We start from the raw sequence: 71,667 nt of genomic DNA on the forward strand, positions 1-71,667 counted from the left end.
TTTCAGAATCCATATAAACGCTCATAGTACGCTAAATTTTAAATCCATACAAGCCCTATTCATAGTACGCTTTGGTCACCCGTGATTCCTTCTGGCTATAGACTGCTATAGACCACTATATTCGACGTAAAACCATAAAACCGCGATTTTGAAATAGATTTAGCGATTTTGAAATAGAAATATGTATCAATATTGTGCATAAGAATTCTTGAAGTGAACGATCGTAATAAAAAAATGCAAACTTTCGAGTTGACATGCCAGAACTTTAGCATGATCGAGTAAATAGGTTACAAATTTTCACAGGACCTTGTTAGAAGCGCCCTGTTCACAGGTTTGTAAAATTTGCAACCTGTGTAAACCTGTGAAATGCATGTTTTTCATAGGTAGATAGAAATGGCATTACCTTTGCTTGTTGACCGTTCAAAGAGGAAAAAATTTTTCCCGCAATGATTGCACTCTCAATATTACAGTCGCTATCCGCGTCAACTCGTTTTAAGAAGACAAATTCTCCCTCCTCCAGGTGTTCAAACATCACATCTTCACCCTCCTTTTCCTCAGATGCTTCTCGCTGTTAATGATTTTCTCTTGAAAATCTTCTGTTACCTCTATGGGCATGTAATTTTATATCGAAATCGGCGTCCGCCATATTGGTCAGGGAAAGGGAAAACCTTCAAACATTTATAACTGGTACCCAGGCTTCTGCATCAAGGCCTTTCCGCTCGAACCCGCTCCCTCCTAACGCCCTGGAAAAGCTCCACCGCGGTCAAACGACAGAAATATGCAAAAAATAAGAAAAGTACTGCAAAGATAAGGTTTTAATTTTCACAGTTCAAAGTTCGATAACCGGTATCCTAAGGGTTTACTAAGTTTTTCGGAGCTTTACTAAAAAAGTTCTACGTGTTTGAAAATAGCGATATGCGGACTTGTCGGCGCCATTTGTCAAAGCACGGGTTCGGATGCGAAACATTTAAAAAAGTAAAAACACTGGTTTATCTGAGGGAATGGGATTATGCTTTTACTCGGCAACTATTTTTATCTATCCTTGCTCGTAATAACACTTCAATTTGAACAAAAAACGGCGAAATGGAAAGAAAACCTGCCTGAGACGTTTGACCGCGGTGAAGTATAAAGCTGAGTGGACAAGACACAACCTTGTTCCCAGGGTCAACTCCGCTTTCAACATGGCGGCTGGACGCGGAGAGCCGCCATTTTGAAAACGCGTCGCCGAGAAGACCCTGGGCCGTGGGGACGAGGTCGGTTGGACACAACACTGTCTTAAGGAACTATCCGTCATAATTTTCGTCAGTCCAAACCATGCTTGGTTATTTTCGGCTTTTTATTACTCCGTTCTTGTTTTTCTACATAACACAACTATTATTTCGAGGTTTTCTTTACTTTGGAAGTAATCAGGAAAATGACTTAAAATATCATGACACTGCTTCTTTAACTATAGGTCTGCAATACTTAAGTGTGTCACACACGAAAGTACAACCTGTCTCAAAAAGGCTGTATTTGCAGTGTAACGCACTGTATAACGCAAGTATAGTTGTGAAAGATGTGTTGCTGTCTTTATAGAACTGCGTAATTGCCCCCGACGGGACAAAATTAGATATAATAATAAGGTTCCCTTAGTAAAAAGCAGACACAAGCTCCCTAATTAAAGACCTTCCAAGGATGGTAGCTGCGTCGCGATGTTGCATGCACCTGAAAACCGATATCGTCTAGCCAACTGCTCTAAATGTCGCAGTTGTTTTTTAGCAGTGTAGGTAAAAGGCGCCGAAGCTTCAAGTTTTTCCTGTTTACTTCTACATCATTTAAAATAACGCAACGATGGTGATGAAAGTCTTCCTATTCCATTCTAGAGTCATTCTAAGTTCGTTTTTTACCGGCAGCATCTAGCCAGATTGTTTGTGTTTAGTCATTGAGAATGTAAACATCATTGACCTTTTTTACATTCTTAACGAGAAACTGAATGTTTTGTCAGAAGGCCGTAGATGGAATTTCAACAGGCTGTGCGCTCAGGTTAGGGGTGTCCAAAGACATGGGGGCTAACATGGGGAATTTTGAAATTCTGAGCTTTCAGAAATGCCATTTCCTGCATTCTGAGTCACTTTCCTGCGATATTTAATGTATATTTACTTGCCAATTTGTAGCTATTATTGGTCAATACACAACTCTCAATTATGTCGCCTAGCGCATTTCAGTGCCGCAATCATGTTTAAAATTCTTGTGTCGCCAGGATTCAGTAGCCTGTGTACAGCCGTCCCTCTCCCATCAAGGGGAACCGCGTCATTTGTCGCCCCAGTTTTACCCCTTGAAAGGCCTCTAATTGAGCCATCCAAGCGCTTCAAAGTCTTTATCAAGAAGGCTTATACTTAGATTTCTCTGCATCTCATACAAAAGATCCAGCGGCTTGTAACCCAACATTTTCATGACATGTCTACAATAATGTTCTATGATGCTGATTTCGTACGGTAAAACCTTCCATCTCCACCTCTGCGCACCCTCAGCCGAATCTTGCCTCCACTTTGCAGCCTTTTGCTCGCTCTCTGTCTTTGGCTTGTGCGACGCTAAATAAAGCCAGTTGCTAACAGCTTCGTCCATAGGCAATCCAGCAAACTCTAGTAAGCCTGGAAGTAGTTTAGAAGGGTTTGCCGCTAGATCTTCATACCGTAATATCTTTATTCGCTTTTTCCATCTCATTGGTAATTTTCTGATGATGTCTAGGTTCAATTCAGTTTGTCTACAGTTGTGGTACGCGAATTTCCTCGTCTCCGCTAAGCCAGTTCTGTCTGTTTCACGATAAAAACTGACCGCTTGCGACGAGGAAATAATACCTCGTGGATCTCTGACCAGAAATAGCAGTTTACAATCAAATTCATTCGATGAATCGCACACATCAATCAACTGTTCTATGCTGTTGTTTGGCATTCTTGTCATCAGAGCTTTAACCACAGTTGTGCTGTACTTCTTTTTACAAACATCCTCCAACGTTTTCTGATCAAACGCTCCTGCACAATCCTGAATATTCCACTTCAGATCAGATACATTGTAACGGCAAAAAGGAGGCGACGAAAGAGCGATGCTGGCTTGCTCGTCTCTTGGATAATCTTTCGTTACCTTTCGATAGTAATGATGCAGGTCATTAGCATGTTTAGGCGATACAAATTTACACTGGAAAACACCTTGCATCCACTCAAAGCTTTTCTCTTGGTAATCTCTGTTAGAAGGCGCAACTCCTCCGTGAAGGCGTTCGACGGTTTGATAAGGCTCAAACAAGTAAAATACAGACGGATGGTAATTGAAAATATTTCCTGTGAAACTTGAACCAGAGCGACCATGAGCAACAATGATCAAACTTTGTCTCTTCTTCCGTTCGATAATCTCTGACAAGACCCGCTTTGAAATCTGCTTGTCGAAATATTTCCGCTCAGCAACTTGCTCAAAAGACTCGAGGTTTCCGTGGATAGTGGCATTCCACTTTGGTGATATGGCAAGGTATATCACATATAACATGTAATAAAGCAACAAGAGTGTCACAAACAAGGCTGTCCGTGCGGCAAAACGGGAAGGGAAGCATCTCAATCTCCTTCGACATGTTCGAGCGATCATGATCAGTGAATAAAGAGTTTACTTCTTGTGCGTGTGGTAACTGACCTTGTTATTCGAACTCTTGTATGCTTGTCACACATCGGTTTTTCGGCTCAACACCCGTCTTGTGTTTACACAAGACAGAAAAGCGACAGTCGTTTTTTTCTTCTGGACACTTAATGCCTCGCTTGGTTTATCAAATCAATTTTCAAGAGCTATTGCTTGTTCATTTGAGTGCGCCGAACACCGAACAAAAAATTGAGAAGTTGCTTGGTGATTTCTGTTTACGGAACATAAATACTATGAAGGCTGTTTCAAGGTTAAAAAAAATCATTTAGCCTGAGTAAATATTTGGAATACAGGCATGAGCGATTTGAATATCACGAATCTAGGTAATCTCGTTCCCAGAGCCCGCGCTTTTGGACACACGAGCTGGTGAGCGCGCGCGCTGATCCGACTATAAAGGGCCCCGACTAAGGCCACGGCAAGCAAGTGCTAGAAATCGCACGTGTTGCCACATACAACGCTGCAAGTACGTAATTTGTCGCATGTTGCAGCTATTGCGTGACCACCCGTGCACCTTCTGTCGCGTGCTGGCAATAAAATTGAATTTGAAATACACTTAGGTCGCTTTTTGGCAGCGAACCGCTGGCACTTGTTTGTTTGTTTGTTTCTTTTTTTAAAAAAAATATATTTTTAGCGCACAATCGGGTGTTCTGAAAAGATCCAAATTTTCTCGTTGGCCTAGAACCCGCAAATTTTCGTTCCATGCCTTGCATTTGCTAAACGCGTAATTACTCGGAATGGTAATCAGTCCCATGCAAGATTATCTTTAATCTGACTTTTATTTATATTTCATTTGATGTGGGATTCCCAAGTGGTATTACTCCACTAACTCGCCGTCAATTAAATGTTAGTCCATCGCGGGCCTCGCACCACTCCCCCCACACCACCAAACATTTAGTCAGGTTCCCCTAGCAAATTACCGTAAAATTCCGGTTATAAGCCCTCCCGCTTATAAGCCCCCCCCCTCCCTCCCGGTTATAGGCCCATCTATCTGGAAACAAAAAAACACATCCGATTATAAGCCCTTCCGGATATAAGCCCCCCTCTACCGGATGACAGTATTGAACAGAGCTAAATGTTGCTTTATTATGCGTTTTTTACTTAAAAACGTATTTCGTTCAACACTACCGTGGCTCATTTCGAAACGTTCTTTTTATTCCGCTTATTGGCCCTCCCGGATATAAGCCCCTTCGTTTATAAGCCCACCCAAAACCCCTTACGAACTTGTATAAGCCCAGGGCTTATAACCGGAATTTTACGGTATGCAGTTTGGTGGACGAGATAGGTCCGCAATGCGTACTCGTGTCTACGTGTGCGCATTGTACATTGTTTTAATGGTGAGTCGTGTTTACTTCTGAACCACATCGTGACCATTGCAGTTAAAAAAAAGAAAAGTAATAGATTCATTTAAAATTAAAATTAAGGTCTAGCGAAAGTAGCAAAAAAAAAAACCTGAACGAGAACGTCACTAAACAAAAGATTAAATGATCAAAATTATAGCTCTGAAGTACGTGTTTAATCTTGGTACATTTCTTGGCCGTTCTCTGCGAAAGAACAACGTGAAATTGCCGAGTTCTTTTTTTTTTTTTTTAAACGTGGACAACGACGGCTAAATTTTCGTCTTTCTATTTGGGGTTGAACGTTCACTCTAAATATTCAGCAGGAGCGTGTTCCTAAACCAATAGATACACTGAATACATCTGGATAATCGCGAGATTTTCGAGTAATGGATAAAATATAAGTCTATTTTTTATCAGGCGTTGCCCTTCCTATCGTCAAGTTCAAAGTGTCAGTGTCAAGTGTGACGGCTCAGGGGCGGATCCAGGATTTTTCAAAGGGGGGTGGCTGTTTACCAATATTTTTGTTTACTATTTTGTTCAAGCCCTCAGTTCTTTTTATGGGGGGAGGGGGTTTCAGGCTTTTAGGCAGTTTTTTTGAAAGTGGGAGTGCAAGTTATTTTGGGTATGAGGCCCATATTTCATGGAGCCGTAGGCTCCATCCCCCTAGGGGGGTCTGGGGGCATGCAGAAAATTTCCAAAAGTTGGAGCCTCTTAGACGTGATTTCCGCGCTTCTGAGCAGCTTTATACAACTGTCAATTAAGTTATTAAACCACTGTTTTCCCTTGATAATTTGGCAAAATATTCTTTCCTCAACTTACCTTGAGTTATATTTCAGAGAAAAAGTCTAGTTCGTATGAAATGAACAGTGATTGAAATTTAAAGTTGACAGGCCACGAACTTACAAGAAAGAACAGATATGCGTTTTTTTGCTTACCCACGTGGGTGAAAATTTTTAGCCCTTGGCAAAGTGGCCTGGAGACAACTTTGGCGACAAGGAAAGAAAACTCGCTAAAAATGTAAACGGAGAAGAAAATCATTCCTGCAAGGCTAAAACAACTCTTGAAAGCTAAAAGGAATCTAAATTTTTAAAATTATACACACGTACACATGTTTTGTTACGTTATGCCAGAAGTTAAAACAGGCTGTCGAAAATCTCCTATTTTGGAAAAATGACCGTCCTTAACTTTGAACGGCCGCCTGACTATGAAAGGTGGATGGACATTGTCCTTATTTTCTATTTTAATATGTTTATTTTCATTTTTCTGGTGGATCAAGGGGGGTGGCTAGCCACCCAATCCACCCCCCCCCTGGATCCGCCCCTGCGGCTATAATGAATTTGGTTAGGTATATAATATAGCGTAAAATAAATGAAGTGAAATATTTTGAATGCAAATTTTTTTTCACGCTATATCATTCGCACTTCTGCCTTGACACTGAACTTGACAATGCTGTCATGAGGACAGCGAAACGTTATTCTTTGCTAATTTCACTAGTTTTTATTTTATATTAAAATGCTTTCCAAAAAATCTCTAGTTCAAATAGTTTAACTTAATTGAGCCACTTTAGAGATTCGAAATCGTTATCGAGGAGGCGAATACTTAGATTTCTATGCAGCTCGTATGAATAATCCAGCGGCTTGTATCCTAACAATTTCATGACATGTCTACAATAGTGTTCAATGATGCTGATTTCGTACGGTAAAACCTTCCATCTCCACCTATCCGCCCCTTCAAAGGAATCTTGTCTCCATGGTGCAGCTTTCTGTTCGCTCTTTGTCTTCGGCTTGTGCGACGCTAAATACAGCCAATCGTTTAAACTTTCATCCATCGGTAACCCAGCAAACTCTAGTAAGTCTGGAAGAAGTTTAGAAGGGTTTGCTGCTAGATCTTCATACCGTAATATCTTTATTCGCTTTCTCCACCTCATTGGTAATTTTCTGATGATGTCAAGGTTTAATTCGGTTTGTTTTCAGTTACGGTTTGGGTGTGAGAGCCCCAAGTGGTATAACTCCACTAACTAGATTGAATTTAATGTCCATCACAGGTTTACGTCGCACCCCTCCCCCTACACCACCAAACAATTAGTAAGGTTCCGCCTGAAATTTTTGCAGTTTGGCGGACAGAAGTAGGCTCGTAATGCGTACTCGTGTCTACATGTCACGGCATGTTACCATTTTATAATGGAGAGTTGTGTTTAGGCTTGTACCGAAAGTGCTAGCACTTTTTTTGGCATTATTTGGCTTCGCGAGCATTTTTTTTTTTTACATTTTATCCAAAAAGCACTGCTAGCATTATTTTGGATTTTCGACTGATTATTTGTATAATTTTGTGTTAAAAGCACAATCTGACTTCATTTATGGCGTCCAAAGATGCATAATATGCCCTCATTTTAGTCAAAGGAGCCGAGGAGGCCTGGGGAATAGGTTTGATCGGTTTGATGGGTCAGTGATTGCCTTCTAAAAACCCAGTCCATCACACTCCTTCCAAGATAACGTCATCCACGTTGTCATCAAGGATCAATTGAAGTCAGCCAGCCAAGGCAGAGATAGCTCGAGAGAGTACTCTGACATCAAACATTGATCGTTATATTTTATTATTGAAAAATCTAATTGAAAATCTGAAAAATGTAATATTCTATGTTAAAAAAAAATCGGAAAAAAGTGAGCATTATTATGTAACCCACGAGCACTTTTTTAAAAAAAATAGCATTATTTTAGCACTTTTTTGGCAAAAAACGAGCACTTCTTCTAGCATTTAATGCTTTTTTTTACGAGCACTTTCGGTACAAGCCTAGCTGTGTTTTACTATAAAACTACGTCCTGGCCATTCACAACAATTTAATTTCTTCCGCTTATATTCAGGAATTCTCTATTCGGTCCAGTTACAGTGTATATAAAAGAAAAGCAATAGATTAATTTTAAAAACCAGCGAAATTAACAAAAAAAAAACAACGTTTCGCCGTCTTCGATTTCATGACAGCATTGCCAAGTTCAGTGTCAAGTGCGATGGCTATTTATGAATATAATTATATAAATTAATATAGCGTGAAAAAATGAAATGAAATATTTTGAATGTTATTACTATCAAAAAATCTCATAAATGAGGCAGTCCATATTGAAATGTCAAACAAACTTGACTGCCTCACATTTATGAGATTTTTTTAGAACTCTCAGTCTGACTCTATCCGTGCAAAACTTTTCACGTAGAACAGTGCGCCCCTAATTTTTATACCTTTAATAGACCATATTCGTATTCTCGGTATCGGACTGGAACTAGCTTGCAATGGAGGCTAATGCGGGAAATCTTTTCAAATGCAAATGACATGAAGCTTTTTACCGAGAATACGAATTTAAAATATTTCACTACATTTCAGTCACGCTATATTAAATTTATTTAACTATATTCATAAAAAGCCATCGCACTTGACAATGCTGTCGTGAGGACAGCGGAACGTTGTTCTTTGCTAATTTCGCTAGTTTTTATTTAATATTAAAATGTTTATCCAAAAAATCCCTCATTCGAATAGATTAACTTAATTAAGCCACTTCAGGGCTTCGAAATCGTTATCGAGGAGGCGAATACTGAGATTTCTCTGCAGCTCGTATGAATAATCCAGCGGCTTGTATCCTAACAATTTCATGACATGTCTACAATAATGTTCAATGATGCTGATTTCGTACGGTAAAACCTTCCATCTCCACCTATCCGCTCCTTCAAAGGAATCTTGTCTCCATGGTGCAGCTTTCTGTTCGCTCTTTGTCTCCGGCTTGTGCGATGCTAAATACAGCCAATCGTTTAAACTTTCATCCATCGGTAACCCAGCAAACTCTAGTAAGTCTGGAAGAAGTTTAGAAGGGTCTGCTGCTAGATCTTCATACCGTAATATCTTAATTCGCTTTCTCCACCTCATTGGTAATTTTCTGATGATGTCTAGGTTTAATTCAGTTTGTTTGCAATTACGGTATGAGAACATTCTCGACTCAGCCAAGCCGGTTTTGTCCGTCTCACGAAAAAAACGCACCGCTTGCGACGATGGAATAATCCCTCGTGGATCTCTGACCAGAAATAGCAGTTTACAATCAAATTCTTTTAAAGAATCGCACACATTAATCAACTGTTCTATGCTGTTGTTTGGCATTCTTGTCATCAAAGCTTTGTCCACAGTCGTGCTGTGCTTTTCACAGACTTTCTTCAACGTTTTCTGTTCAAACGCACCTGCGCAATCCTGAATATTCCACTTCGGATCAGAGACATTGTAGCGGCATAAAGGAGGCGACGAAAGAGCGATGCTAGCTTGTGTTTCTCTTGTTGCCTTTCCCACTTTTTTTCGATAGTAATGATGCAGGTCATTAGCGTGTTTAGGCGATACAAATTTACATTGGAAAACACCTTGCATCCACTCAAAGCTTTTCTCTTGGTAATCTCTGTTAAAAGGCTCTACTCCTCCATGAAGGCGTTCGACGGTTTGATAAGGCTCAAACAAGTAAAATACAGACGGATGGTGGTTGAAAATATTGCCTGTAAAGCTCGATCCAGAACGACCATGAGCAACAATGATTAAATTTTGTCTCTTTTTCCGTTCGCTCGTCTCTGTCAAGACCCGCTTTGAAATCAGCTGCTTGTGGAAATAATCCCGATGACCTGCTTGGCTAAAGGGATCCAGGTTTTTACGGATATTCCACTCTGGTAATAAGGCAAGGTATATCATGTAATAAATCGACAAGACTGCTATAAACAGGGCTGTCGGTGTGGCAAAGCGGGAACGACAACATCTCTGCAATCTCCTTCGAGGGATCATGATCACTCGAGCGGTGCGAAATCTTCAATTTATTTTTCCCAGTTAAAAATACAGAACACAATAAAACTTCTTTGCATTGTTAATTAGCAGAAAACAACTTCACACCTCAGGGTTTCTTTTTTACATCCAAACTTGTCTGTTTTCATCTCGAAGGCCAAACGCGTATATCAGCTCTCATGCCATCCAAGCCAATTTCTTCCAGCATTTTTTAAAGTCGTCCAATGATCGCAAGTAACTTTGCGCCGCAGCGCTTATTTTATATGTCTGCTATAGTCAATGCTATCGGTTAGGGCAATAGACCGACCTTCAATTTTGAATACAGTATTCTATTCTCAGCGATCTCACCCAAGCGTATATAAAAGAGAGTTAGCAAATTAACATGTTAAACTAAAATTGCGTCGGTACCTGCCGCTCTAACGTCGTCTGTCATATTTTATTCTTATCGGTTTTTCCTGTCCTCGTCGCACGGTCGCCTTCGACCTCCTTAAGTGCGACTTCCTAGAATTATCAACCAGATAGCGGTACAAATGGAATGCCCATTTTCGCTCATATTTTGCCCATAGATAGGTCCTGGTGAGAAACTTAACGGACCGTAGTTAGTTTTTCCTAATAAATTTTCCTTTCGTAGAAATATGTCAAAAAAGATTTCGCCCCAATTGGACTCAAAATCCACTTCCGGTTTGACTGATTTTTTTGAAAATTTGATCGCCTCGCGCATTTTACTGCCGCTGTTTATGGATCTTTCAATAGTATTTATATTCTCTTTAGGTCTTGATTGTATGACTGAGCGAAAAATAAAACAATTCAAGATTAATTCTGAGCCTGAAATGGGGATAAAATGATAGGCAAAATTTGCAATTGAGTCGCGAGCGAAATTATGCAGTAAAACTTTGCCATTTTTTTCTATGTGCGATAGCTTAAAATAACGTGAATATACATTTTATTGGTTAAAGAGACATCCATCCGATAGGATATCGTAAAAAATCTCTGGGAAAAAGGTTTTAAGTGGCCCGCTTTGGCCTGTACTTATTACTAACTTCGCCGAAAATCTGCCGTTTTAGCGTGACAGAAATTACGTGACAAGGCTATTAAAGCGCGAGGGAAATTATCTTTTTAAAACAAATACTTTTAAACAACCCAAGTATAAAAACGGTCATGTGCTGAACTTTTTGAAAAGGTAAAAGCAATAAGAGATTTTCCCTTTACCCGTTTTGAAATAATTGCGTGATCTTAACACGCTCCAGTTTATATCACAACATGCTAGACGGCCCGTCGGTAAGGTTTAACCAAGCGAAATTCTGTGTTAGTAGTTTTAAGCTGTTAACCCCTCGATCATTTTCAAAAGCTGGTCGTATAAATAAAAAGCAATCTCAGTTCAATTATAAAACGTAACAACGAGTCAATATTGTTTCGTTTATTTCTTTACGTGATCTGAAGGGAACTAGCAAATAATTAAATTATAAGTATTTGCCTCCGGAGTGCAATGATGTTGATTTTGATCGATGCGTTGTTGTTTCTTTTTGTATCAGATTGCCGATATTTTCCCAATTATAATCCTATAAGCGAAGCAAAATATAAAGCAAAAAAATGTTGGTTAAAATTATTTACCAACAGGTATCAACACTGAAGGTATTACTGAGGACTATAAACACCTTTATGGTATAAGATCTAACAGAAAACATACAATTGCCTTATAGCTTTTTAAGTTATATTCAGAGTTCTACGGTTTTTTGCCCGAATAGTACATTTCAATGAACTGAAACTTCGAAAATGATTAGCGCCAGAATTCAACTCAATATTTGGATCAGTCCTAAATCGATTTTACTTGCGATAAGCAAATTGTTAAATTAAATTATCTAAGTTTGAAAACACGTCCTTATCCAACAATTCCTCACTTCAGTAAACACGACTCTTCGAACAAGATGAATGCTTGTTGTTCCTTTAAGTCATTAGTTGGTGGTCAGTGCTCCTTTAATCGCAGAGACAGAAAGCAGTCAACGGAGATCGTCCCACTTTTATCGTGCACTAAAAATGTAGCACAACACAAGTCACTTTTTCAATTCCATGATGTGGAAAGTGAAATTGAGTTAATACTTGCTCGTGCGGCGATGTTTAACACTCCATAAAATGTCGAAGTGATGACTGTTTGCCCATCACATCGCTCATCCCTTGGTCTCGGCTGGACAAGAGGAACCGAAAGATGTAGGGTCCCTCAAGATATATCTCTACATAAAATGGCGAGAGGAAAATATCCAAAAGCCGAAAGAGGGGTAAACAAGACCTTCTCGAAGTTAATTCTCAAAAGAACGGGACATTTGGTTCCCGTTGGATCAGGTAGATATAGAGATATCGACTTCTCACTCTGGTTATCGCTTCTTGTCTTATGCAGGCATTTCAAAATAATAATTATTTATTATGTCTGATAGTTTTCCTTCTGTTTGCATAAGGTATGTGCAGATCATGCAGGGAAATTTCGAGTTCAGCGTCCGAAGAAGACAATTTGTCAAAATTAGCAGCAAAGAACTCGCCTCCACTTGTCGACTTAGATAACAAGGAAGAAGAAGTTGTAAGTCAAATGAAAGAGTTGACATTCAGGGTAAGAAAAATGTGACAATGATAAGCCTTTACTTAAAAGAAATCCATGGCGTTTTAAGCAAGTGTAAAATTTATCTATTTCAGACAACAATGAGAAAATATAATTATATAACAGGCATGCACAGCACCTCTTGGGGGTGGGTGGAGGGGATACTTGGGATTTCGAGTGACGGGGATGATCGAATGGGGGACACAATCAAGACCCAAAAACCTAGGGCTTCCTTATCCTTAAAAGTTTCAGAACTAAAGGAGTAATGGTGTAACACAAATAAAAAATAAGGATTTCACTAGGGTAGGGATTTCACAAGTTTTGGTACATGAAAGGGTAAAGATATCGGTCATTTAGGTTTTAAAAAGGTAATTACAAACGCACCTTATAGCTTTATTTTTAAAATTTGTTAAAAGCCATGTAAAACTGACATCTAGAATTCTTGTTTTAGGCAAATGTCATGCATGTGTTTTTGAGGTATATGAAAGGGGTACCTTTTTTCAGTAAAAGGTATACAAAAGGGGTGCCTTTCCTGTCAATATGGTATATAAAAGGGTACTTTTTTGAGTAGCCCCCTTAGGATTCTCGCTATACCGAGCACTGAACGACACCCCGAGCGTGTCCAGTAAAACGAGAGTTAACTCTACGTGGCAATTACATTTTTTAAAATGTAAATGTTGCTTTATAGTGGTCATGTACTTAGCTTCGAGATTGTCACTTTGTAAGTCTAGAAAATTTCAAACCCGAAAGTGTTCTACCTGGGCTCAGCACAGAAATCCTTTGATGCAATATTACGAAATACTTATTTGCAATATCTAGCGATATTGGTGCTTCCCATGTTATGATCAGGGAAGGGCCTTCCCATGTTATGATCAGGGAGGCGCAGTGACCTAATGGTTAGTGCGCCGGACTCCGGATCGAGCGGTCCGAGTTTGAGCCCCGAACGGGGTCACTTGTGTTGTGTTCTTGGGCAAGACACTTTACTCTCATAGTGCCTCTCTCCACCCAGGTGTATAAATGGGTACCGGCGACATAATGCTGGGGGGGAACCCTGCAATGGACTAGCATCCCATTCAGGGGGGAGTAGAAATATTCCTAGCCGCTTAATGCTACGGAAACCGGGATAAGCTCCGGCAGTGTGGGCCGCTTGGCTCGTGGCTTCTCCTCCCATGTTATGATCATGATAACTTGACCCAAAAAAAACCTTACATCGATAAGCTTCAAGGGGTAATGAAGTCTGGTACCTGTTTCAAGTGAAAACCAGCAAAGTTCGTGCTTTACATACACGTAGGTTTTCGCAATATTTTAAAACTCCACTCTGTAAGCCCTTTAAAACACCCCCCGTCCTTCCCGGCCACTGATATGCCACAGGCTCGTTGCAATAATCCCACCTACGAATTTGTAGAAAAGTTTTGAATTTAAAACAATGTTGATTTCCCTATGGAACTGAAACCGCTTTATGTGGACAGCAGGATGGGAGGTGGGCATTTGTGTCCAGTTGGCACTGATTTTAGGTGAAAGTAGAGTTGAAAATACTTGGCAATTTTCAGTGATCTATACTAGAACAGAAATATTACTAGATCTAATAATATCCCTACAATGATCATGCATGAACGAAAGGAGTGAAAGAAGGGACATCTATAAAAGTATGCCTAGAAAGGCATACTTTGTTTCCAATATTCCCGGAATATTGTGCTAATTAATCCATGTTACCTTTCATAGTTGATTCCGTGCCAAAGCTAAACGCTGTGAATTCTCTATCTAGCCAAAAGATTTGAACTGCTAGCCGATCCCTTTATAATAATTTCATATCGTTGTAAGTGACAGTTAATTTCACCATAAAAAATTGTAACAAATTAAAGTGTGAGAAACCATTGTAAGTTGGTTAGTTACGCTATTGAATCTGACAATTTTATTAGGTGTTTTTGAGGATTATTAAATGAAGTATACAAGGAGCGACAAAAATTATCATTTCTCTTGTAGCAGAACGCCCTGGTTACAAACTCTGTCATGAGTGGTGCAATAGGAAGGAAAAAATCTTAACTAAGCCCTTTTGAATTCTTCTGAACTACTTGAATGAAAAGTAGACAAAGCACGTACATTTGCCTGGTTCTGAATTTCAGCTGAAGAACACTTAACAGCACAGCCACTCGCGATATTGGTATAAAACAAGTAAAAGTTTCCTTTCCATTTACATTTGGCATGTGACATCTATCCTTTCGTGTATTTAAAAATGATTAGATTATTTAAAATACAGGAAATTGTGAAACTGTCAGCGGGTATTGTGTCACGCAATTATTTACTTTTTTCTGATTTACGGCAAAACTAGTGATAAACAAAGGCCAAAGCGGGCCACTAAAAACCTTTTCCCCAGAGATTTTTTTGAATATCCTATTAGATATATGTCTAGTTAACCCATAAAAATTGTTTTTACGATATTTTAGGTTATCGCACATAGAAAAAAATGGCAGAGTTTTACTGCATAATTTCACTCGCTACTTATTTGCAAACTTTGCCTTTGGATTTATCCCCGTTTCAGGCTATAAATAAATCTCGATTTGTTTTATTTTTCGCTCAGTCATACACTAAATACCTAAAGACATTATAAATGTTATTGAAATATCAATAAACAGCTGCAGTATAACGCACGAGGTGATCAAACTTTCAATAAAATCAGTCAAACCGGAAGTTGATTTTGCGCCCAATTTGGGGCAAAATCGTTTTCTACATATTTCTACGAAAGGAAGCTGTATTAGGAAAAACTAACTGCAGTCCGTTAAGTTTCTCACCAGGACCTATCTATGGGCAAAATATGAGCGAAATCGATTTTTCCAATTTGTGCCAGAGAAAGGCGATATTAGTCGATTTTTGGAGAAAGCCGCACTTAAGTTTTCTGCCCACCCTCCTGTTCCCTTAGTCTATGTTTTCTCGCATCTTGCTCGAAGGCTTCCGGCAGATCGCCCAAAACTCAATATTATAAGGGCAGGTGAGACCGGTGAGAATAGGAAAAAACCCTTACATAGGTGAGAGGCAAAAAGAAACAAAACATAAAAACTGACGCTTGTGTTTAATTGACGTATTTTTAATTAACGCGACTTCAAATAAACGCAAATGTAAAGAGCAAAAAGATTCCAAAAAGATGAAGTTCGTGCAAGTGAGAAAACAATAATTTTTAATAAAGGAAATTATCAGCAACGGCACAAAGAAAGCGCTATGTTTGATAGCTGGCTTGAACGAAATTAAGCTCTCTATGAGGTCGAGGAGTACGAGATAGATTAAAAGATTGAAAATGTTAAACTTTGGAATTTCCTTTCCGTTAGGTAAGGATTCAGAATATTATCTCAAAAAAGTTTCTTTTATTCTAAAAAAAAGGAAAATGTTCGCACTTCGCGTTATTTATTTTTTTTTTTTTACAATACCAGTCATTTATATTTTTTTAATTCAATTGATTTGGTGATATACCTTCCGCATAAGAAGCAAAACTCGAAAAGATATCATACGTTCATATTTTTCGTAACCTAAAATATACAAACACAAATACCGTATTTATTCGATTAAGCGCCCAACCTCGAATAAGCGCCCACCTCGAATAAGCGCCCACCCTGTAGGCAGGAAAAGTTAATAAGCGCCCAGCCTCGAATAAGCGCCCACCCCCACCCTCCTAAAAAGAGGGCACAAGAGGAATTTTGATTATTGTTGAAGTTGAGATTGAAATTGACTAAGTTCTTCTAAGAGACCACCCCCGAAAACCGAGTTTTTTAAAGTGTTTTACTGAAACTTTCAATGAACATTTAAAATTCAGCTTTAGTAGAGCTTTACGTTAAGTTATTATGCATTATTTTCTTGCAAAATAAACGTACTACTTGCTAAAAATGGTAAAAATGTAATAAGCGCCCAGCCTCAAGGTCCAAAAATTTAAAAAGCGCCCAGGGCGCTTAATCGAATAAATACGGTACCCTCTAAAATAATTTGCTTCGGTATCTTGTTTATTACAGCAGAGAAATGGTCAGAAATCTTTTCTAACAAAACTCGAATTGCACGATCACCTTGTCTCGTTTTTTCTTGTTTTTTGTTTGTTTGTTTTGCATGTTGGCACCAGGCATGACCACTGAAAAACAATTTAGTTTCCAATATTATTTGCATTTACCAGATTTTTGAACAGCCGAATTTTATATTTGTGTCGGAGGAAACCTAAAAATAATAGACCCTTTTTATCAAAAAGAGCACTGAAACTGAGCATCTTTGGCTGCGAATGGCTCGGATGGAAACGTATTGCAACTTGAAAAAGTTAAGCTAGCGTTTTCAAGTTGTTTCTGCGCGTCATAAAAAAAAAATGATATTTATAACCGTAGGTTGATTTCTATCCGCAAATTAAGGTTATATCTTACTTTAGATGCTCAAAGATGTTTTAATGGGTTTAGTTACCTACCACTAATTTCAGAACAGTTTTGACCAAAGATCTGCGAGATGCCCGTGACATAGCTCCTTTAAGGATGATTTCCAGTCCGTACTGCGCAATCTCCGCCTGCAATTTTTGTGAGTCTCACAAACAGAAGAATGTTTACTAGCAAAAATAAAAATTCCGAGACAAAACTTACCTTTTTCTTCATTATTAACGCCAGATATCCTTGCAAAACAATAATAACGAGTAAAAGAAGCTCGACGGTATTTCAAACGGACGTTTTAGCTCATCGTGAATTCTTGAACGAAACGATCCGTAATGGCGAATTAAAAAACGTCATGTACGCTATCAACGAATTCAAAACAAAAATGAAAACAAACCCTGAGTCTGCGCAGTACTGACAGGAAATCATCTTTAAGGCTTCCGATATTCAACAATTGTGCTTGGATTTTTCGATTAAATTCGAAATCATGACGTAGCTTATAGTTTCCAAGTCATAAAATAGTTTACAAAAAACAGCGACCTTTCTTGTGAACAGACCAAAATGTTGAAGCATCCAGTTAACAAAAAGTTCCATTTTGCCGTGCGTCTGTTTACCGTATTTATTCGATTAAGCGCCCTGGGCGCTTATTAAATTTTTGGACCTTGAGAGTGGGCGCTTATTCGAGGTGGGCGCTTATTCGAGGCTGGGCGCTTATTAATTTTTTTGGATTTTCAGCAAATATCAAGTTTATATTTGTAACAAAACAATAAATAATAACAAAACGTGAAGATGTACCAAAGCAGAAATTTAATTGTTCATTGAAAGTTTCTGTACAATACTAAGAAAACTCGGTCATGGGTGAAGTCTTCTTTGTAGTACATAGGCAATTTCAATAATCAATACTCCTTTTATGGACTTCAGTTTTTTTCTTGGGTGGGGGTGGGCGCTTATTCGAGGCTGGGCGCTTATTAACTTTTCCTACCTTAAGGGTGGGCGCTTATTCGAGGTGGGCGTTTATTCGAGGTTGGGCGCTTAATCGAATAAATACGGTAGTTATAGATCACAGATGACGTCAAAATGTGGTATGAACAGAGAAGTGGCCACGAGCCGCTAGGCGAGTGGGTCACTGATGTTCATACCACATTTTGACGTCTTCTGTGATCTATAACTGAACAGACCCACGGCAAAATGGAATCTATTTGTTTTTAACACAAGACTTCAGTACACTTCATTGTGAGCAATGCCGCTAACCGTGAGCTAAGTTGTTTTCATTTCACGATAAAGTTTCCGTAACCACAAAGCACTGTTTAACCGATTAAATAAACAAAAAATGGTAAATTGAAAGTCAATGAAAAAACTAACCTTTATTCCGACTCGAGAAGTTGTTCAAATCTGTAAGCATCAACCTATTAAGTGTTCAACAGCCATTCATTTTTCCCGTGGCGTCTTCCAAACTGTACAACATTGGTCAAACACTTTCAATCAGATTTTGATGATTTCTCAAATAATTCACTCTTCTTCAAGCTTGTTTAGCCCAGTTAAATGAATCGAAAGGTGAACGATGCTTGGCGTATTATTTCTCACTAGATTTGTAATTGAGCTAAACTGTTTTTGCTTTGTTGTGGCCCCGCGAGTTTGAAAAACTTTGCCGACAACTCTGATTTGGACTATAAACTCTGATCACGCGCGCGAGTCACATCACCGCGTGACGTCATCTGTGTCGGTACTCTAATAGATCATAAGTAAGAACCAATCAAAATGCGCGTGGAAATCAGGTTATTATATAAATAATAATGCTACAACGAATTTATGACCTCGTAGGAAACCGTTTCATGTTTCGATTGGTCTACTTCGATCCTAAATTATGTTGTATAATGCCTAATTGTTCCCTCCGAGACACGCCTGCAGAAAATCATAGTAGTTGTATTCATCGTTATTAACTCGTGGACTTTATTTGCTGAATACAAATACTATCATTTCCTCGGGGCACGTCCCATAGAGGTAATAGGGCATTCGACGCTAAGGATGGGTTCGTAGAATATAGACAGTACAAAGAAGTCGCTTTTTTATCAGGTTTTGGGTGAGGAGCTCTCTTCTACCACTTTACTACTGAAGAACGCGGATTGTAAACCCAAAACTTGATTGGCGCAAAATATCAACCCTGTTCCCTTTTTCAACGGTTTCTTTTTTCGGAGGTTAAGCAGAGCAGTAGACACAAAAATGATTGAAGATGGCATAGTTTGCGGGGGCAGGAAAGGAGAAAAAATTAATAGCACACGTGCACCAGTATTAACAGATTTAATGTCCAATTGATTTTCAAAAATACAGCTTTTTCTTCTCACTTTGTTAACAAAAGAAAACTATCTTTGCATCTACAACTAACTATAAACCGATCAACACCATTACTGGTAAAACAAGTTCCCATTTGGATTTTTTTTCGAACAAGTGCTAAAGCGAACAGTTTCGCAAACACAATGCTAAATACCCTACAATACCATTTGACTTCCAAGTAGACTTGACGCCGATTAAAATAAAATTTCTCCTTACAAAAACCTCAGTGTCAAGCGAACTGGTTAACGAGAAGAAAGAAGTTCATCAACAAGGGGATATTGTCTTGAACCAGAACTTATTTGAGTTGGACTGTGAGCAGCCTTCCTTTTGCTATCCATGGGCACGTCGACCGCGAAAGCGAGCGAGCGCGATATATACGAGCGGCGAAGCCACGAGTTCTGTATAGCAAAGGAGAGACTGCTCGCAGTCTAAATTTGAGTTTAATTACCGGCACTAAACGTTAATTTGCTAGCCTACGCCTTCCCAGTGAGCCATTCCATTAAGGTGCGCGCTTCAGATTTGACTGTACCTGTTTCTTCTCCAACAAAACATTCTCTAATTAAATGGGGGTGATCGCACAATTAAAGATTCATTTACGTCACCAGATATGTTATGGACTGGTGGATAAAGCCAAAAAGAAGACTGGCAAGCCGTTACATATTCAATTCGGATTCCCAGACGAGGAGTTTAGAATGATGCTTTCCCTTCGTAATGTACTGTTCGCAGTAGTTACCTGGGCCAGCGATAAACTAGTGACGCACAGCAAACTGGATATCCCACTCGTAACTTGATAATTTCGTTGTCTGCACAATCTTACTTATGCTGTGTACGCTGAAAAGTCTTGTCTCTCGTGGGATTTTTCGTGGTTCACCACTCGTACATGTAATTAATTCCTGGCTAGACGTTACACTTTATCCACAGTGAACAACTTGAGTTTTCATTGGCACATGTTCCGTTTGACTTTGTCATCTACTATACATTTTTGTCTGGACTGTGTTGATAGAGCAGCTTTAGTGTTCTGTTGGTATCTTCTACAGAAGACCAAAGCCCTTAGCGTGAGTAATGGCTTTAAGGAGCCTTTCTTTCAGCTTTTCTCTGCTAGAGTACTCCGGGAGCAGAAGCACATTAAAACACGTGTGTGCGGTGGGAAGCCTGCAAGGAAAACACGATAAAATACACGTGAAACGACAGTACGACAACAATAATAATATAAATAAAGGAGAAATGTTCATTGTGACACGAGCGTGGGATAAAGAAAAATTCTGAGTCCCGATGCGATTCGAACCCATTACCTCCCAGGTACTGGGTGCTCTAGCCACTGACCTATGGAAAGACTCTAGGGTAGCTAGCCATTTACTAGGTTCATCTGTGTCATGCATACTGCTAGGAACAGCAATGTCAAAATCATCATGTGTGTAATAAATAATGAAAGATGGTAAATTTTTAAGCTCAGTGAAAAAATGATAAAGATGAAATGTTGATGAATAGTTCGACCAATTCTCGTAAGTATGCTTTTATCCAAGTTCCATTCCCCAATGAAAATCTGAATGGGAAAGGCAGGGCTCAAAATGTTTGGACAGTTGCCGGTCATACATGTTGACCAGCCAAACAACTTTTAGCTCAGTCATGTCTCGTTTCTGACTGGTCAACATAATTATTCGAAAGTAGTTATTCTTAACCGGCAATAGCAAATTAAACAAGAAAGTAGAAGGCTATTACTATGCTTTGAGAATTGAAACTGATGTGAGATTGTAGTTTATGAACCAGTCAAAATGACAGGCAAACCAAAAGTTTGTGTGGACAAATTGTCATCTTGACCGGACATTGTCCGTTGATCGGCCGTTATTCCAGTTAAACACTGAAAGGTACAATAAGCGCAATGTACCTGTCGGAATCAGGACCATTCTTGGCAATGATGAGTCGAAGCTTTGAGAAGCCGCCCACTGGGATTCTGTCACTTCCTGTTGTGAACATCAGCAGCTGCTTCTTTTGTTCCAGAGAGAAGCTGTGAACCAGTTCCCAGAACCACCTGCAAGCACATCATGCGAGTTTTGTGAGATTACTTCAAATAAAAAAAGTAAACGTTAACATCACGGCAAAACTGCCCAATCAGCTTCAATGGACCAGACTTCTAACAGCCTTATGTATATCGACTGACAACAACTTTCACTTGACTCTAGGTAAAGACGACTTCTGCTAAGGTTGTTGAAACATCAGTCACCAACAGTAGTTCTTTAATTTCAGATGATCACACAATATAAACTACTTCAAATAAACAAATGAAATTATTATCAAATTAAGGTTATGCATGTAGAACGTGTGTTGTGACTACATGGCTAGGTGTTTTTGTGAACATGGTGGTTACAATCTTGCATTAATTATACACGTCAAAAAAGTACAAAACTCTTTGGAACAAAATATTAAACAAGCAAAAACACTTAATCTTAACTTCATTTGACTCAGCCTGGGGAAAAGCCATCAGTCACTGTCCCTGGCCGTGTGTAGGCTATATTTTACTACCCTTGGACTACTAGGCTAGTTATGGTTTCAAAACCAGACAATTAATAATATTTAAAAGATTATAATACTTGATCAATGTTGAACTCTCTGTAAGCCCATTGTCATATTCAGTGGACTTCTCCAGTGCATCAAAGTCAAAATCCTAAGGAATAATATAAGCAACGATTGAGAAATATTGCAGAAGATTTTTCATACTAGATCCCATGAACTATTAGCCTGCCTAACCCATAGATGAACCTGGGACTGACACCTTAATCCCTGGGTTCTCCCTAGCCTGTGTAATTTTTCGCTGGGCGCTTATTAACTTTTCCTACCTTCAGGGTGAGCACGTATTTGGGGTGGGCACTAATTTGAGGTTGGGTGCTTAATCCAATAAATATGGTATGTGCGCAAAACTACACAGCCTGTTGTGCAGGCTAGGTTCTCCCCAGAATTCAAACCAAAAATTAATGGCTTCAGACCGGCCACCAGCTTGGATTAGATTAACTGTAGATTAACTTTCTAATAGCATATTTTCATTTGGCACTGTTACATGTCCACATTTCAACCTAGCACTAGTATTTCATATTTTGCACTGCTGTTAACCAATCAGTTTTGAGAAACATCTGTCATCACATTAATCACTTCTTTACTTAATTTGTGTACCTGGCAACCAGTCACCAGCAGCTCCACCTCATCTGGACGGAAGAATGTTTTGAGAGGAGACTCAGACACTACCATGTCAAAACCACGCTTAAAAGCCTTGAACTGCAGAAACAAGTTTTTGATAACAAAATTATTGATAGAACTTCTCATCTACTGATTATCACTGTTTGTTACATTTAGAACATATTACTTTGCTTCCTGTACAATTTAAGGATTCATCCCTACAACCTCTCACACAAAAGCGTTGTATATTAAATGTAATAGGATCCAAAGCATCTACAGTATCTTGGTACAGAACATCTAAAGATAGATGACATGTTCATGTCTTTTCATGGGAGGTTAATATCACTGGCAAGCCAGTGACAGTTTGAAAAGTCTGATTACATGTACATGTGCTATTTACCTTTGGCTTATTCTTAGATACTAACACTATTGCAAAGGAGACATTCTGTACAGCTGATCACATACTATAGTTATGAACGTTTTTGGGTTGTTTTTGTTTTTTTTTTTTTTTTTTGTTGTTGGGTGTGTTTATAAAATAAATATTTTTTTTTTTTTTTTTGGGTTTTTATACATGTACACATGCACTGACAGATATAGAGAGCATTACAAACAACAGGAGAGATATTTCACAATACCTGTCTCTCGACAGACTTGTTAAGGATGAAATCAGCATACAGATTCACAAATTCCTGAATATTAAAAACAAAATACAACTTTAACTGTTTTGGACCCAAGAACAACCAGAGTTTTCATTTTCTGCATGTGACAGGTGATTTTCACCCCCTGTGAATGTTTCCTTCACTGGCAACTTAATTTTCACTTCACTGCACTTTGGGTTGGTAAATTATGTTGATTTTGCTGCCTGTTTGCAGTCTTCTACACCCAACTGTTTTTGAAAAGGAAAACCCTGACAACTCAACTCTCCAAGTTTACTCTTTCTCATATAATTATTTTCTACATGTATAATTCACCTTACAAGAATTTGGTTTTCAGTCAAGACCTGTCTTGAGATAACAAGTTCCTTTGTTGCCATGATTCTACTTTTTGTTCTAAAATAAAGGAGCTGTAATAGTGTGTGGTTCGGCTTGGCTTGGCTCCCAGTAGTGTGTGAGAAGTGAACTTTATTTATTTGGCTTTCAATAGATAACAACCCATCAAATCGAAAAAAAAAAAAAAAAAAAAAAAAAACAGAACACAACCAACAATAGGTAAGTGAATTCATTTTTCTTTCAATATATAACAGTTCGGATATTCCCTTGAGAAATTTAAACAGTCCCTTAAGAGTTTACACCAAAAAAATTTTCAGGAGTGAAATTAGGCCCTCACTACTCTTACTATTTTACTTTAACAAGTATAATAGTTGAAAAAATGACTTAAATATTGTGACACTGCTCCTTTAGGTCTGACTTGTCAATCACCTGTCTGTTGCCATTGGTAACAGTGATCTCTGCTCCATTCTCCTTCAGCTCCTTGGTAAGTGATGAGCCAAACATGTCTGTGTATCCAATTGTGAAGTTAATCATCATCTCACTTTCTACATCTCCCTCGTAATCAAGCAGATCTTGAAGTCCAGATGCAAGACCCTGATGAGCAGAATATAAAAAGAAACTTTCACACGACATTATTTATCACCACATGATAAAATCAACTTCAAATGAGATCGGCCATGCAATTTAACTCTTTCACTCCCAGATGAAAACTTAAAATGTGGTTCTACATGTAACCTTTTAGTCTGTGAATAAAACTCAGGTGTGTGACCATTCCAATGAAAGTCACTGAGCAACATGTTTACATGGAGCTTTATGTCTTTTCAACTTTTCTTTCAACATAAAATGCAACATTATTTTTAATTTTTTTTTACTTTGATCTTTGGCACTCTTTGGAGTAAACATGCACATACATGTACATGTAGAGCAGGCATTGTGTTAAGGGCCTGAGTGGAAGGGACAGGCAGGAATGGGTACATGCAATTTGGCTAAGGTACATGTAATGGCATGTAGATGGAGCACAGTACTTATCCTTCTCACAGAGTGACCACAAGCCAAACATTTCCCTTCTGAGAAGTATCTGGGTGACAGATACAAACTAAGCTAACCAAGCAACCCACGCAACTTACGGTACATTTTGTCCCAATAGCCCTCTTAGCTAAGAGAAGCGAAAAGGGCTTTGGGCACAAAAATGAGCAACTTACAGAGTGTGAATCCTTCAGGTCCTCAAAAGTTCCTTTCTTGCCAAACAGCTTTCTGTATACAACCATCGGAAAATGCACATCTAGAATGATGTTGTTGTAGATAGCCAGGCCAAGTACCAAACCAATCAAAGAGAACTGTCCATCTGTCTCAAATGAGTTGGGATTGAACCAGCAGTAACGAGTGGCTACATCAATATTAAACATCCCTGAGAGACAAAGTGGAAATATTTAATATTTATATTATATTAGGAGTAAAAAATTTTTATTGCAACACACACAAAGAAAACAATACCGGTACTTACAAACAATACCATTACAAACGTAACACTACTTACAACATTAACACAGTAAGCTCTACATTAGGAGTAAAAATCGGCAAGTAACCAGAGTTAAATCAACTGCCTTGCGAATATGGAAGATGGGTTCCTGGGATATCCAGGGGGCCTCCACTGTGGTTCCCCCCCCCCCCCAATGGAATAAAGCTGCCATAATGTCCAGGAACGTAGAATCCTGAGCCTGGCAAGAGCTAACAAAACCCTTAAGACAGCTGACTGCATAGATGCACTTGTTGTTGGTTAACTTGGTTAAAGTAATTTACATTTACCGTAGTTATTCGGTTACATGTATAAGGCGCACGGTCTTTTCGAGGAAAATCTGTTTTTCTGTGGGAAGTTTATGGCAAAATCGGGGTGCATCTTATAGCCGAGTATTTTCGCCCAAAAAAACCTTATGACCACCATTTTACCGGAACTTACAAATAAAACAAAATAGAAAACACTTCATGTTGGTCATTAACATTTATAACATTTTTATCGATTGAAATAAAGAAACAGCAAGTTTTACATGAAGTTTATTATTGCATATATAAACAAGTTTTAGTAACAGCTGTATTTGCCAGCATTTTGTTCAATTAGACAAAGAAAATCAAACAAACCGGTAACCCCATTTAAATTAACATATAAGAAATCTTATGAAACCTTCTCTGGTTAAAAAAAGAAACAGTGAGCTATTGGCTACCAATCAGCAGCCTCTGGCGAATTGGTTTAAGACTGCAGACTGGCAGCCGAAAGCGCGATGTTTTTTAAGGATAACATTGGCATACAGATCCACAAATTCCTGACGATTTCAAGATTTTAACATCATTTTATGTAGCTTAATGTAATCTACACAATGCCTGGCCAGCAATCTTTCATCAAAACTTCCCAATTATACATGTAGATTACTTTTTTGCATTCTATTTTTTGGAGGGGGAGGGGAAGTTGATCACTGCCTCCTAAACAGAGGATTTAGAAGCAGCATGTGATAAGCTGTGTAGCACTTACATGTATTTGCAGAGGTAACTGTAAAAATTGTACTCACCATAATCAGGGTTGAATATTTCCTCTACAATCAGTTGAAAGAACTCCTTGGACACACCTCCTTCGTCAATTCCTTGCTCTCCTTCAAACTCAACATACAGCTGCTTCTTAAGATCTGATGGATTGTCTTTTGAAGTTATCTCAAGCTGGTTACAGTGTACATAAGAAATAGGGTAATGACAGTGCAATGTATATGTTGCAGTTAATTTGTTATCTTAGTTTATTTTTAACTAGTTATTTTTTTCCAACTAGTTTTTTTTATACTAGGTTAATAGGCAGAAAAAGTAAAACACCTCCACTCCCTTGATGTATCAGCCCCCGACACCACATTCTTACTAACCCTCTCCTATTATCTGCCATTATCCCCTCCCCTACAACTGTAAGTGCTATCATAACCTCTGAATTTGCTGTCCAACCCTTTATCCACTTTGCCACGTGGGAAACGTTGGGTGAACTACTATTTTTAAGACTCCAACCCATACCCCAACCCTAACCCTATTATCTACCTGGTATAAAAAAAACTAAAAAGTTAGAAAAAACTAACTAGTAGTTAAAATAAAAAAATTAACTGCAACATATATGTTGTGGTTCAAATGCATCTTTGGTTTATTTGCCGTTGTTTTAGATTACGATAATAAATTTTAGACAGTAAAAAACTAAAGATTGGTTTGAAAAATTTTAAACCAAAGTTAAAATTAATTTGAACCACAACAAACACATGTACATGTTCTGTACTTACATTGACAAGAGCATCTTCAATAAGGTGGTCTCGTCGGACTTTGAGTCTCAGGTATGGTGTTGCGTGCTGGTTCCTCACAAGACTGTATAGTAAAGTCAGCCTTCTTTCACTGTACATGCGCACCCGATTGTCGTAAAACAAACCCATACTCTTTGTAGCAGTAGAAAGAATGAAGTTGTACTTGAGAAAAGAAAACTTGCTCTGTTGCTCGTTCTTAAAGTAAGTAAAGTCACGGTCGACCTCGATTTGGTCATTTAATGGATCATTGACAAATTCTTCAAATTTAACTAGCGGCTTGCGACAGTCTGCCACATCAATGTTCAATTCCTTCAGGAGAGGGTCGTCATGATCATGATTGTTACCTGCCGCAGCTCCGTCATGGCTATCGTTCAATGTTTGATCAAACATTCCGCCCATTATACTAGCGTAATGCAGCAGTTTCATTGTTTTAGTTGCAGCCACAATTGCATCGTCGTCTTGCACCGGAGCATTACCTGTAGCACTAGGTCCTGTTAATACTTGGTATGTTATCAGCTGCTGAAGAGTTTCAACCATGCGCCTGATTTCCTGGCTTGAAAACTGTGACCAGATGTGGACTAAATTTGCTTGAAGTTTAACAGGAAGTAATGGCAGGGCTTTCAGAAAACTTGGTAGAGCCTGATCTAGATATTCTGGACTCTGTAGCATTGTGTTTTCCATAATAATCACAAATTGGTTCAAGAAGTTAGGATCCTTGCTGGCTTTGCTTGCATTGTATCGGAGATCCATTTCCAGAGTTGGTGCTAAGGCAACCAGGGAGTTTATTAATGAATTCTCAACTGAAGAATCTCCTGTCTTAAACAGGGCAGAATACATACGTCGGACAGCTTCAATGTCAACATTGCTTCCAATCTTTTGTTTTGTTGACGAGTCTAGCAAGAAACTTTTGTTTAACGATTCAGAACTAGAAAACACCACACCAATGCTGTGTACAAGTTTCTTGTAACTTCCTTCTTCCGTGCATGAGTTTAGGTTTGACAAGAATGATTTTTCCGTTAGAAATGGGACCTCTTTGGTTGGAACTAAAATAATATTAAGAAACAGTCAGTCTACTGCAAAAGAAATGTGGCCACTAACTGGTTAGATTGACATTTAAAGAATGATAACATTCAAATACAAATAACAAAAATTGTTTGACTGGGCTTTATAATTACACAAGACTATGCAACGTTGCATCCTTATGTATAACTTAGCCAATGACAACAGTAGGAATAACATCATTGTACGAGGACAACATTATTACCTTTGTGATTTTTTTCTTGCAATGGCTCACAAAGGCGAGCCTTCTTCATGAACAACTGCAAGGCTAAAGCAGCAGCGTCATCTTTTGAGGTCTGCTTTCTTCCACTGGATGCACAGTATTCATTGTTGCATTCCGCTGAGCCACACCCATCTGTTAGCTGGAAAAAATAGTTCTTGATCTTTTGCTCAGCTGCTCGTTTCCTGTATTAATTCATAGCACAAAATAAAGTAAAAATTAAAAATCAAAACCACTGCATCAAGAACCCTTTGCCTTTTAACAGAATGGAATTTTCCAGTATTGGAATAACCATTTTTTTTCAGTTGGTGAATTGTACATGTTAGCACTTAGTGACTCAAGAGCACCCCACAACTAAGATGCTTTGAAAAAAGGATCGTACATGGCTTTGCAGTAAGGCAGGCCATCCCTACCCCCTGATTTTTCTTAGTATGTCTTGAAGTCCCTAAATGGTATGCATACTGACAATAGCGAAGCGCACTGATGATGTCACAGAATTTTAACCCCCGTTGTTACTCGGACAAAAGTCAGACAAACAAACCGCTCTCCGTAAGAGCGATGTATGGCAAAATGGAGTTGGCGGGCACTTTGGAGGCATATTTAGCGATTGTTTCACGATACTATTGCCAGGTGGGCTCAGAATTCGAGAGAAAACCTAAGCTGGGCAACGTAAAAAGCTTAAAACTTGTTTGAAACAAAAGGTTTGTCAAAAAAAGCGATTATTCAAGAAATGTAATGTTTCCCCTCAGCTATTGAATGGATTATAAAGGCCCTATTCGGTGAAAGAAAACATTTATTTGTACACGAAATGCAGAATTTTCACACTGTTTTAAGTGGCTCATTGTGCAACACAACAGAGCCAACCTCCGATGTATGCCACGACAAAATTACGCAAATAAACGCTTGTCCGATCGGTCTCCTTGCCCGACCCGAATATTAACAGAGATCAATTTATTTCATTACACCGAGTTGTCGCGGCAAAATACAATTTAGACTGACGAGCCCAACTAGCTGCAGTCTTTTAAAGCAATGGGGATACATGTAAATAGCAGCTTTATTAAAAGGAAAGCCCTTCAAACTGCAACGATATATCTGATTATTACATGAGAAAGTCGTATGTGAATAGCATAATATTTTCTCCCTCTATCTTTCAAAACAGACGGCCGGCCCGGATATCACTGCCGTCAAATTCGGATGATTTCTTGTAATTGACGTTCTTTCCAGGGCCTAAATGAAGCAAACATACAAGAAGTATTCTTTGCATTTTGTCGCAATTCTATACTCTAACCAATGATAGTAATTCGATATCCGCCGCTTAAATTTCACGGCAACCTGAATAATTTTGCAGTGGGAATCAAGGTGTCATTGCCCGATCTTCGACTAATAAATGCAATTTTGGGCCATGTTTTGGACACCTTGAATCTGTTTTTCACTAACTAAAGCAAGAGTGTTTGAAATCTACCATTTTTCAGGCCTTTCGAAAGCCTCGGCCTCAAATTGAGCCTTTATAGCCTTTTTTTCTTGTCAAGAATGCGTCCTTTCCATACAAAGCCTTTGGCCAAACTCAAATTGTTGTCTGACTCATGCGGGGGGTCTCATGTGGCGAAATCTATTTTTAGTAATAGTGCGCTTCGCTATTTCCATGGTGACTAAATAACTTACTTAACAATTATTAACCAAAGGGGGGGGGGGGGTGGCAAACATGTGTCCATGATTTTTGATGTTACCATGACAACATCATAATTACAAGCAGGTCTGGCCAAAAGTTGCCATTTTTGACATTGTTCTTTCTTTTTTTCATTTTTTTTTTTAATATAATATACGTTTTGTTTAATTTTACATTCCATAAGCATTCTGGCTTGATTTTGCATTAATTTCCATTATTCTCTGACTTTCTAAGAAACTGATGAAATCCAAGATGGCAGATCCAAGATAGCAGCTCTAATGACATCAGATGATGTCATATGACGTCACAGTCAACAGAATTTATGTCAAATTGTAGAGTAAGCTAAGGGCTTTCTACTCAGTGCAAAATAGTTTCGCTACGTACTAATAGAACGAAAACCCTGGGGAGGGGTTCCATTCCCCCCCACCCACTTGTACCATGGTGGGGTACGGGTTTGCTTATACGTCTGAGGGTTAAATCCACAAATATCTCACTTTTATTTGTACTCCACAAGGTTAAGTTGGATAATAAAATAAATTTACATAATAAATTATTATTTTCATATAGATAAATATATCTTATTAGACATTAAGTGTGTAGACTGGCTGTATATTTTTACAAGTCTTGTGGTATTTTGGCAAGCCCGAAAGGGCGAGTCAAAATACAAATGACAAGTAAAAATGTATTGCAATACTACATGTACAGTCAACTCTCCCTTAACGGACACCTCTATAAGACAGACACCTCCAAAAGACGGACACCTGGTGATGGTCCCTGCCGTTTTTCAGTCATTTTACTGTAACAAAACTCTCTGTAAGACGGACACCTCTCTAAGACGGACAACGGACACTTTGAAACCGCCAACGGACACAAACAAAAAGTTATTTTTTTAGTGAATTAAACTTCGAAACTTGGTATCAACATTTTAGCATAGTACGTCAGCGCCTTTAGAATACCAAACTTACCCAATGACAATCTGCTATAACGTATTCCTTAAGCATATGGCACCAAAGAGGTAGTTTTCTTCTCACAGTATTACCGTTTGTAATGAACAAACAAGTCGAATTTCTGATGCGGTTTTTGTTCCACGTTATAGGTTTTGCTAAAGTAAGCGACTCATAACAGGCGTGTATTCGTTGTGTATAGCCGTTTAGGTTTATCTTCTTAAAATTTATGGTGTCGCGTTACCTCGACTCTCTATAAGGCGGACACCTCTCTAAGACGGACAGCTGGGGCCGGTCCCTATGGTGTCCGTCTTAGAGAGAGTTGACTGTATCACTAAAATGTCTTATAAGAAATTTATTATCTAATGTTTTCTTTTCCCAGAATGCTGACTTTCCAATGTTTTTGAATCAATTGCACACTCAAGATGAATATGGAACCTGTTAAACCCGTCTTATAGAGTACAAATATTTGTACTCCAAAAAGTGCAGTTGGATAATAATAACAGTTAATCTAACAAGTAGTTCACTAACTAGTCCCACCATCTGGGAATCCATTATGTACCACAGTACCACATAGATAAGCTTAATTTGTTCCACCAATACGTAAGCATTTTATGTAAAGTGTAAACCAAACAAACACGCCAACTAGAAATCCAAGAGTTCAATTTAATTGAAAACACATCACATTAATTCATGGTTAGCCGTACGTTGCCAAGACGATAAAAAAGGTCTGTGAAAGTTGCAGATGATAAGAAAACGCCTCGAGACTTAACTTAATGAAAACATAGAAGGATAAAGATTAAATAATAACTGATTCTTCGAGAGTGTTAGAATTAACCGAGCGTCAAATTAAGATAAGTTTAATTTAGGTCAATCGAAGCCTGTATAAAATTGTCACATGTGAAATGCACAAATATAAGTGGTACTTACATGTCCGTATTGTCCTCACCATCGGTATCTTGGCTACAATTCCTTTAGAATAAAATCAAACCATAAAGAAAACGTCGATGCACCGAAAAACAGCGTGCAAATCACGAATCGACAACAAGCACTAATCGATAAACGACCGGCTAAAAAGGGCTTTGTCACAAACATGCAAGCTCAAGTTAGCCTACCTGGACTCGTTACGGCCGCCCTTAGCATCCGATGAGCAATTATTTGTGTTCGACATAAAGACTATCTCGTGTTAAAGTGAAAATTTGTTATCTTGACGACGAGAGCGATGGCCAAAGTTGAATTCTCCTTCCAGGAAACTCATCCATGATGCTTCGACATGTCATGTGTGCTCCATGACTCAGCGAGTGGGGAATTGTGGGATATTATCTGACCCGGAGAGACTGGGGCTAGGACATGACGAAAATTTTACACACTACACATGCAATAACTTCCATTTTTCGCGAATTCAATTTTGTAAAAATAATTGTAGTTTTGTAAGTTAAATTCAACGCCTTTAAGTCATTTATCGCATAGAATTATCGACTATTGTGTCTAAATGACGTTATATCCGAGAAAAATCAAAGAAACGAGAGAAAACAAAGGAATATTGGCAGAGAGGAAGAGAAAGCAAGCGGAGGTCATATTTATAACTTTTTGACGTGGTTTCTGTGTTTTCCCACATGATAAACTTGAAAATCTGACCTGCTACATTGTTCGTTGGAATAAATAGAAAGAAGGATGGGGAAGCCAAAGAAAGGAAGCAAAAAGAAAGATGTTGATTGGTAAGTGTGGCTAGCAAGTTTCATTTTCTGTCACGTGTTACAGGGTGATCATATTTTTAATTGATACGTTTAATATCAATTAAAACAATAAATTATTCTACAGCACCTTCCAAGCTCTTAAGTAAAAGGAAAGCAGAGCATTATTAGACATGTGATAGGCAAATTCGATAATCAGTGAAATTTGATCCACATCTCGGCAGAATTTCTGTTGCATCACTGGTCAAAATTAGTCACATGGTATACACATGTGTTGGGTTAGTAACATGGTGGCTTAAGGGTAAATACACTGAACTCCAGATTGAACAGTCCAGCTTCAGGCACCAGCTGGGTTCTTGAACAAGACGCTTCAATCTCAGTGCCTCTCCACTCAGGAGTACAAATGGATACCAGTGAATTGTTAGGGTAACCTGGTAACCAGGATTGGACTAACATTGCTGATAAGATATATGAACATGTAACTATATATACCCAGGCATAACTTATCGATGATCAATGGCATCAATTGGTAATCGATGGGTAATCTGTTGATTAGTCATTAATTATTAGCGATGATCAATGAGTAATCGATGAGTAATCGAAGCCCCAAAATTTTGTGGCCTATCGAATACTCATCGATGATATCAATTACTTATTGATGTAATTGATTACCTATTGATGTTATTGATTACCTATTGATGTTATTGATTACTCATCAGCTATTACACCATGCACAAAAGACACAGTTCTTTTTTTCTTGTACCAATATTTTTCTTTATAACTGGCATTCCTGTTGACGAAATTACGCCTTCACAAAAGGTCAAATGATCTTCTGGCATGTCAAGACGTGAAGTGCTAATCACAAATAGAGATGATTCTTAATTGTGCAATATTTCACTTTACCCAACTCTTTATTAATAACAAAACAACTTACAGGAGCCAACCAGTCTGAAAATGAAACTTGCAAGTAGGCTGACAAGAATCGACTACAGAATACGTGGTTATAGATTTTGTTCGGTGGATGTTTGTCAGTCAAGTAAAACTGCATCGGCTTAGGAAAACAGCCGTTACAAGCAGTTACATTACGCACCTGAATGAGATGATATCGATGAGTAATGAATGAAATCAATGACTAATCAATGCAATCAGTAATTAATCGGTGACCAAACATTTTGTGGCCTATCGATTAATCATCAATTACTCATTGATCATTGGCAATAATCGATGACTAATCAACTGATTACCTATCGATTACCTATTGTTTACTCATTGATTTCATTGATGTCCTCAATTAGTTATGCCTGGATGTAATGGCAAGATATATGTCTGTCAAAAATCAATTATGAATAAAAACCGAGCTGGAACAAATTGCAGTCCACTAGGCTACGGGTGTGGTGCGTGTACTTGTCTGATTTGAGATGCATGTTTTGCCTTCCTTTGCCCTCAGAAGGGCCTTGCTCATTAAAAGGCTAAACCTTTTTAAACTGCCTTTACTCTGACCAGGGAGGATGATGTTATGAATGACCTTGAGTCATTGAAGGATGGTGAACAAGATAAAGAAAATGCTACAAGTGAATCTAAGGTGAGAACATGTGGCAACACACTGTACTACTCCATAGTCGATCAGTCCCAATGCAATTATCAGCATGAGGTTAAGTTTGATTCGGTGAAAACTTCTATGTTTGAGCTTGATCTTATCAAAGGAACTGAAAAATGCTTCATGACATAAACCTGTTCTATGCAATATGTTCTAGATACACTGTGTGCAGTCTAGAGCCTGGTTCACACTTGTGAGATAAGCACAATTTTAAGCACCAAGAAACACTAGTGAACAGTGAGGTGAAACAAACACAAGAAAAATAAACTTTTTCCTTTTTGTTGTGCTTGCGCTTATGCTTATTTCACTTGTGTTATGCTTATTTCACAAGTGGGATCTGGCATGAAATAAGCACAACACAAGATTTTGGCGGCTGATGTGACTCCTATCATGCAGTGTTCATCAGAATTTCTAAATTACTGCATTTCCGTATGTTGTCTTGTGCTTGTGCTCATCCCAAGTGTGAACATCTCTGTGGTTATGCTTGCACTTATGCTTTTGTTTATCTCACAAATGTGATCCAGGCTTAATTTGTGCCTTGGGAAGTTCTCATCTATTTATGATTTAAATATTAATTTACTTACATTGCACCTTAAAACAGGGTAATAAATCTGCTGGTGGTAGATTTCAAGGTCTTGATATTGAAGGTCATGGCCTGGCAGAAGATGATGGAGATGATGACACAACAGAAATGGTCACAAGTGCAAAGAAGAACAAAAAGGAAAAGAAAAAGAAACAAGCTGAAGCTGCAACAGATACAACAGAAACAGTCGAAACTGAAAGAACTGCTGGCAATGACAACAATGATGAAAAAAATGGAGATAATACATTAGAAACAAATGACAAGGAGATTTTAGATGAACCTAATGTCGCAGCCTCAAAAAAATCCAAAAAGAAAAAGAAGGATAAGAAAGATTTTGATTTTGATTTGGATATGGAGGATGAGTCTGGGGATGAAAAAGTGAAGCCGGCTAAAAAACCAGACAGTGCAGCAAAGAAAATTGAAGAATTGCCCGATGAATCAGAAACTATAGTCAAAACAGCAGCACAGAAACGAGCCGAAAAGAAAGAGAGAGAGAAAAAGAAGAAAGAAGCTGAAAAAGCAAAGGCGAAAGCTAAAGCTAAGAAGGATGAAACCAAAGTAGATACCAAGGAAGGCGATAGGACAGAAGAAGGAAACAATGAAATAGAATTGCCTGTAGATAAAGAAAGAGAGGATGTTGCAGGATCAGGTACATTGCACATTAATATAGATTTGTTTAATACTAAGTCAACATACCCTTTTAATAAGTCCCAGTTAGAAATATGAACAGGCGATTTTCTGAGATGCTTTTTCTTTTTTTTTTTTCACCCCCCTCCCATTTTTTCCACTCACTGTTCATCACTCTTGTACAAGTTTTTGCACTGCTCTCTAACATAACAGAAAGCCTAGAGCAAGCTACATACATGTAACTGAATTTCCACTTTCACTTTCTTTAAGACTTATAATTCATTAAAGGGTTTGCTTTTTACACCTGATTGGATTTTATGAGCAAACTTGAAAGACTCAGGTTATTCTATTTTTTATTGAGACATTAAACTACAATTTAATTGTACAGTCATACAGTCCTAGGAACAAGTACCAGTTGATGGCGACAACACTTCTCCGAGAAGTGACTGACCCCGTGGTTTTCATCCAGAAGTTGCTAGGCAACATGACGTATTTATACACGCAACGGCTTTCAGAGTACTTAAATGAGCGATCGCACCAGTTTTTGATTGGATGAAATAATTTGGAAATTCTTCGATTGCTTCAAGCAAGATTTGCCAAAGCTGGCACTGTATTTCCCCGACTGCATAAACAATTTTTTTATTTGAATGTAAATTTGAATGAAAATTATTTTCAAAGGAGATTTAGTTGATGCCGATGCTAGTAAGCCTGCTGTAGATGACCTTGATGACAAGGGTGAGGACCAGGAGGGAGAAGAGGAAGGAGATGAAAAAGACAAAAAGAAGAAGAAAAAGAAGAAGAAAGGAGAAAAAGAAGAGAAGAAAGTCAAAAAGCCTAACAAAGCATTAGTAAAACAGATGCAGCAGCAGCTTGAACAGCTGAAGTTGGAAGAGGAAAGACGGAGACAGGAGGAGGAAGAAAAACAGAGAGCTTTGGAGGAGGCTGAAAACAGGAGACTTGAGAAGGTAATTATATTATTTCCTGTAGTTACCGTATCCAGGGGGGACACCTGAGGACAGGAACCAAGGAGTTGGGGGGAGGGGACTCTATGAGAGATGGAAGTAGGAAGGGCAGGAACTGGAAGAAAAAAGAGAAAACTTTGTAACATTGTGTAATATTTGGCAAAACAAAAGGTGCTAAGAGGAGGGAACCACTAAGGAAAGGGGCAGGGACCAAGAGTCAAAGGCAGGGAAGATTAGAATTTTAGACCCTCTGCCCCTCCCCCTCTATCCAGCCCAAGCTACAGTAAAGCTACATGTACCACTCAAGGCCACTTTCTCTAGTGAATTTTAAGTGTTTTATGCTGGAAAGGTAAATTGTTGGGAAATACATGTAGTACATTATTGTGCATGGTGCATATCTTGCCATTACTGACATTTAAATTACAAATATTGGGTGAGTGAGTTCCCTACCACTTGTTTTGACTGTTATTGAAAATATTTTATTGCAGATAAGACTTGAGCAAGAGAGAAAGGACAAGAAAAAGCAGAAAGAAAAGGTATCAATGTTCTTCTTACTGTTGGCAACCTTTAAATACCATGAGAAATCCACATTTACATTTGCACTTTTACCTTACACTAGTAACCCTTGGAGTAGAAAGCCCTTAGCTTACCCTACAAGATGACATAAGTTTTGTTGGCTGTGACATCATATGATCATTAGAGCCGCCATCTTTGATTTGCCATCTTGGATTTCACCCCCAGGGGGGGGGGGGGGGGGTACTCCGGCTTGTAAATGACGGGGATGATCGAAGGATTTTTTTGGGTTTGAAATTTTCGATTCCGGGATTTTTTGGGTTGGAATATTTGGCAAGTATTTTTTGGGGTGACTTGATTTAAATAGGGGATTTTTTTGGGTATTAAAAACGAACTTAAGCGCCTTGGCGTATTTATGGTATGATGAACAAACAAACACGAGCGTTCAATTTTTTATGGTTTTCTTTGTGTTATATTATTGCCCCTCCTGGCAATTTAGGGGTAATATTTGACAAGGGATTTTTTGGGAGTTTTTTTGGTCCAGGGATTTTTTTGGGTAATGTCGGAAGACTTAGAGATTTTTGGGTCCTGAGTTTTGCCTCCATTCGATCATCCCCGTCATTTACAAGCCGGAGTACCCCCCTGGGATTTCACCATTTCTTAGAAAGTCAGAAAAAAACGGAAATTGATGCAAAATCAGGCCAGAATGCTTATGGAATGTAAAATTAAACAACTCATACTCTTATGTTTAAAAAAAAAACTGGAAAAAGTAAAGAAAAATCTTAAAATTACATGTGCCCTGTAGACGTGGAGTCACTTGATCAGGCAGGTTGTGCTGAATACTGTTTAGGCACAAAATGCTCTAGCAAGTGTTTGGTGTAGTTTCATTGTATAAATGAATGATTTCAGGAGAGAAAAGAGAGACTGAAGAAGGAAGGAAAGTTGCTCACCAAGACTCAAAAAGAACAGCGAGCCAGGACTCAAGCTATGTTGGATTCCATGAAAAAGCAAGGTATGATAGTGCTTCTCATGCTTACATGAGCAAGGTTTTTTAAAACTGAAATTTTTATGCATTCAAGTGTAGCCACCATGCAAAAGTATGGTCTCAAGGGAGTAGTGGAAAGTGGTTGTGAATTTGAATGACTTTGAATCTCTTTTGTAGGTCTGATTGAGATCCCTGCACTTAATCAACAAGAGCAAGATGGAGTTAGAAGGCCAGTTAGATATGGTACCAAGAAACCCAAGAAACAACAGCAACAGCAGCAACAACAACAACAACAACAACAAGACCAGGAAGAAACAGAGCAACCCGAGGGAACAGCTGAAGATCAAAGTGAGAAAGCTATATGTTTTTAGTTTTTGGATAATAACAATATTTGATAATTATACTATACTATCTGACTAATTTATTGACTTTACACATTGTGCCATTGATAGAAAGCGGTTAGTAATAAATGAACTGGAATGCTTTGTGTGGCACATAGAATTGAATTGAACTGAATTTTTTAAAAAGCATAGTTGTAAGTACAGAAAAAAATATAAAAGCAGCAGTCTCCCACTGTTGTGAAAAATCCCAGGCAGTGCAATACATTAGAGTTCATCCCCAGTTCAAACTTTTAAAAAATTATGTGTGCAGACCTATATTGATATATGTACTCATGTGTTAATGTGGATGTCATCTAATTCTGTAAACAGCAGCTACTTCTGAAGCGGCAACTGCTGAAGGAGAAGACAAGAAATCTGATGGTAACAAAAACTAAGTTCTCTGAAAATATTATGGAGTTATGAAATCTTTGCACAGTACAAGAAAAAAAATGTTTTAATTAGTTATTTCCATTAAAGATCAGGACGCAGAAGACGTAGAAGATGAAGAACAAGAAGAAGACAAAGAAGACGAGGTGAAAGAAGAAGACGAGGTATTGTAAAGTGCCAAAACTACGCCTTTAGTGATTTTTATGCTACCCGGGGGTTATTTTTAGAAAATGCTATGCTGGAGCCAGCTTACCTGTTGTGAAAGTTACACATGTCATCATCATCATTACTGCTCACACCTGCCGCTGTACATAATGCTGCATTCTGTCCCCAAGCCACTCCATCCCAGTTGCTAGTTTACATTTTCATCCCCGTGTAGCTGTTGTAGGTTGAATTGGTTTTCAGGTTAAATCTGTTTCCAACCTACAGGTTAATACTTTTACAATGACATAAAACAATTTCAATTCATTAAAAAGAAATCCCTATAAATGAATTGAAATTTTTTTAAGTGATTAAAAGAGTGTTCTCTTCAAGTTGAAAAAGATTAACCCAGGTTGGAAACAGATTTTATCTGAAAACCAATTTGTCCTACTATTTTCATAGCCACTGGTCGATTACTGTCGGTCATCGGACATTGTCCGATCAAATATGCCAAAATGTCCTGCCAATTTTGCAATATGTTCGGACATGATGTCTGAGAACTTATGTGACTACATCTTGAAATTTTTTTAACGTGATTGATTTGAAATATGAATTGATGTCAGACCAATTTTCTAATATGTCCATTCAAAATAAAAGTTTGGAAGGACACATGTCCTTTTAAGTAAGAAAAATTATTTCCAGCACTGTTTTCATAGCCACTGGTCAATTTAAATCCTTGAATATTATGCAATCTTTTTGGAAACTTTTCAGTGATCACTTGCTCTTTGAAAAAGTGAATAAAACATACATGTGATTTTCTCCTTGTACTCCAAATAATTTGATGGCGCATCTGTAGTTTAAGTGTAAAGAAAGTTACAAGTAATTAAGCATTTTTTACAGGGTCACTCCACCAGTTTTACAATTACGACTGTTATCAGCAGAGACCTGAAGTGTGATTAGTGGTTTGAACAAAATGTCATTAAAGAAACAGATGGATATGTTTAAAAAAGTATTGAGATGGAAAGAAAGAGACTCAAATTGCTCTGTTTTTTTTTTTTTTTTAGGTTAAGGATTCTTGGGATGTTGATTCTGATGAAGAGCATGAAGACAAAACAACAGTCAAAGGTACTGTATTTTCTCAAATAATAGCTGGCCCTCTACTGATCACCAACCTTTGGTGAAAATATTTGAAATAAAAAAACACCTCCCTTTTATGGTCGTACCTTAATGTGAGCGCTATCATCACCATCGCCATCATCATCATCATCATCTATCTTTAACCTTAATTTTGAGTCACTGCTTGTTAATTTTAATTAACAATTACCTTATTATAGGAAATTAATGTTTGTGTTAATTAAGGTATTTGAAATTAACGCGACTTAAATTAACGCGAATTGAAGGAAAAAATTACTTCCCAATATAGGAAATTAACGCGAAAGAGGGGGTAACATTTCAAAATGAAGGAAATTAACGTGACGTACACAACAGGAACAAGTTTATTTCAACACTTGTAGGCGTATAATCTTAAACGAAAACAATGTTCGTGGTACGTTTCCGACTTTGAGCGTTCTTCACAGTATCAATGATAGTGGCAGATAAAATAATGCTTTTTCCTTGGAGTCAAGAACATCTGGACTGTAACGGAAAATTGGGGCTAAAATAATGGAAATTAACGTCATGTAAATTAACGCTCCACTTAATTAACGGCGCGGAAATTAACGTTAACAAAAATTAACGCGACTTAAATTAACGCGAAAGTTTGAAATTCGCGTTAATTTCCTATAATAAGGTAACATCTTTCTATTTAATTAACATCTTCTTATTTAAAAATAGGAAGGAAGGAATGTTGTAGGATTGTTTTCAAATTATAGTACAGTACAATGTATAAAGAGCTTGAATTTCTCATGTGGAGGCATTTTGTCCCTACAGATTCTGGTGTCAAAACAGCAGAAATCAAGGTAAAACAGGGTTCATTTCTTTTCTTGTGAGTTACGCTGTTGTCATTGACCAGGAGTGGTGATGTTTCTAACGAATACAATATGCCTTTTAAAGGGGCAATATCACGGGAATTCTTTTACAATTTGATGTTTACCATGATATAATAATGAGGGTGCATGCAGTGATCAACAAAAAAGCCTTTGAACAACAAAGAAAATCATAATCCATCCTAAAAGGTGTGAATTATGGAATTAATTTAATGGTTTATAAGCCATTTTTTATCCAAGTAGGCACTGTTGAATTTTAAAACGTCTGCCAGACGTTTTCAAAGTTGTAGACCAGTACTGCATATTCGTCGGTAGCCAAACCAGCTTTGAACAATTTTCATAATTAGTACAGCACATTTTAGCAATGTCAGGCCATTATTGGTGGCTTTTTATTAATAGCAAAACCTTCATTGCATTTTCAAGTGACACTTAATCATGTGACATTGTCCCTTTAAGGTGGAAGTCAAAGCCACAGATGAAGCTGCAGAAAGTGAAGAAGAATCTGAGGAGAGCGAGGAGAGTGAAGAGGAGAGTGATTCAGAAGAAGAGGAAGAAGAAGAAAGTGAGAGTGAAGAGGAATCAGATGAGGAGGACAGCAAAACAGAAACTGTGCATGACAGAATACTGGTATACCAGTAATTATAATAAATGCGAGTTATTTGGTTTACATTATTTTTTAATACTGTAATTTCATCAAAGAGTTTTACCCGAAAAGGGTGACTTTGATTGTTGTTTTGTACTTTTCTATAAAAATTTAATGGCACAACGGAAATCGGACGGGTATATTCCTAGGTGGCACTAAAATGCATCCCCATTAGTGGAATACAGAGTTTTGCCCCCTCCAACTCCCCTTGGGAAAAATCTCAGCATAAAGGTATAACTGTAGAGCACTACTCAAATGGCTGAAACCCCATTGTGAGGATGAATGTAGATGGTGAGATGAGAATGGATTAAAATATGGACAAAATTGAAAATGTGAATTCTTGTTCACTTCTTTTTTTTTTTTGTATTTTAATTATTTTTATTAGTTTCCAAAAAATACATACAATGTTTAAGTTACAACACTATTACAAACACTACAAAAAATATAATAAAATAAAATACAATATTTTAATTAATAATTATTTGTTCCCTTCTTGTTGTTTTAGAAAAGACGAGTGAGAGCAGAAGCTAACCGAACCACAGACAATCTGCGATCTCCAGTTATCTGTGTGCTGGGTCATGTGGACACAGGAAAAACAAAGATTTTAGACAAGGTATATCTGCATTGCTAAATGTTAATTTTTGGTTTTAACTGTGTACAAATTAACTAGCAAGTGCTGTTTTGTGTCAAGATCATTTTTTTCGTGAATGAATGGACGGACAGACGGTGAATGAATGAATGAACGAACGATGTGAAATTCTCTTTGTTAATCCAAAATTGATGAAATTTCTAAAGGTGTTTTTATCATGGAGATGCATAATTCATCTGAACAACCTTGGGCGAGATTTTAGTGCGTCTAATTACGCGTCTGATCTCAGTATAAAGTTGGACACAAGGCCGATTATCTCATTAGTGCATCTTGAAATATGAAATTAGATATAAACTTGGTTAAGATGAATATTCCATTTGCTTGTATGAAGACTAATGGGTCAGCATGATTATGCGTCTCAGCATAAAGATGAGTGTAGACGGATTACGCATCAAAACAAACTGTCTGATTTTTACATCTTGAAAGTCTAGACGTAGTCTGGACAGATTATTATGGGTCTCGAGTGTTATAACGTTCAATGATGTCTGGTCAATGATTTCTTATTCAATAATTATTTTTTGCAGATACGTCACACTCATGTTCAAGACGGAGAAGCTGGTGGCATTACTCAGCAGATTGGTGCCACTATGGTTCCTGTTGATGCTATCAGAGAACAGACTAAGATGATCAAAGATGTAAGTCTCATACTGTTGGCAAATTTCTTGAAATCTGTGCGACAGAGGCCTGTGTCATATAGCTGTTTCCTAGCAGGTGTATTACAGAAAGGGAATGGTTTTCCTTTTTTTGTACAACTTCATGTAGGTAACTTGCTTTGTCTGTGCTTTGTTTCAGTTTCAAGATTTTGACATCAAGCTGCCTGGTCTTCTTATTATTGATACACCTGGACATGAATCTTTCAGGTTAGCTGCATACAGTAATTGAGTTGTAACATAAGTGATGAAAGAAAAAAAAATTAAAAATTAACTTTTAGACTGGGGCAAATGTGCGCTCTGATTGGCCGAAATATTTCGTAAAAGAAATAGAAAATGAAAAACATTTTTCGTGTTTTTGTTTGACAACAAGATTCCATGCATGTTCCATAAAATTTCTATCGCGTGACATTTGGCGAGTGTGCAGCCTGAATAAAGTATTACGTACATGTATCTTTATGCCTACTTTTTTTACGCATCTGTACGGCAAAAAAATTGGAAAGTCATTCAGTATTTCTTAGCTACGAGACACAACACGGATCTTGTATGAGTTACGACATCAATATGGACTTTTTCGTGTCTAGTTTCAGATGTCTCTTGAGTGGGAGAAGAATTACATGTAAGATTGCGTGAAAAGAAACATTTATTTACAAAGGCTAATAGAAGAATACCTCTTGTTATTAACTTGACAGTAATTTGCGGTCCCGCGGGTCATCCTTATGTGACATGGCTATTTTGGTGGTGGACATTATGCACGGCTTAGAGCCACAGACTATTGAGTCACTAAACCTGCTAAAGAAACGAAAGACTCCCTTCATAGTGGCTTTGAACAAGGTCTGTAACTTTTCCTTGTCAAATGAACACGCTTGGTTTTTTCTATTCACAGTTTTGTACATGTAGCCCATAAAAGAAGTCAGGATCTGTTCGGAGCCTTGTGGCTTAAACGACCGGTGCCTAATTCTGCTATATTGCGTCTACCTCCTGGATAAAAATTCATTGCAGGATCTGGATGCCCACAGCAATTTGTCAGGTGTACCAATTTATATTCCTTGACTTGACAGAAAGAGGAACTAGGAGGGTTGAGTGCCTTTTAAAAGAACACAATGGCCCCAGTCAGCGTTTGAACGTTGGCCGCCCTATCCGGGGTCCAACGCGCTAGCCATTAGGGCACTGTGCCCCGGTAAAGCGCAGTTAATGTATATGGCGTTTATATGACATACCTAAAAGCTGTGTTTGTTTGTAGGTTGACAGACTGTTTGAGTGGAAGCGAGGTCCCAATTCAGGCATCGTTGACACGATCAAGAAACAGAAGAAGAACACCAAACAGGAATTTGATGAACGAGTACAGATTGTTGTGAAAGAATTCGCTGAACAGGTTTGTTGAGCACGCTAGTACATACTAGAGAGTACACCATTTAAGCGGAGAAAACCTTTTGGACGTGTTGCTGAGCAAGTTGTCATTCCAAGTTGCATTAATAACGATTGAAGTTTGGTTTTGACATATTCATTCCCACGTTATTTCGGCTGTCTTTGTTAACAAGGCCTTTGTTTCTTTCCTTAGGCTTTGAATGCAGCTCTTTTCTACAACAATCCCGACGCCCGATCGTATGTATCACTCGTGCCCACATCTGCTCACACTGGAGATGGAATGGGTGACCTCATCTCACAAGTGGTGAAACTCACTCAAACAAGACTTTCACAAAGACTGTCTTTCTCTGAGGAAATGCAGAGCATGGTGCTAGAGGTAAGAGCTAACCTGCTAAGCCCAATCGGTTTATATAGAAAAGGTCTAGTCCCACAGTCAAAATCAGAGGAGCCACAGCATTAAATGATAATTTTTTTTTTTTTACTCCCCCCTGGGTGAGATGTTAGTCTATCACAGGTTTATAGCCCTAGCATTCTGTCAGGCTGCCCCGTTAGATCTCTGCGGTACCCAATTATACTCCTGGATGGAGAAAGGCACCGTGAGAGTAAAGTATCTTGTCCAATAGACCTTTTTATATCTATTTGTTATTCTTTTGTGCTTGTTCTAATCTGCCCTTCAAGCCTCGTCAGCATGTACAAAATACGAAAACATTTGAACTCCAAAATGAGGTCTAAAAAACAATAGAATATTTAAAAACAGCATGAAAAAGGTCTATTAGTAGTAACACTACACAAAGACTTTGGTCAGGGCTCGAACCGGGACATTTCGATCTGGAATCCACACTCACTGCTTTAATGCATAGCCTTACTTACAGCACCCAAGAAAATTCTCATCTCTCGTTCCTTTTTTAGGTCAAATCATTGCCTGGCCTTGGAACTACAATAGATGTGATCCTTATAAATGGTAAACTGAAGGAAGGTGACACAGTGGTTGTGGCTGGAATTGACGGCCCTATTGTGACGCAGATAAGGGCCCTACTCACGCCTCAGCCCCTCAAGGAACTAAGGGTCAAGAACCAGTATATCAACCATAAAGAACTTCTTGCAGCTCAGGGAGTCAAAATCGCCGCTAAGGACCTGGAAAAAGCCCTGGCTGGTATACCACTGTTTGTAGCTCAGCAACCAGACGAGGTGGACTACTGGAAGGTGAGTCACACTGTATTTGCTGCCACAAGGATTCATGTTTTGTGATGATGTACGCGTGAAGCTAATCACGTATGTGAACGTCTGTGTTAAGCGAATGCTTTTGCTTTAAAATCCTTGGAACGAACGCAAAAATAACCAGCGATCGAGCGCAAAGTTCGCTCGCTATTTTTGCGTTCGTTCCACGGATTATAAAGCAAAAAGACTGCTCGCAGTCTAAGCCAATGTGTGCGAAAGTACGATGTTGAAAGTAGGGCATTGGCGAGTTCTTTTTCTTTTATGAACAGAATTTTTTTCACACGAAAACCATGGAAAAATAGATTATAAAGAAATTCGTAGTGAAATTCCGATTTTTCAAACACTTGATATTTCACAGCTCCCGATAACTCGAACAAAGGTCGATTCCCTTGGATTTGCTTCACCAAGTCGAACACTGCCACCCCCCTCCCCCCCCCCCCGATTTCTCGAACTCCCGGATTCTCAAACTCCCGGATTCTCAAACCAATTTTCGTGTTTTCTGGAGGTTAGAAAAATCGGGATTCCACTCTATACCCTTTGTGCAGAGACAGTTTTTTGACAAATTATTATTTTAGTCTGACGGGTGGAGAATAGGCCTTTCTCGATTATGCTAGCATTTTTTCGGCATTTTTTGGGAAAACGAGCATTTTTTTCGTTTTTTCTTCAAAAAAGAATTGCTAGTTTTTTCTGTCATTTTTCATGACTGTGATCCAGATTTTCAGCACTCAGAACTCAAAAGGATAAATAATCCTAAAGTTTCACAATTTTGATTACACAATTTGATTGTTTTCTGTCTGTTTCGACTGTTTGTGCGTTGTGTTACTTGTGTGTGTGTTTTTTTTTTGTTTTTTTTTATTTAAAAAAAAATAAGAATTTTTTTATATATATATTTTTATTTTTTTTTATAAACAAACAATTATTAGGTATCACCTGTTTTTGATATGAGCATATAATGCGAGAGTTTTTACGTTTTGTTTGAAATAAAACAAGGCATTTTTGGAATTCAAGTGGCATTTTTAAAGGAAATCAGGCATTATTTTAGCATTTTTTTGGCTTTTTGCGAGAATTTCTAGTAGCATTAAATGCCAGTTTTACTAGCATAATCGAGAAAGGCCTAGTGGAGAAGGCACTGAGCTTGTTAAAGCACTTGGCAAAGAGTTTCGATTCTTCTTCTCAAGTCAAAACTTCGACGAGGACGAAGAAGACTATTTAACCAGTAATTTAGCTTCTTTTATCACAGTCGATGATAATTTTCTGTACTCTGTCTCTCTCTCAACAGCAAGAAGTATCGAATATGCTGCGTGACACTCTTCAGTCCATCAAGCTGTCTGACCGTGGTGTCTATGTACAAGCCTCTACTCTGGGATCACTGGAAGCCTTGCTTGAATTCCTACGGACTTCAAAAATTCCTGTGAGTAATGACTAAGCCTGTATCACTCAGTAAAATCATTCTTTAATAGAGGGTTTTAAGCGTTTTACGGTTTGATCTGTCTGTTTTGCTTGTTTTACAGTACTCCGGCGTGAACATCGGTCCAGTCCACAAGAAGGATATCATGAAGTGCTCCACTATGTTGGAACACGACAGCCAGTAAGTCGTTTTGCTCTTTGCAGGAAACATCTGTTGTTGGAACAAATTGCCGCTAAAATTTTGGAAGTGTATTGTGTAAGCTAAGCATTTGACACTTAAAAAGGTCAAGGAAAACAGGCGGTCTTAGTTATCAGGCTTTGAATTTTCTGAGCGACACCATTTTGAGTATCGTGACGTCTCACGGTTTACCCAACTTTGTTACAACATAGCATAGAACATGGCGGCGTGTGTGGAGTAATGCTGTTAAGTATGAACGTCTGTAGGCGATGGAGGGTTTTGTTAGGATTTCTCAAAGAATTGCCGAGAAAGTGTTTTTGTCTGTACCTCGCTCACGCTTCCATGTAAGTAAGTACGAGGCAAACTAACGGCTGGCAAAGGTTCAAGTGAGTGTTCATGCAGTCAGAAATTTTTTGATTACCTTATTACAAGAAATTAACGCTTCATGAAATAAACGCGAATTTCAAAAATTCGCGTAAATTTAAGTCGCGTTAATTTTTGTTAACGTTAATTTCCGCGCCGTTAATTAGGTGGAGCGTTAATTTCCATGACCTTAATTTACATTATTTTGGCCCCAATTTCTCGATACAGTCCACACGTCTTGACTCTTAGGAAAAGGCATAATTTCATCAGGGTGGAAATCTGCCGGATCACTAAAACTGTAAAGAACGCTCGAGGCGGTCAGATTCCTTTGTGTTGAAGTAAACTTGTTCATGTTGTCTCAACAAGTTCTTTTCTCCTTTGTGTTTGTCGCGTTAATTTCCTTCATTTTGAAATGTTACCCCCTCTTTCGCGTTAATTTCCTTTATTGGGAAGCAATTTTTCCTTTAATTCGCGTTAATTTAAGTCGCGTTAATTTCAAATACCTTAATTAACACAAGCGTTAATTTCCTATAATAAGGTACTTTGCCAAAACATATTTTGCCTCTCCGTCTTTTACAAGCTTTATCTCCCCTTTACCTTATCCCTATCAATGAGCAACTAAAACGTGCCGACAGTTTTGAGCGATGGAGCTACGGCTACACATTATCTTTCTCGTGCAAAGGATTCGTGTAAAGCAAAATACATGACATCAAAATACATCACAAAACGCTTAGTACGCTGGTCTCCGGATCGAGCGGCCCAGGGGCCCGTTTCTCGAAAGCCCCGGAAACTTTTCGGGCCCGCAAAGCCATTTTAAAATATCTGTATCTTAGTAACGGAGAAGTGTATAAGCCTGAAACTTTACATGAGGGTGACTTCTGTTCAAATTAAAAATAAATGAATATAAAACAGCTCTGTGATCATAAGGGTTTGGGAGTTTGCTATGGCTTTCCGGGTGCGAAAACTTTTCGGGACCTTCGACAAACGGGCCCCAGGTTCGAGCCCTGACCGGGGCACTGCGTTGTGTTCTTGGGCAAGACATTTCACTCACATAGTGCCTCTCTTCACCCAGGTGTATAACATGGGTAATAGTGAATTCAATGCTGGGGAGTAACCCTGCGAAGGACTAGCATCCTATCCAGTAGGGAGTAGATATACTCCCAGTCGCTTAATGCTACGGAAACCGGGATAAGCTCCGGCTGTTGGGGCACTGGACTCGAACGCAGACTTAAGGCCATTGCCCCGAAATAGAACTAAACAAACAGTAGATTTTCAACCAAACTTTGTCTACTTGTGGAGTTAGACTATTCACAGTCACAACCGCGAGGGAACTGGACGCCAGCGCAAAGCGGACGAAGCGAGGGGGTGTTTTCTTTGGCTCGCTTCGCTCTCCGATTCTCTCGCTTTTTTTGCGTTGAAAAATAGAGAGGCTGTGAACAGTCTATTGTGGATTAAGGGGACTAAAATTTTGAAAAAAAAGGAGGTCCCATATTTCCAAACATAGGAATTGCTATGTTTTCGTTTTACAGAAAGAACTTGATCGCTACACAAAAAAATCTGAGTAAAAAATTGATAGGTCACCGGACACGTTTACGAGAGACGATATATTTTTCTCGCGGACTTAGCCGTATAGAAAAAAGCCGCCATTTTGTTTATGTGCGCGCGCTAATTACGCGTAAAATTCTGCGCAGTAAGGATGCGCAATGCAATACAGGGCAATGACCTTAACCTACCTTGAATACGCATTACGTGCCTATTTTTGGCCATATTTTTTGTCTGCTCTCTAAGTAGTTTCATCACGTTGCAGATTTGCCGTCATTCTGGCCTTTGATGTGCGAATAGAGAGAGAGGCACAAGAAATGGCAGACAGTTTCGGCGTGAAAGTCTTCGCTGCGGACATCATCTATCACTTGTTTGACAAATTTACAGCTTATAGAGAGGTAAGCGATTCTCACAAATTTGATCAGTCAAGTTAAGTGAATTAATGAATAAATGAATGAATAAATAGACGTACGTACATACAAACGAACTAACGAACGAATGAGCGAACGAGCGAGCGAGCGAACGAACGATAAACTTACAAACTAACGAATGAATGAACGGCGTGGTGAGCAAACAAAGCGTGGTCTTTTCGTGGCTTCTTCTTCAAATACCGGCCCTAATGGATATGGTGGTAAAATAACATGTTCTCTTTTGTGAAACGCGTTAAGTCCGCAAGCCATACCGTGACCTTTTATATTCAGTAGCTGATTGGTTAATGAAACGCCACTCTTTTAAATGTAAACATAGTGCTCTTTGAACTTGATTAACAATTTTCAATGGTATTCAATTCCTTTCGCCAGGAACTAAAACAAAAGAAGCGAGAAGAATTTAAACACATTGCAGTGTTTCCATGCAAGCTGCGAATCATGCCTCAGCACATCTTCAACTCGCGTGGCCCGATTGTTGTTGGTGTGTCTGTGGAGGCTGGTGTAGTAAAGGAGGGCACCCCTGTGACAGTCCCGAGCAAGGAGGTCAGTATTAATGTACAGACGGCATACCGACCCTATATGAAATACATCACGTAAAAAAAAAAAAACTCAAAACAAAAGCTTACGCGTAATCACTATTCTAGCTACACTAACATTTACGAAAGCTGTTCGACACTTAAAAGAAAAAAGAAAAGCAAGCGAAGACGAGGACTGACCGAACTAGAATGACCTAAATCTCTCGCCAAAAACCTATATATATTCTATGAACATCCCGTAACAACCCACGAACCTCTCAATCGTGCCGTCAGAATATTAAATTACATTTTTTAGAGTCAGTGAATTAATACCGTTCCATTGCGTGACAAAGCCTTTCTACAACGACGCAATTGTCAAGGGAAAGGAAATTTGAAGAGCGATAAGACTACAAAAAATCAGGCTTTCAACCTGTCCAAGTTGCTACATAATTTCAAAGATCTCTCGAATTCTTTCACCGCCACTAAGATGCATGTATGATTTCTTTTATGTTTACACAGTCGTAGAAACTAAACTTGGTCATGTTTGCATAGTTTTGAGAAGAGCGAACCGAATCCTTGATGAATCGGAAAAGATCGCGTTATTAAAGATAGTGTTTTTTTTATAAATGGACTTCACCCAAACGCGAATAGTGTAGTTACTGTTGAATTGTCAAGAAGACCGGTGAGAACTAGGGATCATTTTCTTCAGTCATGACCTACGCAACTCGTGAGCCCAACACTAAAAAACCGGCTTTTTACCAGGTGGGCCCCCTTTCGCCACGCCCAACCCTCCCCTCCCGCAAGGGTTAGGACCGGCAGGATTTCGTCAAAGAAGATAACCAACCAGAGGTCTTGCGAACTTAAAGGGTTAACTAAATTGTGTCTGTGTTTTGTAGTTTTTGGATATCGGGGTTGTTACTGGCATTGAAGCAAACCACAAGCCGATCTCTGAAGCTCGTAAAGGGATGGAAGTGTGCGTAAAGATCGAGTCTCCCCCCGGAGAGGCACCTAAAATGTACGGCCGGCATTTTGATCACACAGACCTCTTGGTTAGCAAGGTAAGATTGCAATGAATTTTGTTTACGGTTTCCAGCAGTTTCCAGCTCTTATACTTTGATGGATCAATACCACCACTGCTACAATAATGGTATCAAACGAACGCCCAATCATTGGTGAACGAGTTATGGTCATTGCGTTGACATAACAGGTTACCATAGCAACAGTTTAACCTGTTAAAAACGCCCTTTATTTTAGCTCTACAAAGATAGATATTGCGCAACGAGAAATTACTGTATTCCTTAGCTTACATTTGGTGCTTTTTGGCGCGTACAATTCCGTTTCAAATCTTAAAATAACCGGAAAAAAACTCGCTATGGAAGTTACTGGAGTTTCTTCTCTTTGCTTATCATCTGGTTTGTTAGAGCGGTTTTCACTTGAGTGTCGAAAGTACTTTGCGTAAATTGCTTTGGTTTTGCATTGCTACGCTTAGTGATTGGCTTTAAAATCTCGCGCCACTTTCTCAGCCAATCAGAAGTAAAACCAAAACCAATTGTGACTCGCTCGCGCACGTTTTCCCGCGCTTCGTGCCAACTACATGTATTTGCTTCGAGTTTTGATTGGTTCACTGGATTGTCTGTGACCTTTGTGATTGGCCAGAGTAATTACTTTGGTTTTGGTTTTACGACACTCAAGTGAAAACCGCTCTATCATCTGGTTTGTTACCAGCACCAACCTTTAACAACTGCTGCTACTGTTGCATAATGCGTTTTCGTTTAAAAAATGTTTAATTTTCTTTTTTCTTGATGCTTTACAGATAAGCCGAGAATCAATTGATGCTGTGAAGGAATACTTCAGAGAAGATTTACAGAAGGCTGACTGGCAGCTCATGATCGAACTGAAGAAAACTTTTGAAATAATATAAATGAACGCACAGAGTGCGCACAGAATTCCCGCGCATTGATGTAAAATGTATGTAAAATCCCCTGCGGGCATGGAACAGGCCGGATTCCCGGTATTAACAGACTTTCTGGGCTCCTCTTTTCCGGGTCTACAAGACTCTCTGTAAAAGCGACACGTGTGGTGAAGTTACTTTTTCCATTCATTGTCTGTGTTTGGATAAAATTTAAAATATGAGATCTCTCTTGTCCTCTTGTCCTCGTCTTGTTTCAAATGCTTTCTGTATATGCCCCCCCCCCCCCCAAAAAAAAAAAGAAACTTGCTTTAAATACCTTCTGGGTGACTCGTCTTGTACGAACATCATGAGCAGGTGGTGTTCTTTAGTGCACTTGATATTTAGACGTTCTACGTGTTTCGTTTTCTGTTTACCTACTGGTCTGTCGTGTGGCGTTGCGCGCTAATAGGCTGTAGCCTACGCGAGCTTGTCTAATGCTTTCTAACTTCACTGAAATGAAAAAAATGTGATATGTTTTGTAACTTGGAAGTAAACTGATACTCGGAAATAAATGCTCATCAAATTTACATCGTGTTTGTCTTTAGTTTGCTAGAATCATTAGAGGAGATTTGTTGATCTGTTCTGGAGTGACTCGTGTGTAGTGATACAGCGCCAGTTACTCCGTGGACTTGCCTCACTGGGGTACCCACGTTGGCCTATGTCATTTGGTGCATCTCCAGCTAATTTATTAATAAACCTTTTGTGCCATAAATGGAGTCATGTCGTTTTTCCCACAAACTGTGAGCGAGTATTTCTTTAGATCGTGATTGATGTTGGATACCGTAAAATTCCGTTTATGAGTCCCCCCCCCCCCCCTAACTTATAACCCTTTGGTTATAGGCCCAACTACCTGTAGACAAAAAAATACATCCGGTTATAAGCCCCCCCTCTCCGGATAAAACCGCCCCTCTGCTGGATGACAGTACTGAACAGGGCTAAATGTTGTTTTATTAGGGTTTTTGGACCTTAAAAACGTATTTCGAACAACACTGCCGTGGGTCGTTTCGAAACGTTTTTGTATTATTCGTTTATAAGTCCCCCTGGATATAAGCCCCTCCGTTTATAAACCCACCCATACGAACTTGTATAAGCCCAACGCTTATAACCGAAATCTTACGGTATAGAGAGAGCGCCTGGGTGAACGAGCTGCTCGCGGGTCAGCTTAAAAACTCGCCACCATAAGACCAGTCTGTTACAGAAGTGTAGCAGCTCTTGTATGCTCGTGAGTGTAGCAGTTGCTATTGTTTTGGGGGCTAGGGGCATTGCTCTTGTTGTTTGTTCTATTTTTCTCTCGAAGGGTAGCGAGCCATTTATGTGAGATCTTGCCAGATAAATTGCTACCCGACCAGCCGCTATCCCGCGGGACAAGGCTACCCGAGAGGAATTTTGCCTTTATATAAACATGACTTATTGTATTGTGTCTCATCACTCTTCTCAGCTTTACTCAAATACCAATGCATACACCACTTTCATAATGGCGGCCAATTTATTTATTCTTTTATATGTATGTTAATTAGCCCTACTGGCCTCGTCGGCATGTGAAAAATTCAAAAGAATTTTTACTTTAAAACGAGGCCAGTAGGGCTAATTAACATACATATAAAAGAATAAATAAATTGGCCGCCATTATGAAAGTGGTGTATGCTTGTCAGCTTGGTTTATTCAGCATTTCCTCTTTATTATTAGGGGAGGTCTATTTCAGTATCGGTCTGCAGCACATCAAATAATCTTACATCAGTGTCTTTCTTGAACATTGCCCGACACAATAAGTCGAAACGTTGCAGTGTAAAAAAACACCAACAAGGTGTAGCACAATGTTTCGATTACACCAGTTTGGTGTTAGTTAACACTGAATTAGTGTATTGTTATAATTACACCATGTTGGTGTTGTGGTAACACGGACATGGTGTAAATTTATACTACCCTCGGTGTTCTTTAACACCCTCACTTTTTCTGTGTACACCTTCACACCTGATGAGGTGGAGGTGTTTTATCTTGGTTGAATCGATAAAGTTATTCCTTTAACTAAAGTATATAATTTGTACTTTCACTTTTGTTTTTCCTTGTGGATCACTAGGCTCAGAGAGATTTACTCTTTTTGTTCGCCCGAGATCCCCCGTTTGATGGAACAATCGTGCTGACTACTACTAACTTTTTAGAAATTCCGTGATGTTAGTGCTTCGGGAAAAAGTTTTAAGACGGAATCCACCAGGAAGTCGAGTAATATTTGTTTGAGTTGGACAAAAATCGAGTACCAGAATAATTTAAATCCTATAGTGTTATTTCCTACCCTTAATCCTTAATAAAAGGTAAATATGTACGTAATTATCCGTAATAACACCAACAATGATTTCTTATCACAGTCTGAGAAAATGTATTTCAAATTTCACAAGCTATAGGCAAAAGCTCACGTCTTTCAAGCGAGTGAAATTCTATGGTACTTCGAAATATGTTTTAGATGTTTGGTGTTGTTAGAAACGATTTCTTATGATAAGAAAATTGAAGCAGTAGCACAAAAGCTCGCAATAAGATGTAAACAATTTTGTTACATAATTTTGTCCAATAACTACTCGAAGTTCTGGCGGATTCGCTTATTATTTTTTTTTCCGTGCGTGATCTGTTTGTCTGAATCGAAGGGCACGTGCTTGGATGCACTTCCTTTCTTAATAAACAGCAAACGCGGCGCGCATCTTAACAGAAATAAAAGGATCACGAAAGAAGCATAGGGATAATTAGGAAAAGAAAGTCATTTTGGGCCTCTCTAAAACGTTTCTGCCCGAGACAAAGTGTCAACTTCGCTGCAACTTCCCGGGCCTAAAAATGTGCGACTTGGACACGACAAAAAACGATCAGGTAATAAAAACGGTTGAAGTTCTTCCCAAGACATTTAAAATAATCCTGATTCGTTTAGTTTTTATCTTTAAGTCTTCCATGACGCTCGTTTCCTCCATCAATTTGATCAAATGATGCCAGCGCCAGCGGGGCTCGATCCCGGACCGTTTGATCCTGAGTCCAACGTGCTAACCATTAGCACTCCGCGTCTCACCCGTTGGTGGTTGGCGGATAAAATAATTATTTGGCCCTTGTAATAAATAATGTTATTATTCATTCAAAAAATTTCTCTGTTTCTGATTGACTTTCGATCCCCGGTTAATTCCAGCTAACCGGCTAGCGCCGACCAAATTTGGAAGAAATTCCAATATCAAAAATTAATGGCTCGCAACCTCGTTCCCAAGTATGATTAACAGATCGCAACCTCGTTTCCAAGAACCGCTGACGTCACGCGACTGAACGACTTTGCTGCCGAGCAGGTTGAAAGTGCGAAAATGGCCGCTTAATTTGAGCATTACGAAGAGGTAAAATATTTAAGTTATTAGAAGACAAGGAAAGTCAAAACACGGAAAAAGCAACAGGGGAGTCGATCGATTTTAAAAGCGTATCTTCAAGAGGAAAAAATCCCTGATCCAGCCACAGCGGAGGACCTGGAACGGTTTTACCAAAATTCTACGTCGAAGTAAGCAAGAACGATGGAAACCTGTACTCGAAAACATCGCTTTGTGTCATCAGATTTAACTTCCATAGACACTTCAAGCAAGTGCTAAATATCGACATTATAAAGGACAAGAAATTTAATGAAGGTAACCCTCCTCGATCTGCATAAATCTTCATATAATATATACTCTGCCTCATCCAATAATTTCTAAATAACGATATAAATAACATGTATAATGTGGTTTATAGTTTGCCATAAAGATTCTAAAATTCGATTCGAAAGCATTGACGTCAAGAGGGTGATTTCGAAAATATGTGGTGTGTATCATTTCTCAATATATAGCAAACGAAAAATGCGGTCAAATCTGGTGCTCAATCTCAGAGCTTATAAGACCTACCTGGTCACTATTGAAACAGCCTAGATAACCAACTAGAGCGCGCATTGTAGCTCTGATGTTTTTAGTAGTTTCATAAATTTCTTAAATAAATGTCATTATAAAAATGTAAAGCCTTGTATAATGGGTTTCAATTAAAAAAAAAAAAACTTTTCCTAACAAGGCCTCTAATTTTCTTACCTTACTTCATTGTAATTTCTTTTTCTACTGTTGGGCTAAAACTGGCTTTTCATTTTCCCTTTTATGAAAGACTCGCAATTGAAATATTTCTTTTAAGGATTTTTTATTTTGAATCTTTGTTTTACAAACTAGTTTCTTTCTTTTCTTTTTGTTACTTTTTACTGCATTTTGATTCATCGGATCAATTTAGGTTTCTGGGAAACTGCTCACCTACCCCTCCCCAAACCTAACATTTTGCCCAAAGCGATAAGTAAGGGTTAATGTTAGGTTTGGGGAGGGGTAGGTGAGCAGTTTCCCAGAAACCTAAATTGATCCGATTCATCTATGGAGTTAAACTTCATCGTGTTATCGAATCAAGAACTGTGGCCATATCTTGAAGCTGCAATTCAAGAGGAAGGAAAAAAAATTAGAAAACAACATATATTTTATTGAATAAGAATGAGGCAAAATGGCAATGACAAAGAAGTACTCTACAAAATTAAAGGTCAAATGAACAGAAATTTCAAAATGCCATTTTAATCAACCAAATGCTAAAACTATCCATTACTGAGAAAAATTAAGAAACATTTTTGCTTTCCGAGCCATAAAGCGTGAATAACAGCAAAAAATACGAAGATTTCCGAAGGCTTCACGAAAACGTTTTTGAATGACTGCGCACTAAAATGGAAGGAATGGAACGAGTTTTTGACGTCATAATTGGTGTTTTTGAAGACGACCGCAGACCGATTCCACAGACCGCACTGACGGCAACGTCAACGACAACGTCTGGTAGAAAATGAATTTATATTTTACTTGAGAATCTCGCAACTTTCCGGACGTATTCTGCTTATTTATTGCTTAAAAAAGCTAGCTCCCGCTGAATATTTAAAGAGAGCGTTTTACCCCAAATAGAAAAACCGAATATTAGCCGTCGTGGCTGATAATGTCCAAAATACGCAGAATTTCGTCATTTCATGTTGTTGTTTGGCATAGGACGGCTTTGAAGTGTACCAAGATTCAAAATGCACGTGCATAGTTAAAGCACGTGCAAATAATTCTGCTCATTAACGTAAAATGCTAATGAAAGAACAATAGAGATTCCTGATTTGTTTTCATACCAGCGTGCATTCTACCTATGTCTCACATGATTACGCAAAACGACAGCAAACAAAACTTAAAGCTATTTTTGAGCTTTAGCTATTTTATTTTAAAAAATGTGCGTCTCTGAATAACAACGAACAATCAATCAACTGAAAAACGGCCAAACAGAACGAAATTACTGCTTGAAATTCACTAAACACATTTATTTAAATTCTAACCGTGCGGTCTGCGGAATCGGTCTGCGGTCGTCTTCAAAAACACCAATTATGACGTCACAACTTTTTATTTCCGACAATTTTTCCGAGCGCTCTACGATTATGAAGGGCTAGAAAAAGCATTTTTCAACTTGCAATATCTCTGCGATGCAATGTCCGATTACTTTGAAACTTCGGGATATGTTTATTTGGCTCTTAATAAACACGTGGGCAAAAAATTAAAAAAATCGAAATTTCTGTTCATTTGACCTTTAAGCTGAAAAAATCATCAGCGTCAATAATATACCTGGCAATCAGGAGGTGGGGATCTTTACTGTTCATCCTGTTCATTCTGCTCCCCAAATTCCTGAGTGTCTCCAGTTTCCCCGTATTCCCCTTGTTCATTGTCCCGTCGCATAATTCCTGGTTCTTTACGACGCAGAAAGCCTTTTGCTTCATTCTCACTTAACGGAATGGCGCCTGCAATGTAATTCAACGTGTTATGGTTATGTTACAGGTTATTTTCTTTTGTTAACCTCGGTTATTTTCTCCAACCTAGGTTAAATTTAGGGTTGTTATTAAGGCTATTGAAAATGAACCATCTAAATGCAACGGTCACACGACACATCTTGGGCTGAGGTTTAAAGCAAGCTTTGGCCGGTTCGCATCTGGAGTAAACGGCGGGGTCTATGATCTTATATGTGAGACCCTTACGCCTGACTATGCCATACTGATGAGTCCTGGAGATGTTTCGTGTGACTATTGCATTCAGATGGTTTATTAGGGTTATGGATTGGATTGCAGTTATATATTAAACAAAAAAATAGTGGTTCACCCAACGTTTCCTATGTGGCAAAATTGATAAGTGGTTGGACAGCAAATCTGAAGATTAAGAGATCAAATCCTAGAAGTGCAGGTTAGTAAAAAGGTAAAAAAATAATTAGATGATAGTACTTGGGAGGGGGATAACAGTTGATGATAGAGGAGGGTGAGTAAGGATGGTGATGGGGATTAACCTAGTATTAAAAAAAACTAGGTTAAAAACAAATGAAAGCTAGGCTAAAAAAATACCTACGTTGACAATAAAAATGACCTAAAGCCAATGTTTTGCCTGTAACAGTTACGTGAAAGGAAAAATATATATACTTTGAATGAGTTTATTTCTCCATCGACACTGCCGGACAAATTAAAGTCACAACGCTATGATGGTACTCACTTTTGGAACCAGCATTAGCTGCTTTAGGAGCCACCAAGTGGTTGGTGAAAAGTAAGGCCAGTAGTAAAGTTACCAGGGTGAAGCGAATCGCGAACATCTTCATCGCTTGATTTTCGTTCAAAAGTGGACTCTCGGTGCTTCAAATGTAAGTTCCTAGAAAAGTAAAGGAGATTAAGTTGCCGTTACCGAAAGTGCTACAATTTGCCGGTCAATGCACATGGCTTTTTAGTAGTTTATCTTTCCAATGCGAGCGCCAGAGTAAATTACTCCCTCCCCCCAAGTGAATTTACATACCAAATATAGAACAAGTCTTTTCTGTATGCTGTATCTGTACACTATCACGCATGTTTAAATTAATTACCATTTGTTAGTTTAAATTGTCGAAAATAAATAAATAAATAAATTAATATTTGCATGTATTCACATGCCTACGTGTGTTACCTTTATGTATCTGTATGGAATTGAAGAACGGAATTTTACTAGATCAAACTCAATCGAACTCGATCCGTGGATTGAGTTCGATTGAGCTCTGTAACCGAACTTAATTAAACGTCCGAATTTCAAAACTGGCAACCTGATAAAATGAAACCTCTGTTGGAATGCAAAGACAAGTTTTAATTTTAATAATGCTCACAACAATACAATACAAACAAAGAACAAAAAAAATTTACAAGGGTAATTATATAAATGAAATGAAAAGAAACGCGCTTTACAAAACTCTCCACTGCTTAGCAAAAAAATAAATAAAATAAAATAATAAGCACAGAGGCGATTTAACAGGAAAAAAGGTAGAAATCTATATGGTGGCAGAAAAATACAGGACTGTTACGTTGGTGACATTTTCAAGACAAGTGGGGCTAGAAAACGGAATGCCAGGGGATACAAGGGTTTCTTTGGGTATTTAGCCTTCTTAATGAAATTGTTCAAAAGTTCCCATTCTTGTCTACAGGTAGTCAATCCACTATACTTTAACATATCACAAAATGAATACCAAGAGTCAATCTAAATTTCGAGAAAATCAAGCTTGTTTGAAAACAAAAAAAACAACATCAATCGTTGCTATGGTAACCTGTGTGACAAAGTGACCAGTTAAAAATTAAACTTTGGTCATATTTGATCATTTTGGTGTATTTTTGCAAAAATCGAACATTGGCTTCCTAGATAATTTTCATTTTCAAAACGACCACCCTAGGGTTAAAAAAACTACATCGAGACTCCTTAAACCCATAGCAACAGTACACTCCAGTGAATTTAATATTGTTTGGAATGATTTTGCACTGCGTCAGCCGAGTTGTCATATCGGTCCAGAAGGATTCCGTTTTAGGGCATTTCCAGAAAAGGTGAAGTAGTTTTTCTGGTGCCTCACGGCAGAAGGGGCACTTAGAGTCATCTTTGATTTTTATTTTAAACAAGAAATCGTGTGTTGATATTTTTTTGGTGCAAAAATTTAAATTTACACTCTTTCAGCCTGGTGCTTTTTGTGCATTTCTAAGCTAGCTGGTACGTCTCTTGCCATTTTATGTCTTCAGAATTCGTGAATTCTTGAAGCTCAAGTAATTGGGTTCAATTTTCAAACACAATCGACTTTGATCCACCGGTTTAAGTCCTTCACTTGTGTATAAAAGAAAACATTTATTATCGCGGTACGTAAACTTCTGAGCTTGCAGTTAAACTTGTTGAACAAATTTACGTGAAGCTAGGATTGAAAATAAATTTTATGTCTCTCGCTTGTTGTTGCGGCGCGTACATTTCTGAGTCTTGGAACTTGTCAGGGAAAATGCGCATTGATTTTTTGCTTTCGGTTACGTAAACAATCGGGACTCAGTGTTTTCCACAGTCCACGTGTCTTCCAAAGATCTCGTTTTTTTCCACATTTCGGATCCCGTGTTTTTCAAAGACCCCGGAACGCCGTACCCAGTACCCCAGGACCCCGGCTCAACCACAGGTAACCAAAGCGTACTATGAGAGTTTCTATGGATGTACTATAAGAGCTTGTATGGATTTGAAATAAAGTTGAGAAAAATATCTCTTTTAACCGGTGAAAAGTTATAATGAAACTTTAAACCTTACCTGGTGTCACGTTTTTGTATTTCTAGTGCTTTAGAAAGTCATACGCGCGATTTTCGTCTTAACCGTCTGTTGCGTACTAAAAGAAAGACAAGGTAGGAAAGCAAATTCGAAAGGCGAACGCAGGCCTCTTCAAAAAACTCGCTAAAGAAGCTCAAAACCAGACGTAGCTTGATCTTTTTACTTCACGATCCAAGAGCGATAAATATTCCATCTTTCTGTGTAATTGAATTGCATTCAAGTTGAAGTTTGAAGCTAAAAACTTCATTTGAATTCACAACTTCGGCACCAATCGGTCGCCATTAGGCCGTGAAATACAAATGCGAGCACCTAGCTAACGGTCGAGCCTAGGGCGAGTACAAAATCCACCCCATCCGGGGGAGACAGAGGAGACCTCTTGTAAGCACCATCTCATGCTCACTACAACCACTATAAGTTAATTTTTGTAACGGCGGGTAAACCCAAACGTCAGCAACCCATTCAATCAACATTCAAATCTGTGCACCGTTCCCAACGTTACAAAAATTAACTTATAGTGGCTGTAGTGAGTATGAGATGGTGCTTACAAGAGGTCTCCTCTGTCTCCCCCGGATGGGGTGGATTTTGTACTCGCCCTAGGCTCGACCGTTAGCTAGGTGCTCGCATTTGTATTTCACGGCCTAATGGCGACCGATTTGTGCCGAAGTTGTGAATTCAAATGAAGTTCTTAGCTCCAAACTTCGACTTGAATGTAATTCAATTACACAGAAAGATGGAATATTTATCGCTCTTGGATCGTGAAGTAAAAAGATCAAGCTACGTCTGGTTTTGAGCTTCTTTAGCGAGTTTTTTGAAGAGGCCTGCGTTCGCCTTTCGAATTTGCTTTCCTACCTTGTCTTTCTTTTAGTACGCAACAGACGGTTAAGACGAAAATCGCGCGTATGACTTTCTAAAGCACTAGAAATACAAAAACGTGAAACCAGGTAAGGTTTAAAGTTTCATTATAACTTTTCACCGGTAAAAAAGGATATTTTTCTCAACTTTATTTCAAATCCATACAAGCCTTCTTAGTACATCCATACAAACTCTCATAGTACGCTTTGGTTACCTGTGGCTCAACGTTATCCACCAATCCATTATTTTGTGAAATTCTCGGTTTTTCGCACAAACTAATGCTACTGCCTCGAGCGGCAGGTTACAAGTCTGTATCAACAGAATAAGCGCAAGTTTCTTCCCGAGAAGCCTCTTCGTATTTCCGGAATGTTTTGCTTAAGAGGAAATCCGCCAGGACTTCGAGTAGTTATTGGACAATATTATGTACCAAAACTATTTACACCTGATTGCAAGCTTTTGTGTTACTGCTTCAAATATCTTATCGAAAGAAATCTTTTCTAACAACACCACACATCGAAAACACATTTTGAAGTTCCGCTGAATTCCACTGAATCTCTTAAAAGATGTAAGCTTTTGCCCATAGCTTGTGAACTTTAAATATCATTTTCTCAGACTCTGATAAGAAATTGTTGTACCAGAATTATTTCCACCTTATTGCAAACTTTTTTGTTACTGCTTCAAATATCTTATCAAAAGAAATCTTTTCTAACAACACCACACATCGAAAACACATTTTGAAGTTCCGCTGAATTCCACTGAATCGCTTAAGACGAATTTACAAAATGGCTACACGTGAGATTTTGCCCATACCTTGTGAACTTTGAAATTCATTTTCTCAGACTCTAATAAGAAATTGTTGTTGGTGTTATCACGGATAATTACTTACATCTTTACCTTTTATTAAGGGTAGGAAATAACGCAATAGGATTTAAATTATTCTGGAAATTGATTTTTGTCCAACTTTAATAAATATTACTCGACTTCCTAGTGGATTCCGTCTTAAATAGTTTGCTGATCTCCGTGTATGTTCTTTTTACTTTTACTTGAATTCTCACGTCGAAGTTATTGTCAAAATACTCCATAACGTTACAAGACGCCAATTTCAAATGCAGTTTAGACAATTTGTGCATTAATGGCAAAGCCGAGCGAGCATTTCATTTCGCGCCATTTTTGACAGCTGTCAATCAAGAAGGCCGAACAGAGCAGAAAGCGCTGATGAAGACGGCGAAAAGCTGAAAACTCGAGAAATTTCTCGTTTTGACAGAAATCTTAAAAATGCTCCACCTTATCTGAAAAAAGTTAGCACTTATTTCCGGTTTTACAAACGAAAGCGAAATATATCGACAAAAAAGGAATCGCATTTTTTCGGTTTGCACGTAAATCACAAAACAAGAATATGATTTCTATGGAGTTTTGCAGTTTCTAGTTCCAGGTTTTATTGAAAAGAGGATTTCCGGAAGTGATCACTGATTCTTACAGCACAACAAATGCTCACAGACTTGTTCACAGTGTTCGTGGAATCGTGGTATTGACGTCTTACTTTTTCTGGCCTGTGATTGGTTCAAAAATTTGGTTGCTCACTTACTTTTCTGGGATACTGTCATAATTCGGCGATCATCTTTTACAATCTTTATCTTCTGCCGCATTCACAGTTCGAACTATTTTTACTATACACTTTTTCATCTCCGTCTACAAGTTATTTAATGTAAAATGGAATTGGTTCGCTAGTGAGGGCGTATTGATCTTGATTTGCCGAACAAGTTTTCTCAAGCTTTTTTGTATTGTCGTCGCTAAGCACTTTTCACAACTTCACTTATATGCAATGTACGAATTTCTCTTTAATGCGTTCTGTAAACAGGGTGAAGAAATATTACGGCTTATAGTCGTAATAAACTCACGGCAATACAAGCTTAAGCTTAAACTAAGCTTCTTTTTGGATTACTTGGCTATTGAATTTGCTGGTTCCTCCAACTTCATTTGATAAAAAATCAGGGTGGAGAAAAGTCGCTCTTGATTATTTTGAATGCCTAATGGGAGTTTTATTTGTATTATTTAATTTCTTGTCCAAGATATGACAAAACAAAATTATAATATCCGTTTCAAACCCGAAAATCAGTTTTACTTTTAGGGTCAATAGCCAAAAAAATTATGACTGATCTCAAGGCAATAACGTACAACAACGTTAGCAAAAACGAAAAATCATCGGGTCGACGCAAGTGCCTCGGTCTGCCTCAAAGCGGCTACGGTCCTGACTTTTTCTTGGAAAACTCCCTTATGAATTGGTCAAAAAGCAAATTAAGCTGATTTTTGTTCTAAAAGCGAGAAATTACTTCACGAATCGAGTCTCTGCGATCTTAGCTTGTATTATATTAGCGTTTGTGTGCCAAGAAGTTAAAATAATCTTTTAGCCTAGCTTACACATTTAGATCAATGATCTACAGGACTTGAACTAACCTTGCTTGTGACTCGGTCAGTCTTGGGTACAAAGTTTGCACGTTTGCTGCGGCAGTATTCTGAAAATAATCAATAAACACGGGCATTTAAGTTAGGGTAAGTTTCAGGAAGAATCAGTAACTGAAGTAGCCAATCAAATGCCTGTACGAAGGTCGTAATTGAGTGAGAGCATAGTTTCTAATAATAGTTTCATCAACATCGTCACTTACCCTGACACAAATTCCCATTTAAATAATCGAAAGTTTTTATTGTGTGAGAGCATAGTTTCTAATAATAGTTTCATCAACATCGTCACTTACCCTGACACAAATTCCCATTTAAATAATCGAAAGTTGTTATTGTGTGAGAGCATAGTTTTCAATAGTTTTATCCACATTGTCATGTTAATTTAAAATATTTTATTTTGCTAAGGTCCACATCAGCCCTGGGCTGCGTTTTAACTAACCTCTTCAAATAAAGTTTCTGTTGTAGCTCACTCACTCTGCCACAAATCCTCAATTAATAACAAAACATCGTTATTGTACATGTGTGAGAACATAGTTTCCAGTAGTTTCAGTCGTTATTGTGTGAGAGCATAGTTTCCAATAGTTTCATTCGTTATTGTGTGTGAGAGCATAATTTCCAATAGTTTCAGTCGTTATTGTGTGAACATAGTTTCCAATAGTTTCGGTCGTTATTTTGTGAGAGCATGATTTCCAATAGTTTCATTCGTTATTGCGTGAAAGCATAATTTCTAGTAGTTTCAGTCGTTGTTGTGTGAGAGCATAGTTTCTAATAGTTTCATTCGTGATTGTGTGAGAGCATAGTTTCCAATAGTTTCAGTCGTTATTTTGTGAGAGCATAGTTTCCAATAGATTCATTCGTTATTGTGTGAGAGCATAATTTCCAGTAGTTTCAGTCAATTCTTCACCCACTTTTCCCCAGATCTTCCTTTGAAATAACCGCGTTATTTCGGAGTGAATTCATGGCTCCTTAGCCTGCTCCTCCCTCTTTCCCCGAACTCGTACTCTGCATTTACTTCTTCACCTGCCACGAAATTAAAAAAAAGGTTGTGGTAAAGGGGTCTTTATTCTAGTTCTACAGGAGTAAAATGATAAACTATCATGATCAGAAGGGAAAACTCCCGAATATTAAAATAATTACACCGCTTCTGCAGCGGCCCCATGACATAGGCCCCACTTTTCTTCACACTGACAGGAAGTCCCCAACTCCACTGTTGCCCACATCCAGGCCAAATACGAATAGTTTTTTGTTGGGAAGCGTCCTGAACTACAGAAGATACAAATATTGATCGCACTGTCACGCCACGCATGTCACAGTACCCGGAAAAATACAGAGTTGACAAATTCGGCAAGATTCTCGATGCTCGATTCTCGAGAGAACCACCGAAACGAAAACATTCTCGCTCTCTGTTTATACTTCGTGTCACACGGCAGTCACGTGACACGGGGGTTATGTTTCCAGCGTGCTTCTCGCGCTCCGCGGTTTACCGCGGTTTACCGCTTGCTTCGAATCACTTTGAAGAATTTATCACTTTTTTAACAGGGCTAACATACAGCGCTTCCAAATCAATTTTTAGCAAATAGTTATGTGTGATCGCGATCGTATCACTGCAAAGCTAAGTCATTCACAAAGATTTCTTCGCAATATTTCCAACGTTAATTTTTAGATAGAGAAAGGCGTTTGACTTGCGAACGTTTGATAATTACTTTCACTTACTTTCATTGGCAATTTGTGTAATTTACCGGATACTTCAAATACTGACATTGTTCCACCTCCTGTTAGTTGTGACAAAGAATATTTCACCCAAGTCACGGTCCGTGATAACACAGTATTAGATCAGTAACAATAACTGGAATCTTCTCCTGTACAAAGAGGCATATTTATACATCAAACGCCTAGCTCCTTCCCTCAACAACGTATACTGAAATCCAGCAGAGAACTTCGTCTATTCTCTTGAGTAAACGTTTTGTTTCGTCTCGTAATCCACAGTATTTAAGACCAACCTTGTATGTAAATTTTCTTCCGTTTAATGATGGTATAGCTTATACCGAAATATTAAAGTTTATTTACTAAGTTCGTCATTTGTTGTCTAAATTATTGATCAAAATGAATCTATTGGGATTATTCTTTGTCCTTTATGCTGCAAAGTAGTTGTCCCTTTGTTTCACAAAGAGCCAAAAATTCCCGAATCGTCCTCGCGCTAATTAAGAAAAAATTATCTTCTTTTCGTTGTATGAATGATCACTTATCGTATGTCAATTAAATTGAAATACAGTCAGTAATGCGCATTGCAATAATTCTTTTCTTACTGATGATCTGCAAACTCCTTTAAAAAAAACATCAGTAATAAGAGCTAATGATAGTGACTTTGCCGAAACCTTGAAGTCGTGAAACGGTAAACTCCACAGTAAGCCACAATGGATGAATAAACAATTTTTCCGCCGAAACTAGAACTAAGCGAAGGTATACACCTGAAGAACTTCAAAACCGTAAAAATACTTTTTTTAAAAGTTTTCTCAAGATAAAGCTAGCGTTCCAAAGTTTTAGGAAAGGGTTGCACATAGACTAACAGTTTCCTCGTCAAAAGCGCATGTGACCGTTGTCAAAAGTCACTTTTTTCCACTTTACTAGTACGGTCCACGCCGGTATAAGTGGCTCTCTGGGTTTTTTTTTATCATATGCCGTATAACAAGTCATTCAAGCAAAGAAACTCTAAGGCTATTTTAACCTCAAAACCAACATCTTGTGTACCGGTAACTCAATTTATAGCAGAGCGTCAGTCCCATAATTGTGAGAGTCCCACGACTATTGCGACCATTTGCGGGCCTGTAAACATCAGCTCAATCATGGCGTCATTCGATCAAGCTAGCTCAGCAAAGAGCGAGTTTGAAAACTTTAGCTTTTTTTTTCTTTGTTTCGATTTTTTTCGATCGCGAAGGATAAGAAAGCGGAAGAAAAGAAACGAAAAAGTGACAACTAGGCGAAGAAAGATCACGGGCATACAGTCATTAGATGTTTGTTTTTTGGGCTCGATGTAGTTTTTTTAGCCGAAGGGTGGAATTATCAAGGAAGCCAATGCTCGATTTTTGCCAAAATACACCATAATGATCAAATATGACCAAATTTTTATTTTTTACCCGTCACTTAATCACAAAGGTTACCATAGCAACCACTGACGTTTTCTTTTGTTCTCAAAGCTTGATTTTCTCGAAATCTAGATTGACTCCTGGTATTCATTTTTTGATATGTTCAGGTATAGTAGATTGACTACCTGTACACAAAAGAGCGTTTTCAAGTAAATCAAGAATAAAGTTTATGTTAATTCCTCATAATTTCCTACAATTGGCAGTCAATATATTTGAACAAATTAAAGCAAAAACTTTTTCGCTTTTAGTAAATGGTCTTTGATGGTGTAAGTACAGTCGAAGCTCTCTTAACGGACACTCTCGTAAGCGGACAGCTCTACATACGGCCGCCTTATTTGAAACCCCGTTTTTACTCCCATACAAGCTCTGTATTTTTACATTCTCGTAAGCGGACATTCCCGTAAACGGCCGCGGACACTTTCACAGATTACGAATTAGTCTTTTTCTTTGTTTTTACGCTCCCGTAAGCGGACACCCCAAAGAAAATCCTATAAAAAACTTCTGTATCTTGTTTTTATCAACCAACTTCACATTGCCGTTCACAACAATGATTTTACAGTAATGACAGTACCATATTTGAGTGTTTGTTTTGGCGTCATCCACGTCCGCCCGGTAATTGTTAGCTGGGCAAGCTCCCGTAAGCGGCCATCTATCCCCTACACCTCTAGTGGCCGCTTACGAGAACCATTCTCGTAAGCGGCCAGCTCTAGTTACGGACACTTTTTTCACGTCCCGAGGGTGTCCGCTTACGAGAGCTTCGACTGTATTCATATTTCAGTGAGAGTAACTGCGCTCAAATAATACGAAACAATTTAAAAGTGCCTATTTTAGATTAAAACGGGGTTTTTCTGAAAATTTCATTTTAATTTACTTGAAAACGCTCTTACACATTTTTCTAAAATTTTGTCAAGAGTTAGTCAATCTACTAAACTTTAACATATCAAAAAATAAACAACAACAGTCAATCTAGATTTCGAGAAAATCAAGCTTGTTTGAGAACAAAAGAAACGGTCAATGGTTGCTATGGTAACCTTTCTGACAAAATGACCGGTAAAAAATTAAAATTTGGTCATATTTGATCATGATTATGGTGTATTTTGGCAAAAATTGAACATTGGCTTGCCAGAGAATTTTAATTAATCGGGCGTGGCCGATTTAAGGTTTACCCTTTGGTCGTCCTAGAGCGTAGTCTCCTGGCGCGGCCAAAAAGACGGGGATAGCTCGGGGTTGCTACAAAACCGCTACGGGTGACGCATACCGCAATGGTTTTCATTTTAGTTTTGACAGGAAATCGTTGCAGGCACACTTGGTCGACTTTTGGGTTAATGTGTAATCAGGTTGTGTTTTTTTGCTTCGGCGGAAGGACAGAGAAAAAAGCTTACGGTGCAAAGTACAGTATGGGGCCCAGTTCTCGGCCACTTTTGACGTAAACTTGTATTTCTTACCTCAGAAGAACCGCAGGAACTTGAAATTTCTCCCAGAGCTAGCTACATTATTCAGCTTTTTGGTGTAAAGCTATCGACCGGTCAAAAATTAATTTGCCTGAGCAATAATAAAAATAAAAGCTCCATTTGTGGGCCCAGTTCTCGGCCACCTTGGCCCAGTTCTCGGCCACTTTTGACGTAAACTTGTATTTCTTACCTCAGAAGAACCGCAGGAACTTGAAATTTCTCCCAGAGCTAGCTACATTATTCAGCTTTTTGGTGTAAAGCTATCGACCGGTCAAAAATTAATTTGCCCGAGCAATAATAAAAATAAAAGCTCCATTTGTGGGCGCAGTTCTCGGCCACCTTGGTCCAGTTCTCGGCCACTAAAAAGCTTGTGCGTAATTATCTGTAAAAAAAATGCTCAATTAATTTTCATAGTCATAAAATCACTCTGTAAACCTATTTATGTTATATCGATCCCAAATTATTTTTATGAGGCTTTGTTTTACTTTAGAAAAGAAGGATTTTAACGCGCCTAGTTGCCTATGTGCAGGTTCTGGCAAAACCGCATTGTGTGACCCGTGCATTTAGACGGTTTATTTTGCAGTGAAAAGGTCTTGAAAGATTTAGGTGTTGTAGAAATAATAGACAAGACAAGAGTCAGCTCAAAACTTAGAGATAAGATTGAACTTTATTTTTAAAACATTTTTTTCGTTCATTCTGGCAGCAGCAGATGAAATTATATTAAAAACCAAGCGCTAAGCTGTGATAGCGAGCAGGGTGGCCGAGAACTGGCAAATACGCAAACGTCGCAAGAAAAAATTTCGAAGTAAATTAAGACCAAAAAATACAACGGTTCAACGAAAAGTTAACTAAAGCAGAAAGATGAATTATTCTACGTTTCACATGCCAAAAATTAGCTGGTATGGTGGGGGCTTTTGGATAAAATACGAATTTAACTACATCCATGAATTTTAAGGAGCCGTAAACAAACAAATTTTTCGGGAATGCAAATTCACCTACCTCCGCGTAAACTCGACGTGTGAGCTTTCTATATCGAATTGAACGATCAAACTCAAGATACTTAAAGACATGAATCAGTCTATCGTTTGAAGGAATTACCTTTTTCATTTAATTCAACTGGAGTGTGAAAAAACGCGTTAAACACAAAGTGGCCGAGAACTGGATCCGGCCGAGAACTGGGTCCCATACTGTACTGATATTCACCATTGTGAAATTGCACTTACTTTGACAAGTTAAAGTTATTTTTGTAAATGAAAAAGGTAACGTCATTGATGTCACGCAGTGTTTTTTTTTTAGCAAACTAGATGGTTTGCTGGTTTCTGACTATGAATGGGGGTGTGATCTTGCGGTATATTTTTTGAGCCTGATTCCGCCGTAAAACTTTTTTTTTATTTAGGAAGAACTGTGTCGATTTTCATTTCTGAACAATTGGTCGTCAAGTTGTTTGTCACAAAGAGTAGAATGTTTGTACAGCATGTTTTGGAATTATTTTAGATTTGGTTAGTTAGACGCTTCTGAAGACCTGAGCAAAACATTGGGAATGTACAGTATTAATAGGAACTTGAATGGAATTTTTCACAAGTTGGATAAAGGTATCAACTGAAAAAAATGGACTTCAAAATGAGAACTTGGATTTTGTTGTAATTAAATTTTATCGCGGATTGGATGCATAATATCACGGCTTTGAAAGTCTTCAAATAATTAGAAAGGTTCCTTTCTTCCTTTTGATCTTATTGTTATTTTCATGTATTGATTATTCGAAACTGGTTTTCGTTGATACGAAAAAAAAAACGGGTTTTCACTGAATTGCTTGAAGTATTTTTAGACGTGATATATTGGCTTAATCAAATTACATTGTGCACGAAATATTTGTTATTCTTTTGTCTTGAAACTTTGAGGAAATTGAAATTTTTGTTTGACAGTAGTGTACGAAAGGCATTTTATAGAACTGAATAAAAAATAACAAACATTGATAAAGGTTATTTCAAAGATTTATTTTGCCTGATTTTGAAGGGTTTCAGGAGTTTTAAAGAGTGCTGGTAAACGGCTGTATGTTGTTTGTGATTACGGATCTTATTTAGTTTCGAACGCTCTAATTTTTGAAAGGTTAAAACAGGTTAAAACCGGGCGGTTTCATGAGTTTTTTGGGTAGAAAGGTACGGTGGTGGTCAAAAAAAAAAAAAAATGTTTAGAAAGGAATGACTGTAGTAGCACGTAAGTCGGAGGTTTGCGTGAGTCACGGGGTATAGTATGCGTGAGCTGGATTTCCGGCGTCATAACGGCATGTTTTGTACTGAAAGATACACTCGACGTTAAGTTAGCTTAGTCGGCTTGGGAAACTATTTTAAAAATGAATGTTGTAATAGTTAATTAATAGTAATCTAGAATTAACCCACTCTCGATTGGAGTCTGTTCTGGATTCGCGCTACCTTTTCGCCGCGAAGGAATTTTGTAAAATTTCGCTAGTGGAAAGAGGTACTGTAAGAACAGTATCAATAACTCAAAAGGAGGAACTTCTTTGTAGCTCTGAATTAAGACGTATGATAAAATTTTAGAATAAGAAACTTTCGATATATGGTTTTCATATTGTTTTTGTCAATTTCCTTTTGTGGCAGATTTTTTGAGAATCAGCTTTTCTTTCGTGTGATGACAGACACAGGACAGAACGAGAGGTGGATGAGAAAGATGCCGAAGATGAATAGGCACCGAAAAACGACAAGAACCGTCAAGGACTTATCTTTAGAGGGCGGGGAGTTTTGGCATACTGTATTTCGACGACTGGACTGGACTAGTAAAACGCGGACTAGTATAACGCGGACTAGTAAAACGCGGACTTGTAAAACGCGGACTCAGGTAAAACGCGGACTTATAAAAGGCGGACTAGTAAAACGCGGACTAGTAAAACGCGGACTTGTAAAACGAGGACTAGTAAAACGCGGACTTGTAAAACGCGGACTTGTAAAACGAGGGCTTGTTAAGCACGGACTTGTAGAACGCGGACTTGTAAAACAAGCGCTTGTAAATCGAGCACTCTATGGTCTGTTTTAGCGTGGAGATGTTTTTGCAGTATAGCACATGTTCGTTCTGCAAACCCCTACTAAAACAACGGGATTGATGCTTTGAGTTGTGTGCATATATTTCTTTCTTTCCACTACTTGACGTCTGTTGAGTGCAGTCGTTTGTATTGCTCGCACGAGGTAGAACGGGGCCCGTCCAGAAATCAACAGTCAATCGTAAATAAAGGTGACGGGCCTACACGACTCCTACGTTCGTGACATTAGAACATTTGCCGTTATATGTTCAAATTCGGTCTTTCGACCTTATTTGCTTCTGACTTCTTTCTGAAGTTACTGTTTTTTTTTTTAGACATTATGTATTGAAGAGAGCCGTAAGATGATTGTGGCCAAGGAATTCGAAGTGTCTAGAGGCGTTTTACAAGTCCGCGTTTTACTAGTCCGCGTTTTACTAGTCCAGTCCAGTCAACAAGTTAAATACACATCAAGACCACCCCACTGTGAATTGCCATAGCACAGACAAAATTATAGTCAATATCTTATGTGTTTTTAAGAGAATTACATAAGAACCAAGGCATGTCTTGTCTTGCCTTACATTGACATGCAATAATTTGGAAATACTAAGCTCGTAACAGTTTAAGACAGAATCCATCAGGAATTTGAGTAACATTAATTTTAGTTACGCAAAAATTGAGCACCAGAATAATTTAAATCCTTGTGTTCTTTCATACCTTGTTAAAGGCTTGACATGTGATAACACCAACATAACACCAACAACAGTTCTTTATCAGTGGGGATTGAAGAAAAAAATGGAAACATCATCACACAGTTGACCCCCATGCAAAAACACTCCAGGATGTCACGGGACTGTTTGGTGT

The 71,667-nt window shown here is 38.4% G+C and overlaps 4 protein-coding genes and 1 long non-coding RNA gene across 6 annotated transcripts; 1 reads left to right on the plus strand and 4 right to left on the minus strand.

Annotated features, from left to right (window-relative positions):
• Positions 1 to 1,119: 1,119 nt before the first annotated feature.
• Positions 1,120 to 3,680, minus strand: LOC144654198 (carbohydrate sulfotransferase 1-like). Its single transcript, XM_078514286.1, has one exon. It carries the CDS (start codon positions 3,610 to 3,612, stop codon positions 2,326 to 2,328), a length of 1,287 nt encoding a protein of 428 aa, XP_078370412.1. The 5' UTR covers positions 3,613 to 3,680; the 3' UTR covers positions 1,120 to 2,325.
• A 4,061-nt stretch (positions 3,681 to 7,741) lies between these two features.
• Positions 7,742 to 9,874, minus strand: LOC144654212 (carbohydrate sulfotransferase 1-like). Its single transcript, XM_078514296.1, has one exon. The coding sequence runs from the start codon at positions 9,793 to 9,795 to the stop codon at positions 8,530 to 8,532; it is 1,266 nt and encodes a 421-aa protein (XP_078370422.1). The 5' UTR covers positions 9,796 to 9,874; the 3' UTR covers positions 7,742 to 8,529.
• A 9,173-nt stretch (positions 9,875 to 19,047) lies between these two features.
• LOC144655316 (ubiquitin-protein ligase E3A-like) lies at positions 19,048 to 31,762 on the minus strand. The gene is made up of 12 exons (XM_078515538.1): positions 31,574 to 31,762; positions 31,389 to 31,430; positions 27,834 to 28,033; positions 26,552 to 27,612; positions 25,814 to 25,958; positions 24,455 to 24,660; positions 23,682 to 23,846; positions 22,899 to 22,952; positions 22,261 to 22,362; positions 21,684 to 21,757; positions 20,981 to 21,124; positions 19,048 to 20,247 (listed from the first exon to the last, which is right to left on the minus strand). The coding sequence occupies exons 1-12, from the start codon at positions 31,627 to 31,629 to the stop codon at positions 20,127 to 20,129; spliced, it is 2,370 nt and encodes a 789-aa protein (XP_078371664.1). The 5' UTR covers positions 31,630 to 31,762; the 3' UTR covers positions 19,048 to 20,126.
• Positions 31,763 to 31,836: 74 nt separating this feature from the next.
• Positions 31,837 to 51,751, plus strand: LOC144655310 (eukaryotic translation initiation factor 5B-like). Its single transcript, XM_078515530.1, has 25 exons — positions 31,837 to 32,176; positions 33,656 to 33,734; positions 34,351 to 34,981; positions 35,638 to 35,924; positions 36,410 to 36,457; positions 37,344 to 37,446; positions 37,597 to 37,767; positions 38,130 to 38,180; positions 38,277 to 38,350; positions 39,392 to 39,452; positions 40,257 to 40,285; positions 40,769 to 40,939; positions 41,461 to 41,568; positions 42,129 to 42,239; positions 42,397 to 42,464; positions 42,947 to 43,088; positions 43,498 to 43,629; positions 43,816 to 43,998; positions 44,532 to 44,825; positions 46,120 to 46,251; positions 46,352 to 46,428; positions 48,596 to 48,728; positions 49,131 to 49,301; positions 50,170 to 50,331; positions 51,087 to 51,751. Exons 1-25 carry the CDS (start codon positions 32,133 to 32,135, stop codon positions 51,192 to 51,194), a joined length of 3,570 nt encoding a protein of 1,189 aa, XP_078371656.1. The 5' UTR covers positions 31,837 to 32,132; the 3' UTR covers positions 51,195 to 51,751.
• Positions 51,752 to 55,391: 3,640 nt separating this feature from the next.
• On the minus strand, positions 55,392 to 63,240 carry LOC144654199 (uncharacterized). Of its 2 annotated transcripts, XR_013570871.1 has the most exons (5): positions 63,176 to 63,240; positions 57,782 to 57,934; positions 56,873 to 57,045; positions 55,607 to 55,670; positions 55,392 to 55,461 (listed from the first exon to the last, which is right to left on the minus strand). It is a non-coding gene; the product is annotated as an uncharacterized LOC144654199 (long non-coding RNA). The 2 variants fall into 2 exon arrangements; XR_013570870.1 differs by having other exon boundaries at positions 55,429 to 55,670.
• Positions 63,241 to 71,667: the final 8,427 nt, after the last annotated feature.

This window comes from Oculina patagonica, chromosome 5, assembly GCF_052425735.1.
Source record: "Oculina patagonica isolate OP01 chromosome 5, crgOcupat, whole genome shotgun sequence".
Taxonomy (NCBI): Eukaryota; Metazoa; Cnidaria; class Anthozoa; order Scleractinia; family Oculinidae; genus Oculina; species Oculina patagonica.

Excerpts from the sequence above, each read along its gene's own strand:
- LOC144655310 (XM_078515530.1), top strand. The coding sequence starts at position 32,133 with ATGGGGAAGCCAAAGAAAGGAAGCAAAAAGAAAGATGTTGATTG. Across the intron at positions 49,302-50,169 it reads TGACAGTCCCGAGCAAGGAG|TTTTTGGATATCGGGGTTGT; the intron begins GTCAGTATTAAT and ends TGTGTTTTGTAG. Across the intron at positions 50,332-51,086 it reads CAGACCTCTTGGTTAGCAAG|ATAAGCCGAGAATCAATTGA; the intron begins GTAAGATTGCAA and ends GATGCTTTACAG.
- LOC144655316 (XM_078515538.1), bottom strand. The coding sequence starts at position 31,629 with ATGTCGAACACAAATAATTGCTCATCGGATGCTAAGGGCGGCCGTAAC. Across the intron at positions 23,847-24,454 it reads ACCTGAAGGATTCACACTCT|GGTCTTGCATCTGGACTTCA; the intron begins GTAAGTTGCTCA and ends TCTGCTCATCAG. Across the intron at positions 20,248-20,980 it reads AATGGTCCTGATTCCGACAG|GCTTCCCACCGCACACACGT; the intron begins GTACATTGCGCT and ends TTTTCCTTGCAG.
- LOC144654198 (XM_078514286.1), bottom strand. The coding sequence starts at position 3,612 with ATGATCGCTCGAACATGTCGAAGGAGATTGAGATGCTTCCCTTCCCGT.
- LOC144654212 (XM_078514296.1), bottom strand. The coding sequence starts at position 9,795 with ATGATCCCTCGAAGGAGATTGCAGAGATGTTGTCGTTCCCGCTTTGCC.